This window comes from Acipenser ruthenus, chromosome 2, assembly GCF_902713425.1.
Source record: "Acipenser ruthenus chromosome 2, fAciRut3.2 maternal haplotype, whole genome shotgun sequence".
In the NCBI taxonomy this organism is placed as follows: domain Eukaryota; kingdom Metazoa; phylum Chordata; class Actinopteri; order Acipenseriformes; family Acipenseridae; genus Acipenser; species Acipenser ruthenus.
The window spans coordinates 99668628-99729575 of NC_081190.1; the positions used below are offsets into that span (position 1 = coordinate 99668628).

General features: G+C 38.1%; 3 protein-coding genes across 7 annotated transcripts; 2 read left to right on the forward strand and 1 right to left on the reverse strand.

The window, feature by feature from the left end:
• Positions 1-11809: 11809 nt before the first annotated feature.
• On the forward strand, positions 11810-23741 carry LOC117408943 (serine/threonine-protein kinase PLK4-like). 2 transcript variants are annotated; one of them, XM_034014415.3, is made up of 16 exons: positions 11810-12948; positions 14129-14224; positions 14864-14959; positions 15541-15655; positions 16084-17122; positions 17304-17404; positions 17508-17809; positions 18020-18124; positions 18315-18417; positions 18753-18902; positions 19176-19309; positions 19632-19726; positions 20030-20174; positions 20289-20432; positions 21059-21168; positions 21707-23740. In XM_034014415.3, the coding sequence occupies exons 1-16, from the start codon at positions 12919-12921 to the stop codon at positions 21807-21809; spliced, it is 2868 nt and encodes a 955-aa protein (XP_033870306.3). In that variant the 5' UTR covers positions 11810-12918; the 3' UTR covers positions 21810-23740. The 2 variants fall into 2 exon arrangements, with proteins under 2 accessions (XP_033870306.3, XP_058860644.1); XM_059004661.1 differs by lacking the exon at positions 11810-12948 and adding an exon at positions 13791-13985 and having other exon boundaries at positions 21707-23741.
• A 1772-nt stretch (positions 23742-25513) lies between these two features.
• mfsd8 (major facilitator superfamily domain containing 8) lies at positions 25514-38078 on the reverse strand. Of its 4 annotated transcripts, none has more exons than XM_034014673.3 (12): positions 37674-38078; positions 35848-35939; positions 34119-34162; positions 33402-33642; positions 32813-32926; positions 31713-31857; positions 31086-31144; positions 30401-30509; positions 29878-30012; positions 29405-29508; positions 27664-27905; positions 25514-26762 (listed from the first exon to the last, which is right to left on the reverse strand). In XM_034014673.3, exons 1-12 carry the CDS (start codon positions 37724-37726, stop codon positions 26544-26546), a joined length of 1557 nt encoding a protein of 518 aa, XP_033870564.1. In that variant the 5' UTR covers positions 37727-38078; the 3' UTR covers positions 25514-26543. The 4 variants fall into 4 exon arrangements, with proteins under 4 accessions (XP_033870564.1, XP_033870567.1, XP_033870566.3 ...); XM_034014676.3 differs by having other exon boundaries at positions 37651-38078; XM_034014675.3 differs by lacking the exon at positions 37674-38078 and adding an exon at positions 37348-37644.
• A 24-nt stretch (positions 38079-38102) lies between these two features.
• On the forward strand, positions 38103-60286 carry abhd18 (abhydrolase domain containing 18). Its single transcript, XM_034014677.3, has 13 exons — positions 38103-38315; positions 41482-41590; positions 41726-41810; positions 41976-42076; positions 43608-43686; positions 44366-44450; positions 46805-46832; positions 47985-48123; positions 48428-48517; positions 51354-51455; positions 52606-52972; positions 56107-56269; positions 56744-60286. Exons 2-13 carry the CDS (start codon positions 41499-41501, stop codon positions 56811-56813), a joined length of 1401 nt encoding a protein of 466 aa, XP_033870568.1. The 5' UTR covers positions 38103-38315; positions 41482-41498; the 3' UTR covers positions 56814-60286.
• Positions 60287-60948: the final 662 nt, after the last annotated feature.

Below are 60948 nucleotides of genomic sequence, written 5' to 3' on the forward strand. Positions count from 1 at the left end.
GGCTGTGTTGGGCATTAAAATACACATTACCATATAGGAGGCTGTTTTTTAAAGTCTAGTAGGTACTCCACTGAACTGTCCAAAGAGTTTATCTCCACCAAATATATTGCACAAATGTAATTACATGTGCAAGCAAGGTAAAAAAAAAATAGTATAAGCAATGAACATGGAAATTCAACATGGTTACCTGGTAAGGTTCTGAACTATGAACAGGGTCTTTTCTCAGATAACTCCAGCTATGCACTGCAGTGGCATCCAGGGTGACACAGGGTTAATGACATCACAGGGCATCTGCGGATCTGTTAATTGATTTGGTGTGTTCCAGTTTTGTTGCTTTAGGGACTGAGCTGCTAAATGTGGTCCCAGCTCAAAAATAAAAGACATGATATATAATGTAAAACTGTATAACCCTCTCTGTGACCACAATACTTCCCAGAGGTTTAATTTTCCCTACTAACCTGGTTAGGGTTTTTTGCTTTTCCTCTCCTGAGTGTTAACAGACCAGGCTGGCACCAAAGTCTTTTCTCGTTCTTTACTTTTCTTAAAAGACCAATAGATGAAGACATAAGCCCAAACAGTAACCACATCAAAAGGAAAAGATTACAGTGTCACACCCCCTGTTATACCCTTAGTCACAGCCCCTGCGATAGCTAGTTCAATCACGTCTCCTCCAATCCATGACTGACACATCGCGTACCGAATTAGGGCGATGACTTTGGGCATTGTGACTCTGCCCTCTTCCTGGATAGCTGGCTTCCGACTGACCCTGAAATGAACTGCCAGACCATCCTGTACAAGGCACACTGTTCCTGTTGTACAGCACCCTCATAGGATGGGAGGGAGATTGTTGACTAGGATTAATTCGCTCTCTGTCACAGTAACCCATTCCATACCTTCATCACCCTCTGTGTAAAGAAGTGTCTCCTTCAACAACATGACTAGGTAACCCATTCCACACCCTCATCACTCTCTGTGTAAAGAGGTGTCTCCTTCAACAGCATGACTAGGTAACCCATTCTATACCTTCATCACTCTCTGTGTGAAGTGTCTCTTTCCACTCCATTTCCAACTCTGTCCTGTGGTCCTGGTTCCTGTACTGTGCTTAAAGTGTTACTGAACAGTTTGAAACACAAAGCATTACTTTCTCTAGCATGCTGCATTTTTAGGCTTCCAGGCCATAGGCTGGGAAGCCTATTGTTATTGCTGGGTTTATTCTTCTTATCATTTTTCTTTCCGCCAGAGTGGCTCAAAAACTCACCAGATTCGGTAGGTTGGTAGATGCTTATGGGAAGATGGAAAATGCTAAAGAACTTATGTCGTAAGTCACATGGATTGGCCGCCATATATTGGATTGAAAAAAAAAACATTTTGCCTAAATGTAAAAATGTGTCTTTTGAAAACGACTTATTACAGAGCACTGAAAGTTGGTTTAGTTGTTGAGGGTCAGTCCATGATTAACTGGTGTTCGTAAGAAGCTGATAGGTTGTGTGGTATGGCAGCCGTGCTGCATGACGTCAAAATCGCACGGTACAGACGTCATAATCACAAACTACAAAGATCTTCTTCTTCCAAACCACTAGTCTGATTGAAACAAACCCATTGGCACACGTGATGCTAGTGTGGTTGTCTTTAAAAGCTGCTCAAGGGAAGCTGCTACAATAAAAAAAACATGGCGGCCACATTAGATGACATCATCAACATACAAAACTGGCCTATAATTATTTATAGAGTGCAGATATGGCCATGGTTACTATGGAACACATATAGTAACCCATGTATGCTCTATCAAAAAATGTCTTTGGCCATGACCTTTGACCTCTCCTAAAGGTCAAATGTAAAACTGCCTTATAACTCATAATAGAGTGCACATAGGTTCATGGTTAGCCCTAAAGTTGCTGGCAACTCTAGTTTCTACGTATTCCTTCTTTTTTAACATAATCGTGACTGTTGTAATATTTGTATTACCCTATCCTTGGTCATAAATCCATTTTGACCAGTTATTTCCATTTCAAAGCGGATTTTCCTGCCAAAATGTCTTCTGAATTCACATTGGTGGCTTCAATCCAACCTGTTCACTCTGAGACATTTCATTGGCTCCCGACTCCTCTCCCAAAGTTCCTACCCGCTGAGCTCTGGCACAGGTTCAGAGGGGCAAGAACAGGTTTATATAACTAGTCAAAACTGATTTATGACCAGGGATATGTAAATACAAATATCAAAACAATCGCAATTATGTTGAAAAAGATATTGCAGGAATATTTAGAACACAGCAGGAAGCTATGGAAAATAATGTGTAGTGTTTTTTTTTATTTCAACCCGGCTCACCACTGCCACTCCCACGCTGACTCAGGATGAAGATGAAGATGGACACACACGTCCTCCGAAACATGTGCCGTCAGCCGTCTGCTTCTTTTCACTCTGCAGGCCCGCCATGCAGCCACCTCAGAGCTACAGTGTCAGTGTCATAATTTCCAATTCCCCATCTGTAGTTCAACAAAAGCAGGGTCAACTACTGATGACATGATTCCAACTTCAACTGAAGGTTGAAAGTAATTCATCACATTTCTTTTCTCCTTTATAGCTGAACTGAGACTTCTAAAAAAAAATGATGGTTACTGTTAAAGTCAGCAAAAGCAGGTTCATGCTTAATTATCCAACAAACTCTATTTAGTAAGCTGGCAAATCCTAGTTCTAACCTTGACAGTGACAGATAAAAAGAGAATGGACCATTCTTGGTGCAAGAACTGAGGCTCAAAATAAGACAGCTAAATACCATCTACTGAACACTCAAGAGCTTTATGATTTATCCCTCCCCTTTAGAGTTCCATATCGCCACCTGCTGGATAAAATACTACATTACATGGCAACCACTCAACAGTGTGCAAACTAAAACCCCATAGTTGTGGGTGAGATCACAGTGTGAAAATATGTTTCCCTCTAGAAAATGTGAGAAGACAGACAGGCCCCTACCTGTGCCCTCCCTGAGCGGGGCCTTGTCTGCAGAGCCGAATGAGGGCATTGCCCAAAATGAAGTCCCAAACGAGCAGCTCCCTGTCGCAGCTTTGGGTGGCGAGGAGACTGGTGGGGCCACAGGGACACACTGGCAATCTCCTCCCACTGGGGGCTGGGCTACAACAAACACAACAGATTTCAACTTGAAATAAACCAGTTATTGTGCGTTACAGAGAAACAATATGCATTACTTATTCACTTTGTATGAAACGTGTGACTCTGGATCTCGTGGTGCTGTGTGAATTCCATGGTATAGGATTTTAAACTCAACCTAGCTGTGAAGGTGCACAGTAACCCAGAGCCTGGGCCGTATCCATTTCAAAGCAGTTAGAGGAGAGAACATCATTCAATATTTCATATGCCTTTATCAAAAGTTGGAACAAAACAGACATTACACAGTCAAGTAAGAGGTGTCATTTTTATTTTTATGAGAAGGGAAGAAACAGTATTATTTTAAACAAGTTGTAATTTGATTCTATCACACACCAAAACACATTTTATTTAACTAGATTTTAAGTGTTTCTTTTGTGAATAGAAAAGTATAAAACTAGCGATGTTTTTTTTTTTTTTAATGTTTGGGGTAGTTTCTTGTAAGTGTTATGTTGTTACACGTATATGAGTTGTTAAAAGTACAGCACTGCAATAGTATAGTATCAGGATCAGCAGAACCACTGAGCAAAGCAGCAGCTCCATTACCCAGGCCATGACAGATCATTTAAACTCCTACAGTCTCTACATTGAAATGCTTGGTACCTCCAGCGACAAGCTTTCTGATAAAAACTTACCTCTTGATGTAGCCACTGGCAGTGGTGTAACTTTGGTTTCAAAAGCAGGGGGAGGGACAGTTTCTGTAGCTGATGCATGCATAAAGATTATTCTATCTAAAATAATGAAAAAGTGAGAGGGACATGTCCCTCGTGTCCCCTGTGTAATTTACGCCTATGGCCACTGGGATCCTAGATGCTCAATACCATTTGCACCATTCTGGAGATCCTAGGAAACAGTGACAGTATCACAAATGCTGTGTATTTATACTTTTACTTTTTAGTATCTATCTCCCTATGGAGATTTTTGAACAAAAGGAAATGGGGAAGTTTTATTAGGTGCAGACCTCTCGTTAAGCATGAAGACTATGGGTTTCCATTTCATTTGAGTCATTTTAACAATATAAACATCCCAGATTAAATAAAACAATAAAACTCTCTTTGGGACAGAACTTTGTAAAACCCTTGACCTCATCTCTGCCTCGGATTTCAATCCACAAGACAGGAGGTCTAACTGATGTATCGAAACAGGAGGTTTATGTATCTTAAGAACGAGAGTTTAAAGTTATGACAACATCTGTCAATATAAGACAAGGCGTGCTACATCATGCCAAACACAAACAGAGAGAAACATTTGGCTTATACAGATTACAGGCATACAGAACCATGTAATAACGTGGTAATAACTGGGTAACTACCACTATCCCTTGCATGGTAACTGCTGGTGGAGTAAGGGTGTCCGATAGAAATGCCCTGTGCCATGCCAATTCTATCTAATTACAGCAGGTCACAAGATGCTGTTCACAAAGCCATTACCATGTATTAACACTGTAGCATAAGATTTAATTATAATTATAATTATAGCACATATCATTGATTTTATCTCCAAAGATGTAGTATCTATTGTAGTAAACTGATTATTTTAACGTTTCTACAGTGTGGCAATAGCAGGGCTAGAATTATGATTTTATACCTCAGTATAGTTGTCTGAAAGCGTCACCCAGTTTAATAAGCACTTGTACTATTAATGAATTTGAACCCCTTTTTTAACCTGTTTTAAAATCTTGCAGCAAAAGACAAAAATAATAACTGGCAGGGGTCATTATTACAGCCCAGCAATGCATATATTTTCTGGGTGTGTTGGCACAATGACTCTTTAGCAGTATAACAATCTAAGAGTATAGTTTTTCAATTAGAACTTTTTGCCTGAACCAATTTACTTTTGCTTTTTACATTTTTTACTCCCTTGGCTCAATAAAGTATGCTGAATAACTATATTAAAAAAGAAAAATAAAGTGTAAATGGGTCGTCACAGTAACAAGGGAGCCAGCATCAATATGGGTCAAGTTCAAAAACAGAACGTTTGAAATGAAGGAACCACTTCGATCACACCACATGAATGTGTCTGCTCTGTGAATTAACACAGCTATTCCAGTCCTCTTCTACACCTATGAACTGAAGAGCGGATGTCAGCGAGCTACCGGTTTCTGGAGGACAAAGGCCAGCCCTGAAGGTCTCCACCTGAGCTCACTCGGTGCCTGGCCGGTAGGGTCCACTGCAGTGTGATGAGGAGAAACAACCCCTGATTGTTTTGTTAGAACAGGCTAACAAAACAATTATCTTCATATCAGTTCAAAGTTATGCCCCCCCCCCCCCCAGAATCAAATGTAAAGCCAGGTTTCCTAGTTACAGAGTAAGTAAAAATATACTGTTACCCGTCCCCACGTGTTGCTACACCTGCACCCCTCAGTGACAGCCTCAACAGAAACATGGAACCCCCTCTACTGGCTGACTCTTTAACCAGTTTCTGTTCAGCAAGGAATTAAAAAAAATGAAAGCAGAAAACGAAACATTTTTATAATATCATTTTTTCATATTACAGACCAACCTTTTTAAGTCCAAAGAATCCTACTCAATTGGTATAAAAAGAAATTGACTGTTTAACCGTGCTGTAAGTACAGTAGTATAAATGAAATGATAGCTAATTTACTGAGATCAATCTCTAACTGTTGTAGTCATTGTGGTTGTATGACTTAGCTTTTTCTTTTATTAGCCTATTAGGGACCAGGTATTTTTATTTCTGACTTTATGTTCATTATGATTTTTATTGAATCTGATCAGAGTTCTGGATAGATTAATTTTGTTCTGGTAGTAATTAGCAGTTAATCAATGTGCCTGATCCAAAAATATATATAAAAAAATCTCTGTATGTTACAGTACAGTACCTATAGTTTAAAAAACTAAAATACAACCTGTTTTAATAAACAAGTCTGCTTGACTGAACTGCAAAATCCCATTTAATGAGAGGATCTGATTCCCTTGGTGTGCAATTAGCTCTCACAGGACAAGGTGCTGGCAGAAATGCTGTCAACTGACAAGGGAAGGAGCATGGTAAGCAATCTGTCTTTCTGGTCTATTTTGGGGAAACGCATGACATTGCACGTTATGTTTTTCAGCACAAAAGAGCCTGCTTCTTCAGCAAACCACACAGTCTTTGTGGATGACTGAATAGAGCAATCTGCTTAAGGGAATTCTCATTACTGTGTGGTGTGTTGTTTGACTGAAATGAGCTATAAGAGAGTTAAGTGCAGTATCTGTACTCTTAAAAACATTGCTATTGGAGCAATTCAAGGCAGTAGATGTAGTGGGGTTTTACTGGACTGGTATGTACTGTGTACAGTACTATATGCTATTAGACACAAACAATCATTCAGTTTTACTTACAAGTCCCTGCTCATGGTGCGGTTTAAGGCGCCTTTGCGCGTTCACATACGTGACTGAAAAGGAGGCCTAAAATGTGTTGAATTGCTTGTTGGGAAGGATATATATAATTAAGTAATACCCCAAACATAAAAGCCAAAGGTGGATGAATGCTTGTTACTACTCCGGTTTGGCTTGCTGACAAATTATTAGTATGATTATTATTTATTATTATTTGTCAGATAAAAGGCATGTACAGAAATAATGTGACACTATATATACAGACGTGCTCAAATTTGTTGGTACCCCTCCACAAAAAACGAAGAATGCACAATTTTCTCTGAAATAACTTGAAACTGACAAAAGTAATTGGCATCCACCATTGTTTATTCCATATTTAATAGAAATCAGACTTTGCTTTTGATTTTTTATTCAACATAATATTGTAAATAATAAAACAAATGAAAATGGCATGGACAAAAATGATGGGACCGCTAACCTAATAGTTTATTGCACAACCTTTAGAGGCAATCATTGCAATCAACCGTTTTCTGTAGCTCTCAATGAGACTTCTGCACCTGTTAACAGGTAGTTTGGCCCACTCTTCCTGAGCAAACTGCTCCAGCTGTCTCAGGTCTGATGGGTGCCTTCTCCAGACTGCAAGTTTCAGCTCTTTCCATAGATGTTCGATAGGATTCAGATCAGGACTCATAGAAGGCCACTTCAGAATAGTCCAATGTTTTGTTCTTATCCATTCTTGGGTGCTTTTAGCTGTGTGTTTTGGGTCATTATCCTGTTGGAGGACCCATGACCTGCGACTGAGACAGAGCTTTCTGACACTGGGCAGTACGTTCCGCTCCAGAATGTCTTGATAGTCTTGAGATTTCATTGTGCCCTGCACAGATTCAAGGCACCCTGTGCCAGGCGCAGCAAAGCAGCCACAAAACATAACCGAGCCTCCTCCATGTTTCACTGTAGGTATGGTGTTCTTTTCTTTGAAAGCTTCATTTTTTCGTCTGTGAACATAGAGCTGATGTGACTTGCCAAAAAGCTCCAGTTTTGACTCATCTGTCCAAAGGACATTCTCCCAGAAGGATTGTGGCTTGTCAATATGCATTTTAGCAAATTCCAGTCTGGCTTTTTTATGTTTTTCTTTCAAAAGTGGAGTCCTCCTGGGTCTTCTTCCATGGAGCCCACTTTCGCTCAAAAAGCGACGGATGGTGCGATCAGAAACTGACGTACCTTCACCTTGAAGTTCAGATTGTATCTCTTTGGTAGAAAAAGAACCAAGGATAACTGCCATTCGCACTATCCTTCTGTTCAATCTGGGGTCGATTTTCCTCTTGCGGCCGCACCCCAGGAGGTTGGCTATAGTTCCATGGACCTTAAACATCTTAATAATATTTGCAACTGTTGTCACAGGAACATCAAGCTGCTTGGAGATGGTCTTGTAGCCTTTACCTTTACCATGCCTGTCTATTATTTTCCTTCTGATCTCCTCAGACAACTCTCTCCTTTGCTTTCTCTGGTCCATGTTCAGTGTGGTGCACACAATGATACCAAACAGCACAGTGACTACTTTTCTCCATTTAAATAGGCTGAATGACTGATTACAAGATTGGAGACATGTGTGATACTAATTAAAGAAACCAATTAGTTTGAAATATCACTATAATCCAATTATTATCTTTTCTAAGGGGTACCAACAAATGTGTCCAGGCCATTTTAGAATATATTTGTAGAATAAGCAATAATTCATCTCTTTTCACAGCTTCTTTGCTTTATTCTATGACATACCAAAGGCATGCAAGTATACATGATAAAATAGCTTTTAATTTCATCACTTTTCAGGAGGAATGAAGCATTATTTCAATGAGCTGTAAGGGTACCATCAAATTTGAGCACGTCTGTATATATATATATATATATATATATATATATATATATATATATATCTATATATATATATATATATACTTTTATGGAACTATAGCCTGCAATCAGAATGGAAGAGCTACTGGAATATACAATAATCCTTGATTTGATGCAGATGTTTCTTATTAGTTATATATGTTTTCAATACAGCACAATAGCAATTGTATGGTATATATTAATAACAATCTAAATATATTATTACTGTTTTGACTTAATGTTATGGTGTATCAACAATCTTAATATTTGTGGATGAGAACAGTATTTTATGTGTGTTTAAAAGCAAGCAGCTAAAAGAAATGATCTGCATTTTAATGTAAAGACGCACACTTCTGTAGCTATGTATATCGTTGCGTACAAAATAAACAATGGTGGCTGAATATGCCAAGTCGCCACATTATTGGTCATTATTGAGGTCCACAATCCTGCGGTTTTTATATTTATCGCTTAGTTACTAAATAACAGGAAGAAAAGGTAATTGTGACAAATTAAGTTTGATTATTAATGCACTTTTTATAATTTCGCTCGAGAGTATGGGTTGGCTCTATTTACCTTTCGTGCGTGTGGGAGTATGGGAGTGTCTACCGAGCTATTTAACCACATTGGTCATGTGATATGAAAAGCAGGCCCTAAATCTGCTTTGTGTTCATGTAGATGCAATTGCAGGCCCTCAAAATGGTGGCCTAAATCTAGGCCCGGCCCTGGGCTGCCTTTTCTTTTTTGGCGTATTCACATATGAGAAAAGGCAGCCCTGGTCTGCCTTAAATCGCAAGTGTGAATGGGGTCTTTGTTTCTCAAACAACCTGGACTGCAAAGCACTGAAACAGCAGGCCTTTCACAGTATTAGTTGATATGTTGAATATATATTAGATTAAGGATCTGATGTCTGGATACGTACCTCAGAGTCTCTCCCACTCTTGAGATTACAATGATATTGACACATCCCTATGAAGTGAAAAGAAACAAAATGAATGAGTTTTCATTCAAGCTCTCCACCTTTTTTGTCCCTGCACATTCTCATCCTGTTAACATGACCAGATAGGAAAAAGTATGTCTAAAAGATGTTTGCTTATTTTCTTACATTATTGTATTTGACTTGCATCACTTTCATTGTTGTATGTATTTTCTTATAAATATCAGTAACTGTAGCTTAACACCTCCTACAGCAGTGATCTTATCGGGGATATGTAGACATATTAATTTGTAAATATTACTTGATTAGGAAATAACTATATTTTACTATTACTGGAAATAGAATGCAGTAGTATTCATTTAAATATTGCCAGAGACTTGTTTTTTAGAAAAGGGGGATGTTTATTAAGCGCACAAAATATACAAATGTTTTAAAAAGACTGATAATTCCTAAAAAATCACAAAACTTACCTGCAGTCTAGCTGTAAAGGCATGCTTTCAAAGCCTGTGATCTGGAAATACAGGTAGAGCTCAGATAAACAAAAAACAATGTCTTATATAACAGCACAATCAATATGTTCCTTTAAGAAATTAAACAAATACAAACCCACAGATTCCATAATTCCCAGTGTATCTGTTAACACTACATTATACAGGTAGGGGCGCTATTAAAGCTTAGTGAATACAGCCCTATAGCTCAGTAATTCAAATGCATATATACTGGGCCATAACAAAAATGATGGTATAAAACTAGCAAGAAGCAGCAGGTACATTATTGTCCTGGGCAATTCCTTGGTAGTTATATACTGTTATAATTATTATTCCTTGGCACAAATATAGAGAGGACCTTAAAAACATTTGTAGTTAACTGGAAGTACACTTTTTTTTAGCAAAAGGACAGTATATTTTTAAATAAAAGCATACTGTATTTTAAAAAAAAAATCATAAAATCATAGCTATGATCTTATATTTCCTGAGAGAAATATTCTTTGATCAGCCCATCCCCATTGGTAACCAGTGAATATCCTTCTCATAGTGGACAAAAGGTAAATTAGGGAAAGTTAGAAGAATCGGATAGAAATTGAGCCATTCGGGGTTTTAATATGGACTAGAATAGACAAGAATAAGATAGATTCAGGCACGGTAGTCTTCTCAGGTACAACACAGCCCTTGAGAGCTGTAATGCCCAATTAAGATCTGGAATCTGGTGCTGACAGCTGGGAACACAAAAGACAAGCACAGTACAATAAAGAAGCAAAAGAAAATACCAGTATCATAATGAAACACAAAACTAGCAATTACTCCACGGCAGTTATCAGAATGGACACTGCATCGGAGCAAGCAGTGACTGAACGTTGTACCGCTATACAGTTTGAAATCCCCGAACGCCTGTAAATGATATAACGAGCGCATCAGAGATTATAGTGAGCTGTCACAACTATCCATTTATATGAAATGATGCACAATGCAGTTGATTGGTAGCCAGTAACCAAGTTCTCACCTGTGTTGTAACGGCAGCTGAATAATGATTAAGCCATGCATGTCTTAAAAGGAATCTTCTCTTACTGAAACAAATGATTCACCATGTGCTCTTGCTGAGAATACATATGGTATTGAAATAGAGGGTGCATTGATTCCTATCATCACTAACTTTAAGCAGTCGGTAATAACGTAAATACCTGTTTTTTTGTCCCTGCAGTCTAATTGCTGCTGCTTTCTCCTTGCAGGTGTGGCATGACGAAATTCACTCCTGGGATTCAATCATGGTGTGGACTGAAACTGGCCTCCTGTACACGATGCACAGTGAACTGCAATGTGAACTTTACACTTGTTAATAAAGATACGTTTTCTTTTTTGAACAAATATACCCCCTACTGTATTGAAAAAAAAAGGTTAAACAGCTAGTGGATTTGGTCCGCATAATCGTGCAAATATTTGAGAAATTTCAATAAAGCCAAATGTTTATAAGATCATACCCTAACCCTATCCCTATATGAGGTTAGGAGTCTGTACTAAAAGTTTTGATCCTGATCTCCATGTGAAAGAAACAGACAGAATCTGCGCATAAGGCTCCATATTTTGAAAAGATCTGTGAAAGTGCTCACCATGTACCTATCACAAGTTTGTTGTGGCATCACTTTACTCACAAGCACTGATCTGGTTTTCTTGAGTTTGGCCAGAGGCACAAGCCATCATGTCCTGAAGTTTCTTTAACAATAAATCCTGAAAACAATGAGGTCTGTAATAATAACATCAAGCAGCACTGCATTACAGGACTAGTGATGATTAATTAAGTCTAATAAGTTACACTTAAAAAAAAACAAAAAACGAACCCGATTGTTATTATCCTTTGAGATGTGACAACAAATGAAAGACATTGCAACAGGTTAATACATGTTTAACCAACACCACCTATAACAAGAAAACCAACAATCATGAATTAAAGCGTGCAGCGCCTGTATGGATCTAAACAATCGTGGTTCCACTTGGCAGTTTAGTTTTAGCTGACGGGATACGAGTTTCTTCCCCCCTTAAAAACCAGCTTCCCGCAACATTAATAAAATCATTCTGTACAAGTCGGGCTCGCTAGTGCTGCTATACTTGCATCGTCAGCCTGTTTGTTTTCTCAATATTTTTCAAGATGTTGCTTTAGTTATGTTTATTTTACAGAAACGCCAGTGTAACTATTTTTTAACAAAAGGCTAGTTTTACTTCCAGCGGGTATGGTGCACAACACCTATGGGGCGGACTAGTGTGTGTGTGTGGCAATGTTTACTTATTATAAGAATAAGATCTCAGCGTATTCTGGTCCAGGTTTATTTTCTGTCCAGGCAACAAGTACGTAATCAATTTGTATAACCTAACTGAGGCAACAAATTATACATGATGTGTCACTCATAGGTTCTAACTTTTGACGACGTTTGTGTTGACTTTTCAACCACAGACTAAGCTAAAACAATTACAAAAACCTGGTTGGAAGAAAACCCTGAACAGCCGGACTTCCCACAATTTATTTGATTTGGACAGCACAACCAAAGGGATACATTGGAGGACACTTGTATGTTGACAGCTATACTTCTGTATAAGCCACTGTAGTAATAATAGTGGCATTACACAGAATAAAACTACGTGGTTTTGGTGGCTGCGAATCCGCTTGTGAAACTACACTCCATAGTTTACGTTTTGCTTCGACGCCTTCCTTCCGACTCCTGTTTTGGACTTGATAAAGTTTGTTTTTTTTATTGATTTTTAAAAAAATATATTTTGTATTGTATATATTTTTGTAATGTAGTTATATTTTTGTAATTAAATATATACAACTAGTTGAGTTTTTAAACTGTAAAAAATATTTATTTATTTTGTCTGAACCCTATCCGCTGGTTTCCCGCATGACGTCATCGTCACGTATCTGAGGTTGTAACGGGCGGATTTTTTCAAAATGGAGAAAGTGCAAAAATGTTGGAGTGGAAGCACAACGCAAAATATACATGCAGTTCCAGGGGAAAAAACACGACTCCTAATGCAATGTTACATCTGATCGAAACATTTACAACAAGAGTACATATGTTTTTGTGGATTATTTACGAAAAACGACAAGATGAGTGTGTCACTCGGCGAGAAAGTAGAGGTAGGTGTATCACCCGGGTCAATGTTGTGTACCGTGTGGTGTTTGTTTAGTTGATCTAATGAATACTACTATAAAACAGAAACAAGTGTCTGGACTTGATTTATATTGTATTAAGAAAAATAGATGAAGTGATGTCAAAGTGACACCGTATTCTTCAATGTGTGGACGACAATCAGGAGGGTGTATAACTATAAGGTAAATTTGTTTTGATTAAAAAAAAAACTTGAAATGAATACATTATAGACCAATAGCACTATTATTTAACATCTTAGCACTTTATTTACAACATTTAGATTATCCTTCTTGTATGTTATTAGCGAATTTGTTTACCTGTCTCCGATGGCTTCCTGTTTGGTTGTATATATGTGTTGATAAACACCTGTCGAGGTGAGAAGATGGGAGGGGCGTTGACAGATGTTCAAACAAATAATGCTGATCTGGGATTGTTAAATTCAGTCAGGTTTACATTTTACAGAGCGCAGCAACATGTTAAATGCATTTCTATTAAATAAGTACATATTTGTATGGAACTGAGTTATTCATTTTATACAGATTTAGATTTTTGTTGCGGGGCAGTTCATAGTGTCTATATACATTACCGCATCAGTGCAGAAATAATTTGAAAAATCAGTTGTTTTTTTTGGTTTAATGAACATAATTATACCATTTAGTCGTCATTGTTTATTATATAAGCAAAGACACTTACGTCAGTTCTGTATCGTTTTACTGACTGGGTTGCAAGCTTTTAACTTCTAATTGCCACTGTTGCTACGAGACCGTTGACGCTACAGCCCCGTTGATATAGCGGGAAGCAGACCCGGGATATTACAAGTTTGCGACGCTGTTGTTATAGTTTTAGGTAAGGTCGTACAGAGTTGCAGTTGCAGACCATGAAAGCAGTACTAAACGCTTGAGACTCACAGCAGCTGAAGACAATGCTAGATCGAGTGCTTAATTTTTTGTTTCATAACTTGACAAGTAAAAACAAAGTGATTGAAGATGGAAAGATGTCCAGTTCAGCCAGACTTACTATTGAGGTACATAAAAAAAATACATCAGTTTTAGCCTAATAGGTGTGTTCTTTTAATAAGAGTTACTTAAGCTGTTATAGTCTGTTTTTTTTTGAAAAATTCGATCTTTTATCTTGTAAAAATGTGCTAATTCCACGTTTCATCTGCAGGATTTCAAGGTTCTCACCCTTCTTGGGAAGGGATCCTTTGCATCCGTGTACAGAGCAAAATCTGACATCACTGGCTTGGATGTTGCCATCAAAATGGTACGTTTATTTGTAGTGTAAAAATCTATAAAACACAATAGTTGTTATTAATTAGTTAATAAGAGGTTTAGACACAGAGTAGCTTGGTCATTTTGCATGGTTTTCTTTCTTCAACAAAAATATTTAAAATAAATACGTTGGATAGCTCAAATGTCAATTGCTAGTTTTTTGTAAATTAAATATAATAAAATGAATATATATTTGAAGCTGAACTCACCCAAACTCTAAATCTCTTGAAGTCACAGTAACCTTAAACTTAAGCTGTTGTGTGTACTAGATTCAACCAGTATGATATGGTATAGTCATAAAAGATCTGAAATTTATTTTTCCAGCTTCTGTTGAACATGCTGTATTCTGTTTTTTTTTATTTTGTATTCCTTCATAAGCTGTAGTGGAGCAATCATAAAGAAGTTTCTATATACAATTAGAATAAAGTCAATCTATATCACAAGAAATCAGTGTCACAGTTCATATTTTATACTATTTTCATTTGTAATACAGTATTAGACCAGCCCTTACCTAAGCCACTTATGCATGCATTTTATTTTCTTAGAAAATGATTTTAACTGACTGTTCCAAAACATCAGTGCTATTTGATATTTTATAAAAGCCATGGCTAAATAGTGTTACATTTTTCAGATTGATAAGAACGTCATGCATAAAGTAGGCATGGTCCAGCGAGTCCGTAACGAAGTGGAGATTCATTGTCAGCTGAAGCACCCATCCATACTTGAGGTAAGAAAATACATAGGTTCATACAAGATGTTTGGTTCCTAGTAGTTTAAAATAGTTTGAGGGGAATGAGGTGGTTAGCTGCATGTTCACAAGCTTAGAGCCCCACCTAGTGGTGATGTGAATATCAACAGTGAATAGCTGGTGGTATTAGATCATTTCAAGGGATCTTGTTCCAGGTCAACTTAACACAACCACAAATAGCTTATTTGCTTAACTGTCACAGGTAAACCAAAATTCAACCTCAAAATTTAAAATGACAGACTCACTTGTTCCTTATATGTTCCCTCTGGTGTTTGTGGATTAAGTGCAACTATGTTTGTTTTCATGTGAAAAGAAAACACGTGACAATGACTTTAGTTTTTGGTCAAGTTACATCAACCAGTTTGTTGGATTTCAGATTACTGTAATGTAGCATAATGTAAATGTAGCATAATGTATGTCATTTGTCAACAGAGTAATATATCTATAAATTGTCTTCACTACATCTTCACTGCAATGTCTGTAAAAGCTCAGTTTCTTATGCTGCCTATATTTTTGTGACACATCTTTATTTTTAGCTTACCTCTGTTTTTTCTCCTTAGTTGTACAATTATTTTGAAGACAGTAACTATGTCTACCTGGTTCTGGAGATGTGCCCCAATGGAGAGATGAGCACATATTTGAAGAACAGGAAGGGACCTTTCTCAGAAGATGAAGGTATGTTTTTTTTTTTTTTTTTCAAAGCAGAATTCTGCTTTTTACCTATACCACGGATAGGCAGCCCAGGTCTTTGTTCCAACCTTGTCTAAATTATTTAGTTGAGCCGTTAATTAAACCCTTGACCAGGTCCTAAAGCAAACAATATATGGGCTTATTTTAGTGGAGTACAGAATCAAATAGTCATTTTTTAGGTTAGGTCATTTGACATTGTATTCTGTAAATTTAATTTGAATGAGATGTTTGAACATTCATTAAACATGCATATAAAAAAACCTTGAAAAACAATACAAGTATATTGTATGATTCTTGAAAATATTTGTGTATTTCGACTATTTGTCTGATTTCAATGTGCGTTGGATACTTGTTGCTGACAGATGCTTTTAAATGACTCTGGTGCTTTGTTTGTTCCACTTGTGTCTTAACAGCACGGTACTTCATGCACCAGATTGTCAGAGGGATGCTGTACCTGCACACCCACGGCATACTGCACCGGGACCTCACGCTTTCCAACCTGCTGCTCTCCAGCAGCATGAGCATTAAAATCGCAGACTTTGGGCTGGCCACCCAGTTACAACTGCCCAACGAGAAGCATTTCACAATGTGCGGGACTCCTAATTACATCTCCCCCGAGATTGTCACCCGCAGTGCCCACGGGCTGGAGTCTGACGTCTGGTCTCTGGGGTGTATGTTCTATGCCTTTCTAGTGGGCAGGCCGCCCTTCGATACTGACACGGTCAAACACACTCTTAATAAAGTGGTGTTGGCCGAATACGAGATGCCAACACACGTGTCCCAGGAGGCCCAGGACCTTATTTACCAGCTGCTTCGGAAAAACCCTCTAGATCGTCTCAGCCTGTCCGCTGTGTTGGACCACCCTTTCATGATCAAGTGTTTGTCGGCCAGGAGCAAAGACTCTGGGATGGTGGAAGCCTCTATGGATAGTGGGATTGCAACCATATCCATAGCTTCCACTGCCACCATCGGGTCCTCTTCCACCAGCTCAAGTGGACGCTTGCACCAGAAGACTAGGCATCTCATTGGACAGCCCCTTCCAAACAGAATCAACGTGGTGCCCCCCCACGCTTCCTTGGTGGACAGGAGCTTGGTTTACAACGAGCAGGTCGTGCATCGAGACAGTGGTGACAGGGGAGGCCGCGGGAGGCTGCTTCAGAAATCCGAAGAGGATCGGCCCCACTCACGCTATCTCAGAAGAGCCCACTCCTCCGATCGGTCTGGGGCCTCCAACAGCCACATGCAGGGGAAAGCAACCGTCACAATGGAAAGGTGTCACTCAGTTGACGTGCTTCCCAAGCCAGGCAGACTGGGAACCTGTAGAAAACAAGAGACCTTCTCCAGCGGCCACAGTTACGGAGACATACCACACAGCTTTAAAGAAAATCCATCAAGTAGCACTGGTTCTCTGGACAGATGCATGATATTGCCTGCTGTCAAACAGAAGGCCAAGTAAGTACCATCTGCTGTGTGCCAAACTAGAATTTCCACATGTAAAGTAACTTGGACAGCACTGAATCAAATAACCGGTCGATACTGTACTAAGAAATGTGAAATGTATTGATGTTAATATACAGGGCTTAAATGTTAGGTCCATCTGAAGCAGGTTATATAAATATGTTTCTTTTTCCAGTTCAGATTATTTATACCCCAGCAATCCAACTATTCCAGTACAACAGAGAATGGAAACTGAAGCAGTACACCACTGGTTTGCAAATGCTCAGCCCCAGCAAGGTAATGTGTGTTTTTAATTTGAAATGGGGGGGGGGGGAGAAAGAAAGTGTAAAGCAGTGTTGAATGTCAAAAATAAAATCTGTTTATGAATTGCTTTTTGCAGGTCACTTTAAAAAGCCAGCGGATGTCAGCACCATTAGCAGTACGAGTGGAAGCTTCCATAATGGGCGACAGCCTCTTGGTATGCAGAACGGATTGCACATGAAAAGGGGTGAAGCTGGACAGGGAGTCAGGGAACCTCAGGGAACCTCAAATTTCTACCCCCCTCATGCGGCAGAACAAGGCAGGCCAACGCCCAGAGAGAAGACAAACTCTGGGAATGAAAAACCCTCCCTAAAGAACGTGGTCTGCCCTCTGAATGCAAAGAGATTGAAGCCTATCAGGCAGAAGACTAAGAATGCAGTGGTGAGAGCTACATTGCTTTTGTTGGTTTAAAAGTGCAAAAATAAATAAGTTATATTCATAGCTGTCATATTTCATCATCACAGTGCTCTGTGCCAGTTTTTGTGTGGGTGGGGAGCCTAGACTTTTGTAAGGTGTATTTTTACAATGGGTACTGTTGGCTCCTCTCCTAGTTTTCAGTATTAAACATGTAGTCCCTGTCCATATTTTCAGGTGAGCATCCTTGATACAGGCGAGGTTTGCATGGAGCTGATTAAAGGACAAGGCTCCCAGGAGCGAGTTCGGGAAGTTCTGAGGATATCTTGTGATGGTTCAATGGTGAGTTCTTGGATTCTTAGGACTTTGTAGTGGTCAGTGCCTTGGGACTTGATTACTGAGCAGTTCACAGCATGTTTTGCTTACATTTTATACCAGGATAGCATACATTATTTTATTGCTTAGCTGTGTATTTTGTAACAGTTTTATTGTATTATTGTAAGTTTTTATTAAAGCGTTTTTTTCCATGCAGGTTACTATTTACCATCCCAATGAGGGAAGAGGATTTCCACTGGATGATCAGCCACCATCCCCACCCGAAGATATTTTTATTTACAGCTTAGAGGACTTGCCAGGTACTTAAAAAGAAAAAGTCTTGTTATATCATGGGTTTGAATGGGATAAGTTATTATAAATCATTCTCATATGTCCTATCTTAAGTCATTCTCAACCAATCAAAGCATCCAAGGTATACACAAGTAGACACTCTTGTATCCTAGGAGATAAGGTGTTGGCTGTACATACTCATTTGTAAAGTTCAAAGTTGTGAATGGTTGAAGATGGCTTTCTATGATACTAGCTGTGATTGGCTACTTGAACATTTTTATTCTTTTTTTTTTTGGGGGGGGGGGGGGGGATTTATATGCATTCTATTCTGTGTATTTATTTACATTTTTTAAATTTTCCACAGAAAAGTATGGAAAGAAATACCAGTATGCCACCAAGTTTGTGCAGTTGGTGAAATCTAAAACCCCCAAAGTGACGCTCTACACAAAGGATGCCAAGAGCATGTTGATGGAGAACTCCCCCAATGCAGATATGGAAGTCTGTTTTTATGATGGTAAGTTGTACTGGATTCTCATTGAAGCAAAACATTGTGTTCATTTTCTCCCCCATATGTATCAAACATTGTGTTTACATATTTATGCAGGAAATCGTTGTCCTTGTACGCCTGAGTGCACCTGAGACATGAGCGTTCCAAACTTATCTAACATTGCAGGTGAATGTTACATACAAGAAAAAAGGAAATGACTTCATATATTCATAGGAAGTTTGAAAGCATATTCAAGAGGAGGGCAGCAAGTAACGGATGTACTGCATGGTTTTTTTCCAGGTGCAAAAACACACAAGACCACAGATTTTCTGCGGGTTATTGAAAAAACAGGGAAGTCTTACACACTGAAAGGAGACGTAGGGCTCAGTGGCCTCAGTGAAGAAAGCAGAGCCTACGTGGAACTTTCAAACAAGGTAAATCACTGTACTGTCTGTTCCGAATAACTGAATCATTTATTTCTAACAACGTTTAAGAATACATAAATTCATTGGTGTAGTTAGAAAATAGATTAGAATACGGTAAAAAGACATTCAGCTAATAAAAAAAAATATGTAGCAAAATAATCACAAGTATTAATTTGTGAGAATAAGAAAATTTGAGCAAAAGCTCTTTTCTAAATGTTTTGATTTTGTTTATGAATAGCATAGTTTTTGTTTTTGTTTAATCCTCAATACTGGGTCTGGGATGACCTGACACTTATTTTTATTTATTTATTTATTTATTTTTGCTGTACAGGCTCACCGGATGTGCCTTGCATTGGAGGCTGCTATCACACTAGAAGAGAATAGAAGTAAAAAGAATATTTCCTTTTTTCCAATTATTGTTGGAAGGTAAGCAAGGAGAGATTGGGCAATTTTGAGTCTACCCTTGTAGCTGTCTGAAGTAATGATTTTAAGAGGCCTGACATTCAATTGACAGTGTTCAATTAAACATAATCACAGCTGTATTATAAATACTTGCTTTTTCACTTCTAGAATTTTCAATATGGTAATGTACAAGCATGTTCAAGTTGACCATTTGTAAATGTGAGGCCAAGCATCAAGGGGCCTCATAACTAGACAATATCTGTGCACCACTGGGAAATGTATATTGCAAACCCTTCTTCGTAGCTCATTTTATCTTTCTTCCATCAGGAGACCAGGTAACCTAGATTCTCCAAACAGTCCCTCCTTACCTGCACAGGAAACAAAAAGCACAGGCAGAGAGCATCTGTCAGCAGATGGACTGGTGTTGGGGAGCAGCACGCCCCCTAGCCAGGCTCCCAATATGACTCCTTCTGTAAGTGATCATGACATATCCATAACATTTCCAAGATCATTTGTCTGTTGGTAGAAATGCTTGCATTTTCCCAATTCTTCTCTGATCAAGAGTTGTTTCTTCCTTCACTTGCAGAGGATTTCTTATGATGGATCAGTTTTTACATCTGTCAGCACTGTTGAAGGTAAATCACCTCCATCTGCAAAACAGGGTGTCACTCCAAATGCAGGGCAGGTTCTGAAGTCTGTGTTTGTGCCAAATATCGGCTGGGCTTCTCAGGTAAGAAACAAGTTCTTAATATGCAATGTACTAGAAATTACTAGAGAGATTGCCTAAAAGTATTTTGATGACAAATTATAATCTTGTCACTGTAGCCAAACTATTATGGAATTGCAGTACCATACATACACAACCTTAAATGGTGAAGCTCAATCCTCTTGCTATAGACCCACATTTCCCTTATTTTAGTGTACTGTAGATTAACTTTTCATTTCTAATAGATTTTCTACTCTGAAGATGTATCACTGTAATGTAGCCCTCTGGTCCATGTTGGCCCACACCTTGTGGAATCTCATTGCAGTTAGAACACCACTTAGTACAATGCTGTGATGCCATTCTGGTTTACTTTTTATCCAATAGTGGGGACAGAGTTAAATATTTTGTCAATCAAGCAACATTGGGTGACTCTAAAGCAGAAGCTGCCTTTTAGTGTTTAACCTTCAGAGATGTTTTAAATGGATACAATGTAGTAATCACGAAAAATGTAACTTAATGAGGTGGCAGTGAAAAGGCTACTGAAGCCAACAGGGGTATGAAAATGGATTGCAAGACTGTACATCACGTGTTAATGCATTCTACAAAGATGAAAAAAAATGTAGATTTTTTTTTTTTTTCTTATCTCAAAGCTGACCAGTGGAGAGGTGTGGGTGCAGTTTAATAACGATGGGTCCCAGTTGGTGGTGCAGGCAGGCGTCTCCGCGATAATCTATACATCACCTCAGGGTCAGACAACAAGGTAAGTTTAATAAAACTGCTTGCAGTGGCAGTGCATGTTTGTGTTTGCCTTATTACAGTGGTAAGTTTTAGTTTTTATGTTCAGTTGGGTTCAGGATACAAGGAGCACTCAAGATGCATAATGAAGTTATCTAAAAATCTTACTAGAATTACAGAAACAGTATATATGGTGATTTTAAAAACAAAAAAACACCTTAGTACTGAAAAAACATAGAGAACATGAGTGTCTTCCTGCCGTTGGTTTACTTTTTGTGGGTCCACCTGAAGTCAGGAATGTAGATTGAACAAAAAAACTAATTTAGGACAGAATGCGCAAACATCACAATCTGAGCAATGTCCAGATTGTTATCAGAGATTTACCATGTGCTAGGCCAGTGACGAAAAGCAATTTGAACGTGTTCTGTAATATTTTGCAATGAGAAACACTGTCTGTATAATGTTGAAAGTCTTTGTACACAGTGCTTTATTTGTATTGCCTAAAAAATTGCCCAATGTACAAACATTTAAAACTGCCAATTTTTTTTTTTTTTTTTTTAAAGGTATGGAGAAAATGAAAAGCTTCCTGAATCTGTGAAAGAAAAGCTGAAGTGCTTATCGTCCATTCTTCTATTGCTGGCACATCCAGCAGCAACTCGGCACTGATGCGAAGCTCTGGATTTTGTACAGCAGTATCTGATCCTCTGTGTATCAGACATGCGGGATTCTGTACAAACATGATTCTGTAAAACTCTACAAATACTTTTGAATGTACATTTTGTACCTGTGCTTTTGTAAATACATTTCTATTTGTAAATTGTATGTGGTGTTCAAATAATGTATATGAAAGATACCTATTTTTTTGCATTTAACTTGTTTTATATTTTACCATCCCTTGAGAGGTGAAACATTGTAATTATAAAGAGTATAAGCAGTGCTAAACATTTTTTATACATCTAGTTTTACTTTGGCACTCTTACAAACATCTAGCTCTGATGAAATATGAAAGCGGTTTATTAAAAAGAGCTAGAGTAATAAACGATGTCTGATGTATTGGTACTTTTATTGGTCATGCTTTATGAATGTTTTTTTTTTTTTATTTATTTATTTTACTTCCCCAAAATTATAACAATTTCCTTTACCAGATAAGATGCACTAAATGTTGAAGAAACACAATGTATTAATTACATTTTTTAATTACAGGTTCAGGGCTCTATGTATCATTGATTTTTCGTAGGTTTTTGTGACTTCGTAGACTTACCCGCAATGTATTTCACTCCCGTAAACTTAGTTTCTTCCCTGCTACGGTAGTTTCATTATGACTGTTCGTTTCAAAGTGCTTTCGTATGTAAGTGTACGAATCTCATTATAATATCTAAGTTTCGCGCTTACCCTTGATGTATAATCATTTTTCTGCTGATTTACGACTTCGGTTTGTGCTTGTTATTTTACGCATGCCTCTCACTGGTGTAGATTCAACTATCTGTTCGTATGTGAAACTTCCTGTACGTTTGCGAGCATTTAGTTACTTTAAAACAAAATAGAAATACTCAAAAAATGTATTTATTAATAGTCTATATTAAATAGCAATGGCAATAAATACATTTTGTTTTGGTTTATTTTATATTCGAATGTGCTTTATTTAAAACTTACATAAAGCATACAACTATTCCAATGTATTACTTGGTGGTAAAATGCTAGACTGATACGCTGCTCCTTATAATTGCTTTTAGTAGGTAAAATATCAAACAGAAACAACGAGATGCTTCACATAATCAAAACGAATACACAACACCACTCGGAAGTAAACATTTTACGCAAAAACAGCCTTCATTTTTTGTCCCGTCAGAAACAGTAAAATTGTGAAATCATCTCGTTTTTAAGTACAAAACTGCATCGGTGTGCTCAGCAAGATAATAGCAGAGTAATTTATCAGGTTGTGTTATCAAAAATAAAATAAACAATCTTATGGATTATTTTGTTTCATCAATCTGATTTATGTGTTTATCACGTTTAAAAGGTAATAGCTGATCTATTTTTTTAAATCTGGCTTTTTGTACATTTACATGTTATGAGATGACAATATAGATTAAATGCGTTGTTGTTATCATCTGCAGGAGGCCTACACACACCCGATGTTTAATTTACGTTACTGTATTATTATATGCTGCTATTTTAACGGCTTCAGTGAATTGAGGAAAATAAAAGTGTTTCACTCTGCAAACATAGTAACCCTAAATCACGTTGACAGTGCAAGAAACTAAAGCTCGATACCAAGGCCAGGCCGCACTGGCTCTGAAAATGAAGGTTGGTGGACCCCTCGCGACTGCCCAAACACACACTTAGAAAAATACACCTCCACACACACGCTTGAATACTGTTGCTGTCATATGCTTAACTCTATAACTGGCACTGGACGAGCTATTCCGCCCAAGTGTTGTGTTTAGTCTGTATGTGTCAATCTGCGCACTCTCTTTACCGCTGTTACTCTCCTATAAAAAATAACGGAGTCCTTTCAAAACGACACTACCCAAATGCCCAGCGAAGACGCTTGTATGAAACGTTTTTATATCTTTTTTGGCCATTGGATAACGAGAAATCAGGTGGTTTTGTGGGCGTTGCGCTGTTTCGCTGTTTCTTCTTCTTCTTCTTCTTCTTCTTCTTCTTTTCTTCTTCTTCTTTAATAACAGTATTTATCCCCCCAGGGGACCTATTTTTAAAATTGTCCCGACAGGGGATTTGGAGTCTAAAGTCTGAAATGTGAGGAAAACCAATTTCTTTTCAATGCCCTTGTATTTTTCATCAATAAACCCTTCCTGTTTACATTAATGGTATTCATAAGCAATCTGCTGGATTCCTAGTACCTCAATAGTGGGCATTAATTGTATCCCAAATATTTGCATCTCCTGTTATGTTTCCTACTGTTTTATGTACTGAGTCTCTATTATTATTATTATTATTATTATTTATTTCTTAGCAGACGCCCTTATCCAGGGCGACTTACAATTGTTACAAGATATCACATTATACATTATTTCACATTATACAGATACCACATTATTTTTACATACAATTACCCATTTATACAGCTGGGTTTTTACTGGAGCAATCTAGGTAAAGTACCTTGCTCAAGGGTACAACAGCAGTGTCCCCCACTGGGGATTGAACCCACAACCCTCCGGTCAAGAGTCCAGAGCCCTAACCACTACTCCACACTGCTGCTAGTTTTATGAAAATGTATCGACTTTTATTTTAGCGCTGTAATGGTCTTAAAAGTCTACTTTCTGCACATCAGCATCCCACTATACAGTAATTCAGCACTTGTGCTACATCTGCTTCCATATACGATCACGAGACCAGTAAATTGACAACTATTTTAACAATGGGCCCCTAAAGCATGACTCACCCCACCCCACTGCATGAAAGGCTAGCTCTGTCCCTGGGTGTATGTATTGATTGAAAAATATCTGTTAGGATGCTTTAAGTTTAGAATATATATTTATATTATCACACGCCACCAGAGTTTAGAATTCTGTAGCAACTTCTATCTGTGTCGCCTCAGTTAGGGGAGAACAGTTCTCGGGAGGGGGAAGTGTACAAAAAAGAAAATCGCTGATTCACAGGATAAAACAGGTTGATCAACATTGCTGCAAGACATATTAGTCAACTGGGAAGACATACTATTAATAATAACAAAATTAAACTTGTCGGTTAGCTAGCAAGTATTATCATGAACATTTTAAGTAAATTACATTTAAATATAAGATGTAGCATCGACCTGTTCCATTTACATCAAGAAAGTGTGTTTTAAATACCAGACCAGGTACGTTCATTTTACTGCTTATATATCATAAGTGGTGAAAAGACCACTTTGGTCTTTCTGAGCACACTTCCACACCCCTGCTGCTGTTGTTCTTGGAGTGAGCTTTTTTTAGCCAGCCTTGTCCTAGTCTGACAGCTTACTTACTAAATATCTTGGTATCTAAATAACAGATGATAATTTTAATGACTGAATATATTTGAAGTTCAGAATGCGGACGATTATCTATTCGGGAATAACAAGATATTTTGTAAGCGAGCACTATGTGGGGTAAAAAGTGACTAAGTTCACCCCCTAGTCTCTGTAAATCACTTTGGATACAAGTGTCTGCTAAATGACTAATAATAACAATACAATTTAACACATGTTCCATCCCACCAAAATTTCAAGTGAAGTTATTATATATTACTATTATTATTTATTTCTTAGTAGACGCCCTTATCCAGGGCGACTTACAATTGTTACAAGATATCACATTATTTTTTACACATTATTTTGACATAAAATTTCTTATTTACTAATTAGTAAATAAGAAGATTCATATCCCCAGTACCAAATCATTTCTTTATTTGTATGCAGAATAAAACACCTCAGTGTCAGGACTACATTAGTGACCACAGGGCCTGAAGAGGAAATCAATCAATCAATCAATCAATCAATCAATCAATCAATCAATCAATCAATCAATCACTCTCTCTCTCTCTCTCTCTCTCTCTCTCTCTCTCTCTCTCTCTCTCTCTCTCTCTCTCTCTCTCTCTCTCTCTCTCTCTCTCTCTCTCTCTCTCTCTCTCTCTCTCTCTCTCTCTCTCTCTCTCTCTCTCTCTCTCTCTCTCTCTCTCTCTCTCTCTCTCTCATATATCTTTAATTAAAATGATAAAACGCATGTCACATTAACTTCATATACTTTGTCATATGCTGGACATCCATTACATTTACCAGAGCCTTTGACATTGTAACAAAATGTGATCCCTCTGCTAACTGCTCAACTTTCAGAGCAGCAGGTGAAGCACAGCCCACACAGCCATTAGGCTGCCAGTTTGCTCTCCAGTTAACACCGGCTTCAGATTGAAATACCGTATTCGCTCGAGTAAGTCGAGCCCACCATTGTAAGGGCGAGATCCAGGTATAAATTTATTTATTTATTTAAATTTGTTATTGAAACAAAAATGATAAGTTTAGTGTAACAGAAAACAAAAAAGTAACCCCTGAAATCGAAACTGTTGTTAGAGTGCACCTCAGGTGTTAATTTTAGTAAATATATGTATTAAATATTGTTCTGGTACAAGCCCCACCTCCACTTCCTTCCTAGCCCACATGGAAGTATGTATTTCAGTGGATTCATTCATTTTTTTTTACATATAGACAATGTGTATAAGTCGACCCCCGCAACTTGAGGACTGTGTTTTGGGGTTAAATTTCTCGACTTATACTCGAGCAAATACTGTAGTTCTTCTAGTAGCTCTGCTCCTTCGCTGGTTTGCAGAGATGAGATTAAAAAAAAAAAAAGACACTCCTTGTGTCTTTGTGTGTAGAATGAATGAAAATCGTTTGGTTCAGTAAGTTCATAAGCTTGAAAAACGTTAAGCAGCCACTTGCTCCTGTAATCTCCCATACCTCAAAGAAAAGGCAATAAGTCTCTTATACATCACTCCCAGGAGAACTACAGCTGCTACTACCAGTCCACAGACGGCACCGAATGCCCACCGAGGCCCCAGGCTGGTATACACCTGGCTGACGAACACCGGTCCCAGAGTCCGAGCCCCGCTTCCCGAGGCTGTTAGCCAGCCCATGTAGACACCCTGAGAAGACACAGACAACCCAGGTGTAAAAAAGCAAAACTGAAGGAAAAGAAACAAGTTACTGCATTTAACCAGCAGAACTACATTTAATACTAACCAAGATTACAATAACTTTTATATGGGAAGGTTGCTCTCTACCTGCCTGGAAATGGAGCAACCCAATAAAAAAAACTGCCATATAAACCAGATTTAGTTAGAAACGACCAGCTAGAAAAAAAGAATATGGGCACGGTCTTGTCAAAAGTTATTTAACAGTGTTGCCGATCAAGCACTTATATTGTTTGGCATATTAAATATAGAACATCAGTAAAATCATTGCAAAGTAGGCTTAATGCTTTGTCAGTAACATATAACACCGCGGCCCAACTACAATTAAAAAACCAGAGCCGTCAATACAAAGAAAACGTAGCCCTATATCCCTGAGCAAGCCACTTAACCTCCTTGTGCTCTGTACTTCGGATCAGACGTAAAACCGAGGTCCTATTGTAAGTGACTCTGCAGCAGCAGCTATGATGAATAGTTCACACCCTAGTCTCTGTAAGTCACTTTGGATAAAAACGTCTGCTAAATGACTAATAATAACAATACAATTTAATTTATTAATAATAATAATAATAATAATAATAATAATAATAATAATAATAATAATAATAATAATAATAATAATAATAATAATAATAACTAATTAATATAAGGATCTGGGCATATAGACTGCTCTATATCCCCAGATACTTATGAGCTATAAAACTTATTGAAAAATGCTGTTACCAAGTTTTATCAGCACTGGATAAGCATCACTCCATCAAATGACCAACTAATAAAGAAGAGGTTGGAACCCTTTTCCATACAGTAGTGCATTGAAATACTTTCATTTGCAATCCCATGAAGAGGTTCCTATCACCTGAGGTTTTGGTCCCAGAATCTTGGAGTACAGCGTGTAGGACATGACATTACAAGCTGGGTATCCCATCCCTATCAAGATGTCAGACGTGATGTACTGGGCAAGGTGGATAACTGGGATGTATTGGCACCAGGTCTGTTGGGCAGGGCAGCCCGTTGGTTCAGACAGGTCGTTTCGTGGAGGGGAAGAGGTTACATTTGTGGTGGCAGAGAATGTCCCATTTGTGGTAGTGTTCTGAATACCTGCAACAAACAGAATGAAAATAAGGAGCCCTTTAAAGGTTTGGTGGCTTTCATACACAGCCAATTCTACCACCAGACTACTTCCGGTAAGTAATATATATATTTACTCGGGAAATGGAGGCTGAAATACGTGTCCTCCAAAATGTGTTCCTGCCAATCCGTCATTTTTCGCACTGCAGATCCACAGCGAAGCCACCAGACCCATAGTGCCGGAGGACAACACAGATCTGAATGGCTCCACTGCAGACCCGCAGGCACCCTGTCAGCCACAGGGGTCGCTGGTGCGCGGTGGACCGTGGATTACCCTGCCTACCTAATCCCTCCCTACCCGGCTCTCGGCCAATTGTGCACCGCACCCTAGGAACCCCCGATCATGGTCGGCAATGACATAGCCTGGATTCGAACCTGCGATCTCTGGCTATAGGGAGCATCCTGCACTCCACGTGGAGCGCCTTTACTGGATGCACCACTCGGGAGCCGGTAACTAATATTTGGATCACTGAAATGAAAAACCTGGGCGAAACCCCTGAACGGTAATATTCTTCCAAAAATCAAATGGTTTGCTTCCTAAAACCAATCACACAAATGAATACACTTTAAATGAATACACATAGTCTAATGCTATAAACCATTTCCACTAAAAAAATCCATGCAAGACCCTCATAAAACAGGACATAATTGGATACATATTTAGTAAAATAGGACTTTAGAATTTTTATTTTAGTCTACCTTTTAAACCTTTAAAATGTTCACCACTTTGGTGATTCAATGTTGCAGCTGCTAATCTCTGATTTAATTAAGACACCATTGATAAAGTATAAAAAAAATTAGTAATAATAATTTGGAATATGCACTTTGTTATTGCATGATTTTTTATTTTCCAATAAAGCTACATGTTAATTAAACTGGGCACCAATCCTACAATCTCTAACAATCCCTGTTCTGTTTAGCATTTAAGTGGAAGTAGAAGGAGAGGGGTGGAGTATTCTAGACCAAAGGTGCGCAACCAAACTTTTATCACGGGCTGCATATCCAGAAAACTAGTTTAACCTAATGTGTACAGCGGGCCGCAATTTCACAGGATTCCTGTTGATTTCATACTGCACAATACACATCACAAACAAAAATATACAAAACAATTAAAAACAAAGGATTAATATCGTACTGTTATACCATATACACATGCATTGCACAATAATACAAAGCAAATTAAATACTACTTGCTGAAGCGGTATTTATTTTAGCAGACAATCTTGTTTAAATTCAGCATTAAACATTTGATTGATTTCCTCTATATACAGCAGTATGGGTTAGGGTCTTCTGAAGAAAATGTGGGGTACACAGATTCTGAAATTCACAATGGATAGATAGCACAATGTGTACCTCAGATGTTGTAAGCAGAGTACATGACAAGGCAGTGGCAATCCTAGCAGCAACATGTTTAGCTATTCTGAATAATACACAGAGCTGGTACAACTTTAGCAAAGCTCATTATTTACCTGTCCACTGGATCTTTGGAAACTGGTTGCCCCATGGAAGCAAAATTAAGAATCCGCAAAAAATAATCACCAGTCCTCCAAGAAGCACCAGTCGATCTCCAGTTCTGTACAAAATACAAAATAAATATTTTGCTCATTTGGGATAGTTGACAGATATACTACTACACAGTCTAAATATCCTGCTTCACCTCTTTATTAGGACCTGTACCTAATATCAGGATTGGCCAACCGTTTGCCCTGAACACAGCCTTGGCATAGACTGCACAAGATGCTGGAAGGTGCCTCAAAGGACGTAACTTGGTGCAGAGGTAAGCTTCTTTTTTCAGTGATAAAGACGCCGATGTATTTCATATTGTAACACTGGCATATCTGGTTTGTAAATTTTGTGACCACCGGTTTTTGAGGTGGTTTTGTATATTTTTTTCCAAAAAGTATGGATGAAACACTTTATGAATAACTTGCCTGCAGCTTACATTTTAGATATGCTTTTTACTGCCATAAATACCAGGACGGATTCGAACCCAATTGCTGCCAAAATAATGCCATTGTAATAAACTGCCTGAGCCCTTGTCCAAGAATACATGTCCATTGACAGGGGAGTGGAGATCCTGTAACAAAAAAGTAAAAACAGTTAGAAACAAAATGCTAAACCCATAGCAATATTGGATTGTCATTGGGATAAATGTCTTCAGCTTCCATGTGCCAGGTACCTGTCCACCAAGCTGGTCAGTGGTTTGTATATATATATTTAAAACACTTCATTCCCTAACTTCAGACACACAACATAAAATATTAGGTAAAGCTGATGCGAATACCTTCAAGTACTGCACCAGTTATTTTTGTATTTTTGTGCAATGCTGCTGCTACTTCATCCAGAGCTAAAAAACACTTCAATCATTCATTTTAGGTAATGCTCAAAAAAGAAAAAAGAAAAAAATGAATGGCATTTTAATAGTACCCTTATTCCACTGAATTCAGAAGTGCAAAAATGCTTACGTTTCAAAGACTGCAAATATGAAAAGGATGACAAAGAACAGGAGGTTTGATGTCACTACGGCCACCTGATCGATACCCTCCTCTGCATCTCCAGTCACTTCAACTCGTTCTAAATAAAATTACAAGAGGTAAGACAAGGATTACAGGCTTCCCTAACTGAATGCATAATCAAAGCTAATTAGTTTAGTGATTAAAGGTGCCCTACAGTCAAGAAGGGCAGCAGTGTGGAGTAGTGGTTAGTGCTCTGGACTCTTGACCGGAGGGTCGTGGGTTCAATCCCAGGTGGGGGACACTGCTGCTGTACCCTTGAGCAAGGTACTTTACCTAGATTGCTCCAGTAAAAACCCAACTGTATAAATGGGTAATTGTATGTAAAAATATAATGTGTAAAAAATAATGTAATTGTATGTAAAAATAATGTGATATCTTGTAACAATTGTAAGTCTGCTAAGAAATAAATAATAATAAAAAGAAGAGGAATTATAGAAGATGAACTCTGGCAAGATGATTTAGTGAGGACAATAACAATTTACTTTACAAGATATCCAAGTAACACATGGGATGGTTCAAAGTCATCAGACGATGGGAAGGTTAACATCTTGTGTCATAGAGGGCGCTATAACAACCCCTCCATAACAGAAGGTGTAAACCACACCATCCTCTTCCACGTGGTCCACTACCTTACCTTCTGAAATACTGTTGATGTTGTTGAAACTTCTTTCAAGATCATCCACACAATGTTCCCTATCAATCAGAAATGAATAAGGTTTAGAAGTCTGACAAATGTACTTACGTTTCTTTTTTTATATAAATGCTAAGGGCTCAATTCACAAAGTCACAGCCTAAGCAAGAAAGCAAGTACACAGAGGGCCTCTGAATTAAAACACTGAATTATATATTTAAATACCAGTTTATTCCATTTTTTTTTAATGTAGCTGGAACAAATGTTCAGAGAATTATAATAATTTCAATGGCAATTGACTAGAAAGAAACTACTCAGAATAATAATGGTTTTGTTCCTTCCTGAAACTAAGATGTTTCCTGCTGCCTTTAAATTATCAATTATTATACAGTATTTCTCAGAAGATATGCTTTTATGTTTGTATTTGTTTCAAATACAGTAAGGCGCTGATAATAGTTGTATTAACTGCAGAGACCTAAACCACTTGCCAGTGTAGCACTAATACCCAACACAGCAGACACTACCAGCTAATAACTGTCCATTTATAGTAGAGTCAAGGTCTAATAAGTAACAGGTGTGGCCCACTACAGATTATTGTTGCTACAACAAACTGAAAATATGTCATATTACCTTAAGACAGCAATGACAAGCACAATATTGACAACACCGAACAGCGCTCCCAGCAGAGCTGGAGCTGTGTACATGTTGAGCTGCAGGTCAATGAGCTCCCAGGTGACACCTCTCTCACCAATAAAAGACATGCATGCCTGTAAAACTGAAACAGCAGAGCAGCAGGTAAACCAGCCAATGCAATTAACAGAGAAGTGGGTCTTCAATTGAACAGTGGCCGATCTAAAATCTAACAAAATAGCTCCATAACATTTCTCCACCATACACTATTCATTATATAGGTCTCAAAGGTGCAGTTTTGAAAGAAACACATGTTATAGCTAACATGTATTTTTACTTCAAATCATGGCATCTGGTACTACACTAGGTTAAAGAAAACTCTGTTTGGAAGCAATGCTTTTTGACTTATGCTTCCTGGGACATTTCGCCTGGAGAGTGAAATTGTCTCCACCCATTCACTGGCATTGTTCTTGTCAGTAACCAATCAGCTGCTTCCCCTATTGCCTGACATGTTTTCAGCCAGGAACATGCTTTGACCCAGAAGACATTGCTGAGGTGAAATGACCCAGGGTGTACAAGTACAAACAGATAAACCAAGAAAAAGGCATAGAACTCAGAGTTTCCTTTAACCTAAAGAAGCACCAGAAATCATGTTTTAAAATTAAAATACATGTGTAACATGCATGGCTAAGATATATGGAATTATTTTGTTAGCTACAATTACTTTAAATATTACAATATTACCAATCCTGATATTTTCTTACTTTAAAATATATAAAAACATGTATGAGACACACTCACTGTTACATATGTTGTTATTAACGACTCTCCTATTTTCACTGATTGTATCGACAGCAGTTGGGATCCCCCATGACACTAACTTCATTAGTGACACTGTCCCAAACCTACCATGACTGAGCACTACATTCACAAGCAATACAAACAGACAAATAACTCAATGAATACAAGTAATTGCTAACACAGTGCAGTGCTATGCTTGGGGTATTTCTGCTTCAAAATGGAATGGGAAGAAACATATAGAAATAAACCACAAAGCAATACCAAATGTAAAGAAAATACACACAACAATAGTAGCTTACCTGGACCCAGTATAAATCCTAGAGCCTGACTGGCACTCATGTTCGCCATAGCACTGTTTCGCTCATTAAGTGTTGTTGCACCAGCAACGTAGGATCTCACAACAGCTACGTTTCCTTTAAACAAATATAGAAAATTGAGGTTAAAGGGATGTACAATTATAATTTAATTGGTAAAGTAGTAGTAGTGAAACATGCCTAGATTTCCCGGCTAATCCTCCCTTGCCCTGGACAATCCAATAAAGAATTAATGTGCAAAACCTCACAGCCATTCTCACTAGTATCTTCTTAAGAATTACTTTGTATCATTTTCTGTTTCATTCATCACATCCAAGTAACTTTCTAAAACTCAGAGGTGTAAAGCTAGTTGTGGCTCTCAGATGACTATCTAATCTCTAAGTACATTTGGTAAACCAGAGTGTAACCATTACCATGTCCACCTCTGCCCCTTGTGGGTGTAAGAAGTATGACGTACAATACATGTGATATTTCTTACATCCACTAGGGGCACTGTATTCTTTTCCCCCTATGTGTGAAGATGAAACCCATGGTGGAACTCTTCAGTGAATACTGCTCGATTGTGATGGTTTACCTGCACCCAAGCCCACACAGGTGCGAGCAGCTAGCATGTAGTATTTGTTGTGGGAGTGTGGGATATGCACGTATGCGTAGAGGATGTTAGCTGCCACATTGATGAATATGGAGACTATAAGAGGCTCCCTTCTTGGTCTGTAATTAGACCATAAGCCAAAGATTGGTGAAGCCACCATCTGTCCAACACTGTATGCTGCAACAACCCAGCCCAAGAAACTGGCGTCAGCAGTCAAATCAATCTGGAAGGGAAAGTGCAGTTCAGAATGTGTCTATTATGATTATTATTATTATTATAATTATTATAATTATTATTATTATTATTATTATTTATTTCTTAGCAGACGCCCTTATCCAGGGCGACTTACAATTGTTACAAGATATCACATTATTTTTACATACAATTACCCATTTATACAGTTGGGTTTTTACTGGAGCAATCTAGGTAAAGTACCTTGCTTAAGGGTACAGCAGCAGTGTCAAGAGTCCAGAGCCCTAACCACTACTCCACACTGTCTACAAAATATTGGCTTGCAGCACTATATTATACTGCACATTGTATTTTATATAAGGGTAGCATATTTACAGTACATCCATTTCAAGGGAAACAATAAGTGCTAAATGACTGTCTCAGCTGCCTACTAAACTCAATTAAAAACCATAACAAAACATAACAATTCCAAGTCTTACACTCTTTCTAGCACAGTGATGTACTGACCTTTTTAAGATACGGCCATATTGATGTTATGACAATAGAAAAACCTGGAGAAGAAACACAATATGTAATCCAGTTAATTAATAAAATCACACACAACCAGGCCTACATGTTATTTCAATAAGAAGTCAGTGCTTAACCAAGAGCCACCAGGTTTTGCCAAATGAGTAATTCTTCAAAATCCCCAAATTAGGCAACTGTATCGACCAATTACCACACATCCAGGCTGTTAATATTTTCACTGTTTACATCTGATGCGTGGCTTCGCAATAAACAAGCTGCCTCTGCCTCCCAACACCTAGTTCGTATTTCTCCATGCATTCTGAGATTAGGAAACATTGGAAAATACAGTGAGCACATCATTCATTTGGGATTACCTTGGAGGAAATTTAACATTGCACAATTTAAGGGTAGCGTCGACTCATCATAGATTAGGGACATTCGATCTCAGAGACTGGTATCGTGATTACAGAGTCGAGCTTTAAGAGATTATGCTCCCATGTCACCAAAAAGGCAACACCAATCGTGTGCATGCTGCGTTTGTGCGTGGTAAATGATTATTATTATTTATTTCTTAGCAGACGCCCTTATCCAGGGCGACTTACAATTGTTACAAGATATTACATTTTTTTTTTTACATACAATTACCCATTTATACAGTTGGATTTTTACTGGAGCAATCTAGGTAAAGTACCTTGCTCAAGGGTACAGCAACAGTGTCCCCAACTGGGGATTGAACCCACAACCCTCCAGTCAAGAGTCCAGAGCCCTAACCACTACTCCACGCTGCTGTCCTAAGGATTGTAATGCATTTGCAGGGCTCTTCGTTTCTAGTTTGTATTTTTGATCACGCGATGTCAACACACTTAATCAAACTCCAGAATAAATGTTGATTGTAAAACAAGAACACTTTTGTTTTTTCTTAGTAACTTGAATGCGGCTCTGATTTTGTTCCACTGATAATGTAAAAAAAGTCAAGTCCTTGTCTTTGATTCAAACCGAACGCAAACAGCGAGTGAAGTTAAACTGATTTAATTAAATTGTAATTAAGAGAAAACTATTATTTGCAAAACAGATTAAAAATTTTTGCAGCGCGTCATTAACGAGTCATTACAACTGGGAAAAATCCATTTAACTTAATGAACTTTTAAGGGACATCACGTGATCAAAATATCAAAAACGAAAACGGAGAGCCCTATGCATATAGTGGCACACTAATGTTTCATGAACACAGTTGTAACACTGCCTTCTTTAAATCAAGACTACGAATGGTAGTATCATTAGAGCTTTTCATTGTTAAAATCCTGACAACTTCTTACACTTTACACTTACAGTGCACTGATAGTGTAAGGATTATTGCCCACATTGCCAATCAGGTAACACAGCAATAATGATCCATGATTGGTTTGGTATGGAACAGAAAAGCCAGAGCACTTATAATGTTTTTTTTGGTCACTCTTCCTGCTGTGATTTAGAGGACAGATCTCAAACCCCAGTGCACTAGAGCGGCCATTTTGAAAAGAGCTTTAAAACAGAGTTGAAAGTTATACGTGTAAAAAGTTGTCAGCATGTTCACAACGAAAAGAAAAATTACAGGTATGTTATTTAAACAGTTGTAGCAACACGTGGGGATGTATAATGCTAGATTTTTCAGAAGCCTGCTACTTACTGTTTAAGACAGCTGTCATGAAGGGGGCTCAGTAAGTGTATTGAGTGATTAAGAATAGCTTACCCACACTGCTGAGAAACATTGTGAGATACATGACTCGGATAGACCTCCATCGGCTCTTGTACTGTTCTTGGGTTTCCTTAAATGCTTTACCACTAGAAGCAGAAAACATATGGCATGAATTTTCACCTTTTGCCCCACTCCCCATCTGGAGGCAGTGTGGTCCAGTGATTAAAGTCCAGGGCTTGTAACCAGAAGATCACCGGTTCAAATCCCACCCCTGCCACTGGCTGACTCACTGTGTGACCCTGAGCAAGTCACTTAACCTCCTCCATCCTGCAGATGAGATGTTAAATCAATGTCCTATTGTAAGTGACTCTGCATATAATGCATAGTTCACAGCCTACCTCTGTAAAGCGCTTTGTACTAGTGGTCCACTATGAAAGGCACTACATGAAGATATTATTATTATACAGTATGTTTACATGCTGCATACTAACATTGTATTGTTATTCAGAATACTCAGTATTACACCCATGTACAGCATATTCAGAATACGGTAAGCAGCATTCCAAATAAGGATATTCAGAGGAAGACATGTGGAATATTGAGCTGTCTTGTGCAATATAAATTCATTCTGTGACTGGCATTTGTTTTTGGTTAAGTTAAAGTTTATAGTTTGAAAAAAAAAAGTTGGTCTTTTGTTTCTGGAGCTGACAGGTTAATGATACATTACAAAATAGAATACAGCTTGCACACACAGATTTCTGAAGAAATATTTTAACTTCTATGAATAATATTATATTTATCATATTGGATAATCATTTGCGTTGCTTTCTTTTTGATCTACTACAAATACTCTTGCAGTACGTGGTTAAGAAACAGTTGCCAGTTTATTGGAAGGAATACAGTTCCTTGCTTTGGAAAAGCTCTTGTAGTTCTGTCATTACACATGCCCAAGGTGTGTAGTTTTCTGGATATGTCTGTCTGCATGTACACATGGAATATAAACAGATTATCCACAATACAGGTGTAATAAGGGACATACAAATGCTGGCAAACTATACTAGCAACTGTTGAGGTTGATCAGCTTGGGAACACCTAATATTTGATTTTTTTTTTGTGCCCCATACCTTTAAAATACAGGGTTAGATATCCCTGTTTAAGTTTACATGAGAAACCCTGTGTCTACTCAAAGTGGATCAGAAAGCAGTCACTTATTGCAGTCCAGTTTGTTTATGCACCCCACAGGAAGTTATAGGGGCATAAACACCCACCCCCTTTAAATGTGTACCTCCCACTACTTCCACTTGTAAGCAAAATACACAGAAGTACTTTCAGCAAGACTTACACCTTCAAACCCTGTTACCATTAAAAGAGAAGGAACAAAGCTACCAGTAAAACAACATGTGACCACATCAGGGTTACTGATAGTTACCTTACCATTTCATGCATGACATTATTTATTTATTTTAACTAAAGAAAAGTAGTTTTGGACACGTAAATATATTTTTTCATTGAAATAAATAATACATGTATAAATAAATAAATAAAATCCATTACCTGACATGGCGGAAAATAGCTTTCTCATATGAGGATATCATCATGGATTTGCGTCTTCCATATGTCCCCGGATATATATATATATATATATTTTATCCGTCACCATGTATGAAAGGGTTAGTTACAGTTTCTTATATGTTTACATCTTAAAATGGTTTCTTGAGCTAATAACATTCAGTGGTATCACAGGTAGAGTTACTGCGTAATTCTAATGCGTCAAAAGCAATCACTTGTCAAAAACTTTAGCAGACATGACAGGAGACAAATCTGATTTTTTTTTTGTTTGTTTGTTTTTTTACTTACAGTAAGCAATGAGTTTTACTCACTTTTCATTTCTCAGTAGTGCAGTGTTTTCATCAGGCTCCAAGTGTTGAGACATTTTAATCACAGTGTTATTCAATCACATTAAATCAAAGGAAACGCCAACTGTTTTAGAGATCTGCGACAGACGTTAGACTGGCTTTATTAAATCTGACAAATCATCAATGTTTGCACTGCAACCTGTATTTCTAAGCTACAGAGTTGACTTGCCCCATCACGGCTGCTAACTTCAAAAGTTGAAAACAAACATAAAAAAGGCAGTACTTCAACTCCGAAACATGGAGGAAGTCCAAAGATAGATGGTGCTGATAAATCATTTATACAAACCAAACTTCAGCCATATTTTTTGTTTTTTGTTCTATTTTTTCATCATCCTCCCGCGATATTTCCCTGCCCGTCTCTCATTGGCTATCACTCTCCGAGGTCAACGCAGAGTCGTGCGACAGCAAACGAGCAACATGGTGGTGTCTCTGAATGGATTACTGTTGACTAGTAATTACAAGGCGGTTACTGTAAATAACGCGGTGCTGTAATTCATATACAGTTGGATCTATGTGCAAAGGGTTGTCGTGAAGCTGTTTTTCGTACTCTGTCACGTGATATGAAAAGACCGTGATTTTGTAGTTCAGCAGCCCCCTGCCTGGTGGGTGAGTAACCAGATCTGTCATTGATTGACATTCAATATTTGAAAATGATCAGGCACGTTTATATGGCTTGTTGTAGGTGTTTTTTCTTTTTTCTTTTTTTTTTTTTTTTTGCACAGTGTATTGTAGTACAAGTGTTTTGTGTTTCCATTTGTATAGCCAGTTAGTTCAAACTACGTTGTTCGGGGTTTTTACTACAGATTGAGTAGAAACCAATGTTTTGGTGTATTTTCACTTAAAAACTCATTTGTGGTTATTGTGCTTTTTTTTGTTATAGCAATTACGTTTTTTTTTTTTTTGTTTACATTTTTTAGAGGAGAAGCCCAATAAAATAACAAATCTAGTAATGTGTATATATATATATATATATATATATATATATATATATATATATATAATGTAGGAGGAACTCAAAAAATGAAAAGTCAAGGTATTGTTATTTGTAGTTTTGACACATTAACATAACTGTTTATTTAATTAGTTTCAGAATGTGGTGTTAGGGGGCAAAGTTTAACAAATCCGAGCCACTGAAACTACAGTACATATACCGCCGGTATTATCGTCGAGGTAAATGATTATTGTTCGTTTTGAACTATTCCCAGTCCTGTGTAAGAAGCTCATACAAATCAGTTGACACAGCGAGCATACATATCCATTGTTATGCAGAACTTCAAACCATTTTCGTATAGGGAATATTAGCCTTTTTTCGGATGAAATGGTTCTCTGTAAAAGATTTTTCACATTTGTGTTAACATCACAACCCTTTTTACCCCATGGGATGTATATAACCTTTACTGTACCTCATACTAGAAGTACGTTTTTACATAGCCTATAAAATTGATATTTTACATATATATATATATATATATATATATATATATATATATATATATACACTACCAGTCAAAAGTTTTAGAACACCTCCATTTTTCCAGTTTTTATTGAAATTTACGCAGTTTAATGTCTCAATGTACTCTGAAATTAAAGCATAGAACAAATAAACAATTGGAGATAAAAAAGAAATCATGGAATCGTTTTGTTTAACAAAATTTAATCTAAATTTTTGACTCATCAAAGTAGCCACCTTTTGCAGATATAACAGCCGAACATTCTTTCTACAATGGAAATCAAATATTGTTCGGAAAGTTCTTCCCAACACTGTTGCAGAAGTTCCCACAAATGTGTTGCACTTGTAGGTTGCTTTGCTTTCACCCTTCTGTCCAGTTCATCCCAAACCAGCTCGATGGGGTTTAAGTCTGGAGACTGTGCTGGCCATTCCATGATTTGAAGCCTACCGTCTTGTTCTTTTCTTCTAAGGTAGTTCTGACATAGCCTGGAGGTATGTTTTGGGTCATTATCTTGCTGTAGGATGAACCCCTGACCAACTAGGCGTATACCAGAGGGTATTGCATGGCGCTGCAAAATGCTGTGGTAGCAGTTTTGGTTCAGGGTGCCACTCACTCTGTGCAAGTCGCTGACTCTGGATCCAGCAAAAGAGCCCCAGACCATCACACTTCCTCCTCCATGTTTGACAGTTGGTGTCACACACCGAGGAACCATCCTTTCGCCTACTCGACGGCGTACAAAAACCCTGCGTGATGAACCGAAGATTTCAAATTTTGATTCATCAGTCCATAAGACCTTCTTCCAGTCTTCAGTAGTCAATCTTAGCAATGGCTTTCTTACTGCCACTCGACCTGTCAAACCTGCAGCTCGAAGTCTTCTCTTCACAGTTGAAACTGAGACTTGCTTACTTCGACCAGTGTTAAGCTGTGCTTAAAGCTGTTGTCCTGTGAGCCGCCTATCACGCAAGCTGTTGACTCTCAGAAACTTGTCTTCTGATTCTGTTGTGGCTTTGGGTCTGCCAGACCTCTTCCTGTCAGAGTTTCCTCCAGTTTCCAAGTGCCTTTTGATGGTGTAGGAAACTGTACTCACTGACACCTTGGCTTTCTTTGCAATTTCTCTAAAGGAAAGACCTACACTTTTAAGGGTTATAATGGTCTGTCTGTCTTCCTTTGTTAATTGCCTTTTTCTCACCATTATGAGAGCAGTATACTACTTCCTGCAGTACAATACTGTCCAAATAATGCTTAAGAGGGTGTAGTAACACAGTCTGTTCCAACACTGCTTTTATACAGACAGAGGGTTTGTAAGTAATCAACAAAAGTTGGGCCACCTGTAGGAATTGTTAGCATCAACTTTCAAGGCTTAATTTACTTCCATTGCTGCAGAACAGCTGTAAGTTGTTAACCCATTACTTGTTCCCTGAAAAAGGCCTTTTTGTATAACTCTGAAATGTACATTATTTTTCAGTTTTTAGTAACCTAAACTTTTTTTTTTAACCTCTGGCAGTTTACCGCTTACCTTTGTACCATTTCAGGTTATTCACTGAACTTGAACTGCTTAAATTTCAATAAAAACTGGAAAAATGGGGGTGTTCTAAAACTTTTGACCGGTAGTGTGTATATATATATATATATATATATATATATATAAAGTGTGTATACTACCTCATGGGTATCAACTCTTCTGTCATGCTGAATTTACAGCATCAGGGTATGCTACTGACATAATGTACTTGATGTGCTTGCAGTACACTGCTGTATACTAGATGGCGCTGGCACTTACTAATATAAAAGTGTTGGATCTAGCTTACATTATGTATTTGGAAAGCAACTTGAACAGAAGAGCAGCTCCTGAACTCTAAAACAACTTTATCACAGACTTAACACAACAAACAAAAAAACCCCACAGTGTTTGAGTAATTACAATAAGTACCACGTAGAATGATTGTAAGGGACAAAAAAATAAAGTAATTCTACTTACTCTTTAAGTGAAATTGAAAACATTTTTAAAAATTAATGAGGATTTGTTGTGAGGATGTCCGCGATCCACACTTCCTGCTACAACAGTGCAGATGTTCTGATCAAAATGAATGGGAACCAGTAGCACTGCTGCAGCAGGATGCATTGATCACACACAAAACTGCCATTATTGTTGTACTCTGAATATGACATGGTGTAGGCTACTACATATGGTTTCATCCCTCATTCCACCAGACTATTCTCTTTTCTACAGAACAGTGAATAGACCTATTGTTTTAAAACAGACAATTCAGGAATATTCAAGACACGTTCTGCTGCTTCAGCTGTTTCCCCTTGTTTTCTAGATGGTTGATAGTTGCTAATGGGTGTGAGCAGGCTGGATGTTATTTACAGAAAGTGTCTCCTCACCAAACTGTTTATCCAAGGATGGGGGAAGCCAGATGATTTGAAAAGGTACGGAACAATGCATTAAAACACAGCTAATATTAGTAAAAGTGTGTGAAAGGTCAGACTTTGTTGTACACAAATTTGTTGCACTTAAAATCAGTATTTCCATTGAAGCCTCAAATTACAATGTTTTCATTTCAGGATATTTGAGTTTAGGAAATTAATTGGGAACCGAGAGACATGCAAGAATTTAGTTACAAGGGACTATCCACTATTCATTGATAAGGTATTTATTTATTTATCTATTTATTTGTTTGTTTGTGTAATAATAATATTAAACCAACCTAGTATAATTTATGCAGCTTGTTCTAGGAAACTGGAGCTTGTCATTAAAATATTAATAATCTAGGAATCATTATCCTAATTTTAACCTGTTATTTTTTTATTGCAGATACAAGAGCAAACGGACTGTAAGATCCTAGATGGGCATTTCATTTCTCCTTTGGTACACTTTCTTCCTGGCATCTTGCCTGCAGAATCTGTCAAAGCCAGGTATGCTGGACACTTGATTTTCATGAAGCTGAGAAACTCTCCCTCCGTTGTCATGAGAATACGGCGTAGCACTGTCGTTCCACATGTTACAGGACGTGTGCAGCAGAAATATCGTATAGCTAAAAAAAGGGAGGGTAAAATCCCCTCCTCACGCTAAAAAGGCATGCAAACTTTCACACACAACTTTCCAGTAACAAAAAGGCTGTATCAAGCAATTATTCTAAACAACAAGAACTGCTGATACTGGCAAGCTTTTTTGGCCAAAAATGTAGTTTATTATTAACAATAATAATAATAATAATAATAATAATAATAATAATAATAATAATAATAATAAAATACTGCATATACAGTAGTCTCCGGTTAAGAGAACACCCCTCGGGGAGCAAGCAAAGCGTTCTCATAGCCAAAGTGTTCTCTAAGATGGAATTAGCCACCAGACACAATATGAATCAATAAATACATATGTATTACTTGTCATGATGCACATGCATCAGCATATAAAATGAACTGGATAAGTAAAAGAAAAACAATAGGCAAGTGCATGTTAATAAACTATAATAGGGGCTCCCGAGTGGCGCATCTAGTAAAGGCACTCCGCGCGGAGTGCAGGATGTGCCCTATAGCCTGGAGATCGCAGGTTCGAATCCAGGCTATGTCACAGCTGACCGTGACCGGGAGTTCCTAGGGGGCAGCACACAATTGGCTGAGCACTGCCTGGGTAGGGAGGGCTTAGGTCGGCAGGGGAATCCGCGGCTCACCGCGCATCAGTGACCCCTGTGGCCAATATGGCGCCTGTGGTTCTGCAGTGGAGGCACCAGGTCTGTGTTGTCCTCCAGCACTATTGGTCTGGTGGCATTGCTGTGGATCTGCAATGCGAAAAATGACGGCTTGGCAGGAGCACGTTTCGGAGGATGCATGTTCCAGCCTCCGTTTTCCGAGTCGGCAGGGGGGTTGCGAGCGGTGAGCCGAGGATACAAATAATAATTGGGCTTGCTAAATTGGGGAGAAAAACCGGGGTAAAAAATTAGCGACGACTAAATTTATTAAAAAATAAATAAATAGATAATAAACTATAATAATGAAGTAACAGATAAACTAATGTTAATAAACTGTCAAACTAAATTAACACAGCACCCCTACACACGTTAAAAAATGTAGCAGCAATATACAAGACATGTAGGTTATTTAACAGAATGGTGAAGCAACTTGCCAGAACAGGAAACACCAAATTGTTTGGCGACATGTCTGATTCAGGTTTTTTTCAAGAGCTTGGACAATTTCCAACTTTTTTTTTACTTTTGTGTAGCAAGAGAAACAGCGGCGCAGTGTGTGAGTGATATATATTGTATATGCTTTCAAAGTGATATGCAGAACGTGACTTACGTAGTGTGACGGACAGAGGAAAAGCATCCTTTTAGTATACTGCCACTGACAATAAAGCACTACCCTGTTTTGTATGCTGTACGAAAACAGGATATATGGAAAAATCAGATGTCACTGTTTCCTTTTCTATCTTTCTTTTTTAAAGGTTTCAATTTATAGTGCCTAAAGAATGGAGGCGAAATTACCGACCAGTATGCATTCATCTTGCAGGCACTGGAGACCACGTAAGTTTAAAGAATCTTACATTTATGAGAACCCCCAAGCAGGAAGTATATATCTTGCATATTATAATGTAATTTAATTTCTTACCTGCAGTCCAGATTATTTAGTTCTTTCTCCCTTATATTAGCAGTTTTATCAGTTGAAAATGTCTTGGCAATATTTAGCATTCTTCAAAAAAAATACAGTCTGTGTGTGTCTGCATAGAATTGACATTGAGTGTCTGTGTTATATCTTTTATCTAAAGTGTTTTCCTCTTCACTCTACTTACTTCCTTCCTTCCTGTTGTTCTCTACAGAGCAATGTAGTCATCAAGTGCTGAATGAAACAACTAGTAGACTGCTACTTTACCTTGATAAACTGCCTTGTTGCTGGTGGAAATCCCTTTGGAAGCACAGCAGGAGATTGTATACGAATAAAGCCTGTTGTCCACTCCAGTGCCTGTCTAAATAAATTAGTGAATGCATTTCTTATGCATTTCATTACCATTTAATATCAGGCTACAAATGCTATTTTTTAACCACTTCTATACCTTTTCTATGATGTTTAGCAATACCAGTGATCAGTCCCAGTGGTTCCTAGTCAATACTGCTCTAGTAAAGATGTTCTTGATAATTTCTACAGAGCTCATTTGCGTGACTCGTTACTGTACTGTATGTAACTGTATATTTTTCTGTCTTCCAGTTTTTTTGGAGAAGACGCACATTAATGGCTCGTCCAATGATAAAAGAGACCGGTATGGCATCATTGTTGCTAGAAAACCCTTATTATATCCTTCACACAAAATGGTTCCCAAATAGTAAAAGTACCTTTAGACTTTAGATAAATGTATGTTTGTGGATGGGGGTGGGGATAGGGAAGTTTTATTTCACAATAGCAGGTAGTGGGTTCTGCTCCATTTCCAAACCCTGTAAAAGTGTGGTTAGGACAGCAGCAAGAGATTCACCACCACAGTGGAGGATACAGTTCTCCCCCCTTTATAAGGTGGCCCTCTACACTGCAGAACACGTTATAAGTCATGACCCCCTGTTTGCCCCATAATACCATTACACTAGCGCTTTCTTTCTCGTTACAGTCGCAAACAAAAGTATCGCCCCCTTACACCGTATATAAGGTAATTCAAGAAAACATGTTAAATACAAGCATTTAGTGAACATTAGCCACTAATTCATATGACAAAGACCAAAATACACAATACAGTGCTACCCCATTATAACACAACCTGTTATACTGCGGAATCGGTTATAACACGGTAAGGTCATGGCTTCCATTTCCCCCATAATGCAATTTGACTCGCAAACATTGGGTGAACATTCCAGATGTACAGTACGAAGCATGGCAGACAGTAAAAAAACTAAAATCTTTCTCTGTTAAAATGAAACTTGATTCAGTGGACAGAGTAAGAAAAGGTGAAACTCAAGCAGCAGTTTCAAAAGATATAAATGTTGCAGAATCTACATTGCATGGATGGCTAAAAGACAAAGACAAGCTAAGAGGTTTTCTTGATAAGATTGACTCCAATGAGGGCTGCTCTAGGAAAAAAAAGTGCTGCGCTAAAGAGTGAGACAAGCTGCTGTGTGAATGTGCTGCTGTGAGAGTGCAAGACTGTTGTTTTTGGTGTGGTCCTGGCTAACGGGCCGGGAATAATCGTCCCAATAAACCGTGGATTCGAGTACCTGCCAATTGTGTGTGTCTCCTTCCTTCATTTTCCACCGTACGCTACAGTAATAATTTGGCTTGTGGACATTGTAAACGCAAATAACGCGGTCTCCTAATTATGGACTTGACAACCATATTATAACGGGGAAGCACTGTATCTGGTAGTTTAACAAACAATCTATATATATATATATATATATATCTATATATATAACACTTTTAAGCAATTTCAGACTTGTTCATGACAAAAGTATTGGCACCTTTACATTAAAAGTCTCAAAAAGTTGTGTAGAACTCGTTTTCAAATATATTCATTGATTGAAAACCATTACACAGTAACTAAGCTGCATTATAGTTAAAAGCTAGAAAAAATAGGTCATTATTTCCAACACTTGTTGAAGAATGTTTTGGCAACACAGCAGATGATGATCAAGACAACAGAGTTTGATTCACGTTTCAGAATCGTTTACGAAAGGGCTGTACAAAGTCACCTGAACACAGATGAGTTATAGACCTCGGTGTAAACCACCATTAAAGAAAATCCATAACACAAACTGTCTAAAATATGAACAAGAATCTGAAGCATTCTTTAACAAAATTAAAAAAGGGAGAGCCTTTAATGAAGAAAACCTACCTACAGTTAAGCATGGAGGTGGTAAGATCATGATAGGGGGTGTTTTACCAGTTCAGGGACTGGAGACATGGATGTGATTGAAGATCGAATAAATGTAGCCATTCATCAAAACATTTTAATAAAGTACAATTATACCATCTGCTCATAGGCTAATTAGCACAGTTTATCTTCCAACACGACAACAACACTAAGCATACGGCTAAGTCAACTCTGGAATTCTTGAAGAAAATGAAGATAAATGTTCTGGAATGGCTTTCGCAATCACCTGATCTCAATCCAATAGAAATGCTTTGGACTGATGTGGAAAAAAGCTGTAGCCAAGCATTGTATAATTAATCTGTCTGAGCTGAAGAAATATGCAAGATAGAAAGTGCCCAGATGCAACATACTGGGTTAAGAAATAAGCCGTAATAAAAGCAAAAGGAGGACACACAAAATACTACAGCAGGGGCGCCAATACTTTTGTCATGAACGAATACTTTTTTAAACATTTTTTATAAAGATTTTCTTGTTAAATTAGTAGAAATTGTGCATTTTGCTTTTTGTTTTATTAAAAGGTGGTTAAAGTTTACTAAATGCTTGAATTAGGGTATAATAAATGTAGGGTGGCAGTACTTTTGTCTGTGATTGTATAAGGCAGAACACAACCAGCATGGCCTTGTAACTATGGCTCCTGACAGCTGCGTTATAAAGGGGGAGTTCTGAGTTATTGAGATATACAATTGGATCATTTTATATTGTTGCTGATCAGCAGTGTTGTAAAAAAAGATTTTAATCGGGCTAGGAATGCTGTGTAATATTTACTGTGTTTCCTTAACCTAACATTATACATGGATACAGAAAACCAAAGGACCAAGTGTAAGTATTTTGTTAACACTTGTTTTTACATGGGCTCTTTTGAGAAGGAAAGGCTCATTTTCAGAGAGGACTGTAAATACAGTTTTAACAGTATAAAAATAGCGAATACCTTCCTGCAATGTAGTTATTTCTTGTGCTGCATATAACCTTATGATTGTATTTTTCCTTTGACATTTGGCTTTGCAAAACAGGCCCCATATACTTCTAAAGAAACACCTGTACACCCTGGAATCTGTAACTGTTTTTACCAGCACTGCATGCAAATCCTTGCTTGTCATGGACTAGGAACTCATTTGGGTGTGTTTGTCACAGTTGGGCTTTTTGGATTTGAATATATCTACCACTACATTTGAATACCATTAATAACAGCTATTGCACTTCTTAAGGATGTATTTAAATATAATGAAAAGTTTATAGTAACGTTACTGATCTTCTGTTTTAAACTAACAACCTGAAAGACCAAGTGCTCGACCAATGAGAAAGCTCTGTTGTGTTGTGCAGCCAATCAGTTCTAGTAAAAGAAGGAACTCAGAGGTATTGGTTGTTTTTCGTATAACAAACTTTGATAGACATAACTTTATATTATTGTATTCTGAAGGGTCTCTTAGAATTGGCTCTAGCACTGAGGGATAAGAAAACATCTGGCAGCCAAATTGTTAATAATTGGAAATTTCAAGTAATTTAATTAATTGCTTTAGGTCTGGTTTACCATCTGCAAATACATTTAGAAATCCCAGCTGTTTATAACTTTTTATAACTACTAAAACTCTCATTATGGGGATGATCAGCATTTTAAAAGGATTGAATTGGTAATTCATATTTTTGATAGCAGGTATTCTGTGTGGGCTTTATATATTTATGATGACTCAGTATTTCTCCATGCATATGTGTTTCCAATACTGCAGCATCAGTGCCATGATATCTACAAAACTTGGTAGACACCAAAACTTTAAGATTATATATTAATAGACTCTGAACAACAAAGAGACAGCTGTGCCAGTGATGGTTGAAACAAAGAGACAGCTGTATCAGTGATGGCTGAAAGTCAGTAAAGCTTTTTATGTTACCAGGAATAACAGTTTTCATGGTAAAAGGTGTGTTTTATAAACTGGATGGCATGTTTTTCTTTTTTCTTTTTTTTTTTTTTGAAAGGCGGTCAAGTTTAAAAAATGTCTCAGACCTGTTTGTGATGGGAGCAGCTCTGGTCTTGGAGTCTGCTGCTCTTCTGCACTGGCTGGAGAGGGAAGGGTACTGGCCCTTGGGAATGACAGGCATATCCATGGGTGGACATGTAAGTTGGCATAATAAAGGACCTGCTAATAAATGCCTTCCTTTATAGCTGTTATTTAAGCCATAACAGGGCATTGTGGAGATAACAGTATTTCTATGTGGATAAAATCCAAGACGGAGTGAAAGTTGTTATACAAGTGTGCTTTTCTTCTAGGTATACCTATTATATGGCATGCGCTTTGGACTTTGGCTCAGTTATGTGTTGTTTTCGCTCTGAACAGTCTTTGCTGAACAGTTTTGTAATGGAAAGGGTCTTAGCCAAAAGTGCTTTTCTGACAAATATTCTGTGTTTTACGATCTTGCAGATGGCTTCATTAGCTGTTACAAACTGGCCTAAGCCAATACCTCTGATTCCATGTTTATCCTGGTCAACAGCTTCAAGTGTATTCACAACGGTAAGATACTGCATTTTGGAGAAAAATGTGAAGCAGTTACAGCTGCTTTCACAGACCCCACTTAGCACTAATCTTGAATAATCTCACGTGACGTGGACAATCTTGTTTGGAGGAGAGAGTCGGACGCTCTGCCTGGAACTTGCTACCTGCTGTGTTTGGTTGCAGGAAAAGGCAGCTGGAGATTGGACAGCTGCCCATCACCAACTAGCAAGTTGGAATATCCCGGCAGAGCGGCCCTGACATACCCTCAGCCTGCCGATATCCAGAGAAAACAAACAGGGCAGACACTTCTTTTGCGGTAAACCAAACCTAACAGCTTATGTCACATCAAACCAGTGTTTATTCTGTATCACTGTGTAATTGTTTTTCTGTTGGGATAGGGACTAACTTCAGGATTTTTAGCTCCCAACAAACATATAGGAGTTGTGTCAGCGGGACCTTTGTAGTAGGAGAAGCACAGTGCCGTGTTCACGACACCTTTTGTTTTTAGTAGGGGTTTTAATGGATTAATGATGAATCGATTAATCAGACCTGTGGGCTTTGGTCGATTAAAAAAGTAATTGATCGATTTAATCTTGTCTATCTGAGTGCGGTATCAAAAAACGGTGAGCAAAAAATGTATCTTAAAAAATGACAGAAGGGTATTTACTGGAAGGTACTGTATACCTAGGGCTACTGCTTTTCGGTTTTTATTGATTTCATTTTTCAGTGCTTATTTTTAGCTATTTTCAAATTATATGTAGTGTTTTTTTTCAGGGCTTTATACGGTATGACATTATTGTTTTCGGTTACTTTAGTTTTTTTTCTGTCACAAGACAATATACAATTCTGTTTTGAATTCCACGAGCGTGTAAATACTCCCAATAGTACTGTAATATAGCTTTAAATCAAGAACACCTCGTTTTAAACTTTGCAAGCGTGTTACAGTCCAATGGAAGTGTAGGAATTTGCTGCCACTCAGTAGTTGGGGTGGGATTAAAGTATTCAGAACGAATCAATGATAGATACAAGTCAGGAAGGAGGGACATTGCTCAACTGCACTGGGAAAGTTTTTTAATTTGTTTTTAGTTTTTTGGGGGTTTTTTTACGGGCAAAGGAGTCAGGTCCATTTCCAGTGTTTTCCGGTATTTATTGGCTATGCACCGATTTAATTTATTTTGTATTGGGGGTCTTTTATGGTTTAAAACTGAAAATTAGAAGTCCCATATATAGCCAATATATCACAATATCTCAGAATGAAAGAACTTCCAACATTTGCTCATCAGTGCTTTCCTTTTACGGCAGTGCTACACGTTTATCGTATCATTTTAGTTGCAAGTAAGCCTTTTCTTTTTATTGAACGTATTTCTTTCAAGCGGTATCAGAAAATGTATATTGAAAAAGGTTTTTGTCTGAAAAACTGTCTGGATTTGTGATTTAACTACAGTGTATATAGTTAGTATTTGCTGTTAGGAGCGTTAAAACATAAGGTGAAGAAAGCTAAAGAAATTTCCAATGCTGGACACTTTTTTTTTATTAAATTGTTTTACTATTATTTGCAGTGTTACGTTTGCTCTTTTTACGATGGATCAGTGGCTGGTTCGTGCAAAAGAAGAAACACAACAACAGTGTCATAAAGAAAAGCTAGTGGCATGTTGGATTTTTTATTTTTACCGGTATATGTACATGTGTGTTGTTGAGGAGGAGGGGGTGAGGGCGGGGGGCGTCAAGTACCTACAGACAAGGGGAAGGGGAACGCTGTCCAAAAACCTTGAGAACCACTGCACTATTATTTGTTTATTTAGCAGACGCCTTTATCCAAGGCGACTTACAGAGATTAGGGTGTGTGAACTATGCATCAGCTGCAGAGTCACTTACAACTATGTCTCACCCGAAAGACGGAGCACAAGGAGGTTAAGTGACTTGCTCAGGGTCACACAATGAGTCAGTGGCTGAGGTGGGATTTGAACCTGGGACCTCCTGGTTACAAGACCTTTTCTTTAACCACTGGACCACACAGACTCCTCATGTATGAACTGATTAAAGCTTCCAGCTTCTCAACTGTTGTCAAAGAAACCTCGTACACAGTGAGTGGCCACAGCAGCCTCGGCAGTAGACCAAACTGAAAGCACCAGAGTTTTAGTTTGCCTGGTAAAGCGCTGCTGTCTATGCTCTTCAACCCTTCCACTGCTTGTTATCTAACTTCTCCCACACAAACTGTGTCCTTTAGATCCCCGTCGTACCATATCCCAAGACTCTTCACTGTCTTCTCAGACACTGTTGGTATTGCCTCACCATTAATGAAGAACGTTTTATCTAGAAAACAGGTGTGATTAATAGATCGGATGATTAATCAATCAGTAGAAAATGTCCAGATTAAAACCTCTATATGTTTGCATTTTTATATTTATTTTTTTATACACTGTTGTATGTTGTTAGCTCAGCTAATAACATTGTTGGTAGCAGCCCGTGGCTTTTCTTGTGTGCTGAGCATCTGTGTGACGTCTCAATGTCAGTACTTGTGCCTTCCCGTCTTTCAACGGTTGCATCGCCTATCACATCGCCTATCACATGTTACCTTAGGTAGTCCAAGGTTAGTACTAATCAGGGTCTGTAAAACCAGTCGATAAAATGACACCAACATCATAAAGATCAGATGGAAATATGGTTTTGGTAAGTTTGATAAAATATGGAAAAAATTCATAACTACTATGTGCATGTTGTTTTCTGTTGCATGCATATTCAATATTTTAATTAAACACATTATAACCAGTACTCCTTGTTTCAGCGGGTACAGTTTGTAACTAATTGCCATTTGGGATTTCAAAATGCATGTTTTTGTTATTTTTTATTTCAGGGTGTTTTAAGTAAATCGATAAACTGGAGAGAGCTAGAAAAACAGTATGCCACACATACAGTATACGAAGAAGAAATCATTAGAATGCTTGAATATTGTGGAGTAAGTGTTTGTTTTTGTTTTTAATTGGAATATTTGGAATCCAGTAATACAAATTAGCTCCTTATTTTTAACCAATGCTTAGAAATAAAATAATAAGTTAACAGTACAGTAGTGACTTATTGAAGGCTGTATCTTCAGAGCCCCATGCCAGAATTTGATTAAACTTTATTTTGATATTTGTTACTTTAAGTTATTTTACATTCTGTAATGTATGTCACAATGACCTACTTTTTCAGAGTACCTCCATCTGATTGGCTGAGCCATTAAAAGTTGTGTCTTTGGAACCCTCCCTGAATTTGGACAATATATAAACCTCTCTTAACAACAAAATGTATCTATGAAGTTTCTGACCACCACTGACAGGTCCATATAATATGTCACATGTACATTTTTGCATATGGAGAACTGCTTATCCAGTTGTGATAAAACTTGGGACATTCTTTAGCACACATTTTGGAAAGTAAAGTACCACAATCTGGGTGCATATAGTATCTCAAGTATCTAGGGAACTGCTTATCCAGTTGTAAGGAAACTGAGTGGCTGGCATTCCTTTGCACAGGTTACTGATAGTAACAGAATCTGGGGATATGTTGAGGTGCCTGTCAATGTGACGTTTTCAGGATACATTTTTATTGACAGTTGTGGCGTTGCTGACACGTGTTCATACATGTGGTAGAGTGGGTAATGCTCTTAGCTGTCACTGGAGGAGCTTTATGTGGTTCATAAAAACATACATGTTTAGTTATACAACTCTTTTACAGAATGTAATCAGTTTATGAAACCTGCCCCTTATTATGATTAATAAGATTAATGAAAAGCCTTCATCCTGTTGCATAGCTTTTTTTTCACAAGAGAAAAAGAGAAATACAAAATGAATCTGTTTTATAATGTGTTTTATAGTCTGATATTTTTAATTCTTTGAAATGCGACCTCCAAAATAGAATTACAAAGTGGAGGAAAACATGCAAGCAAGTATTCCATTACTTCTGGTTTTCCAGACCCCAATTAGCACTAATCTTGGACTACAAATGTTACCTTGGGTAAGGTAGTCCAGAACTAGTGTTATTGAGGGGATGTGAAATCACACTGTTGTGTAAGTTTTTGCATAAATCTAAAGACTTTATTGTGTCTTGGTTGTTTCCTTATTTAGACTGATTCATTTAAAATGGGTCAAGACTTTGTAAAGAACTCTCCCACCAGCTTTGGCAATCTCCAGAATTTGGACATCTCCTCTGACATACTTGACTTTGGTGGGACAGGAACAGGACAGATGTTGGGGACAGACAGTGCACATCAGCTCCACACCCACAAGACCACCATGCGTGCCTCGGGAGCTCAGAAAGTGCGGGGTGTGGATGAGACGCTGTCTGCTGTAAGCAGCAGCAGCGCCCATCTAGACATGCTGAACACGAGTGCTTTTTCAAGGGAGCGCAACAGAAGATCACCGCATCAGCAAGAGTCATTGAACTTCATGAAGGGTGTCATGGATGAATGTACACACATAGCCAACTTTTCAGGTAATTGCGCTGCTGAGTACAACAAGGTTAGAGGAGTCCAGGAATATGAAATTATGAATCTAGGATATTTTGAGGAATGGTTATTCTCCAAAAATTACACTAATGCTTTGTAAATCACCTGTGGTCAACGTACATCTTTGCAACGCATTGATTTTTAATTTGGAAATCAGCCTGCACTCATAAAACTTGTTTCCCCAATATTGACTATACTGTGATTCCATTACATTAGAGTCGATGTTAAAACTTCATGCTGATTTGAACTCGGCTCTCACCAAGATAAGCACCAACTAAGACGTAGCTTTAAGTAAACTAATGTGATCCATCTGTGTCTCCATCCATTTGCGTTTCCTTCCATATGATGATGTAGATATCTTTTTGCCTGGTGTTGATGGCTGAAGTGTAATGCTGGCTCCAGGGATCAGCTTATTTTGCCTCCCTAGCGCATCAGCACACACAACGGCTACGATGCTGGCTCCGGGGATCAACCGCAGTGCGGTCTCCCCAGCGCATCAGCATGACAACCGTCTGGATTGAGCGAAGTAGGGTACATCTCTGGGGTCTTCAAGTGGGCGCCTTCCATCCTCAGTGTTTCGTCGACTAGCCCACGACACCTCAAGAGGGCTCGACGGCGATTCTGGCATCCCAGCATCACCTCCCTCCGTCCCCCAATCAACTCAGCCCAGCTTACTTATTCGTACATCAGCGTTTCTTTCTTTCTATTGTGCTTGAGATCCCCAACCAGAATCTTTCCGTCTCAACCACAGCCAGTTGCTGCTCCTCTCTGCTGCTTCAGATAAGTTTGTTACTGTGCGACGCAACTCTTGGCCACTGAATCCGACGTCTCTGAGAAACCGGGTTGTAGAGTGTGCCATAAGTCCTTGACAGCCCACCTCCACTGGGTAAACCCGGACTCTCCATCCTCGCTGTTCCGCTTCAGCGGCTAGTTGAGCATACCGCAATTTCTTCCTCTCATACGCCTCATCTACAGCGTCCTCCCATGGCACTGTTAACTCTACCAGGTGAACAAGGCGTGCTGATCCAGACCACAAGAAAATATCTGGTCGAAGGTTAGTGGTGGCAATCTCAGGTGGAAAAATATGTCATTGACCAACATCTGCCAGTACTTTCCAGTCTCTAGCAGCATCCAGTTGTCCTGGGCGAGGCTAGGTTTTAACACCTTTTCTTGGCGGTTGCTCTCCTGGGCGTAGGAATGCTGTCTTTTGTGTGTAATGTTTTGATGGAACTGGTGGCAACTTATTGGTGATGTTACACTTGTCTTCCAATGCTAAGGCCAAACATTGCAGCATCTGGTCATGGCGTCAAGTAAACAGTCCTTGGCTAAGAGCCACCTTAAATCCTGTCTGAATGTACCTTAATGTTGCAAGTGATTAACACAAAACGCTGCTGTCTATGCTCTTCAAACATTCCACTGCTTGTTGTCTAACTTCTCCCACACAAACTGTGTCCTTTAGATCCCCGTCGTATCACCTCCCAAGACTTTTCACTGGCTTCTCAGACACTGTTGGTATTGCCGCACCATTAATGTAGAACATTTTATCTACTACTTTACCTTTAATTATAGAGATGCTCCTTGATTTAGTGGGCTTGAATTGCATTTGTGCCCATTCAATGTTATTGGTTAATTTACCCAATAACCGATTAGTGCAGGCTACTGTTGTAGTCGTGGTTGTCATGTCATCCATGTATGCTCGAATTGGTGGTAGTTGCATTCCAGAAGCCAGGCGCACTCCTCCCACTACCCATTTTGATGCCCTAATGATTACTTCCATTGCCATGGTAAAAGCCAGAGGAGAAATGGTGCATCCTGCCATTATTCCAACTTCTAGGCATTGCCATGTAGTTCTGGATTCTGAAGTTGAAAAACTAAATTGCAAATCTCCAAAATAGGCTTTCACTAAATTTGTTATTGTCATCGGTACACTGAAAAAATCAAATGCTGCCCAATGAAGTTCATGTGGCACTGAACCATATGCATTAGCCAAATCCAGGAACGTCACATGGAGCTCCTTCCTTTCCTTTTTAGCTGACTGAATTTGTTGCCAGATCACATTGATGTGTTCTAAGCATCCTGGGAAACCTGGAATGCCCGCTTTTTGTATTGAAGTGTCAATGAAGCAGGTCTTTAATAGGTAAGTTGACAATCTCTGAGCAATAATGCTGAAGAAAATCTTGCCTTCAACATTTAATAGGGAAATAGGGTGAAACTGACTGATGCTTGTAGAGTCTTTTTCTTTAGGTATAAAGACTCCACCTGCTCTGCGCCATGCTCTTGGTACAACCTGTTTTTCCCATGCCACTTTCATCAATTTCCACAGGATTCGTAGAACTCCTGAAGCACTCTTGTACACTGTACGGAGCTCCATTAGGCCCTGGAGATGCTGAAGCCCTTGTTTTTTTTCACAGCTTGCTCTACTTCTTTCCACTTAGGTGCACAGTCCTCCATTTGGTATTCTGGTGGATTGATAGGTGGGATGTCTGAAGGAATTGACATAGGCTCCTGCCATTTTGAATCTGTATGTGTTTCCTCCAAATATCTCTCCAGCTCAAACTTAGATGCTTTTAGTGTGCCTTCTCACTGGTGAACAACTTCTTTACAAATTTGAGTGGGTCTTTATAAAAGTTAGTTCTCGCACGATCCTTCTTTTTGTAGCGTTTCCTTAGGCGCTCGATTCTGCGTAATGTTGCAAGCTTGTATGTACATTATGCCAGAAAGGCACACATTGTTTTATTCTTGTCAAATCACTTTTGGCAGAAGTAGATTCCCTATAAACCATTAGGTAATTGTAAAATGGAAAAGAATAACAATGTATTATTACAATCACACATGGTTAGAAGGGTACAACCAATTAGATCTCATTTATTACAGTAAGGAAAATCACAGCTCAATGTCCATTCTGTAAACTCAATAACACACTTGAAGTTGTCGGCAGTTCTGCTGAAAAAGTGAACAGTGCTGGAGTACTCCTTAGAAGAGCGTTTCTAATTTACACCACCTAAAAAGCTAACATTTAGTGCATGTTTTGCATTTAGGTTGGCCTGTCTTAGCCCCAGATAACAGTCACAGTAATGCTATTTTGATTTGCAACAGTAACATTGGTTCCTTTTCCTTGCAGTTCCAGTTGACCCTAGCCTGGTCATTGTGGTACAGGCCAAGGAAGATGCCTACATCCCAAGAACTGGAGTGCGCAGCCTTCAGGAAATCTGGCCAGGTTGTGAAGTCAGGTTCCTGAACGGGGGACATATCAGTGCCTACCTCTTCAAACAAGGGTTGTTCAGGTAAAAAATAAGAAATGAAATGATAGGATGATTAATTTAGTTAGGTGCCGAGACCTGTTTAGTAAATAATCTGTCAAATAAAATAAAAAAGATGGTATTTTTTTCTGAATACATAATGGGAAGGAAATGTTTTTTTCAAGTTATCTTTTTTTTTTTTTTATACCAATGCTTAGAAGTACAAAAATAAGTTAACGGTACAGTAGTAATACTTTATTGAAGGCGATATCATAGGAACCCCATGTCCAAATCTGATTAAACTTTATTTGGATGTATGTTATATGAAATTATTCTGCATACTGTAATGTGTGTCACAATTAACTACCCACCACCTTATTGGCTTAGCCATTAAAAGTTGAATCTTTTGGAGGAAAAAAAACCCTAGAATTTACATCAAGACATTGTAAACAGTTGGACATTGCTTCAATGACTAGAATGTACACTTATTAACTGAGGTTTTTTTTGTTTTTATTCCAGGCAAGCTATCTATGATGCCTTTGACCGCTTTATTCAGAAGTATTCAGCCAAGACACATGGTTTACCTTGACTGCGGCTTTTCCCAGCCACACAGCCACACAGCCACACAGACACACACACACACACACACACACACACACACACACACACACACAAAAGAACAAATTCATAAAAGAATACAGATTTTTTGGACATCTGTCAAAAGATAATGGGTGGTACAAAATTGTAGATGGCTACAAACACAACAATGTATTAATGTAATGAAAGAATGTTTTAAAAAAATTATGCATTTAAAATCCCAAATCAAGTTTTCACATCCAGTCCTATCCAGCATGTGTGGGAGGACCTGCTGGTCGATTTGCTCTTCAAACATACGGATTAGATCTCTTTGAACAATGAGGTGTAATTCTGAGAACTGGCCTTCAGTGCCTGCACTGTTTGCAAGAAACACATTGCTGTGTCTCTTGTGTCTGTATCGCATTCATATATGTTTCTCATAATGGATTGTAAATCCGCTGGAAATTTATTTTGCCTCTTTAACTCGGTAGTGTTCACCAGGAGAAAGATCATTTCTCTTATGATTACCATAGTGTATCCAGATCATGCCTCCTCTTTGCAGCAATGCTGGCTTTCTGTTCTCACAAGTCATTCAATTCAGTCAGAGCACCAGCACTATTGCAGGAGAGCGCATGATCTTGATACACAATGATACTTATAAGAGAAATTATCTTTCTCCTGCTGAACGCTCTGGAGTAAAAGTAAAGAACTGAGTAGGAACTGTTCGAGACAAAACTGTGTAGGAGTGATATGAACCTTATCTGGTAGAAAATGGATTTCAGTAAGAATGCCTTTGAAGAAACCATTTTGGAGGAAGCATACATTATATTCCCTTTGTTTCACTCCAATATGTGTTTTATTTAGTTTTATTTTTTTAATGCATTTTTAAAATATATTTTTCTGCATTTAAACAGTATTCGGTTACGAAAACCATTGTAGCCATTCAATTAACCCTTAGATGCCTGATACTCTACTGGCTTAAAAAAATAAAAAGGCCACTTTATTATCATTTGTTTATTTAGCAGACGTCTTTATCCAAGGTGATTTACAGAGACTAGGGTGTGTGAACTATGCATCAGCTGCAGAGTCACTTACAACTACATCTCACCCGAAAGACGGAGCACAAGGAGGTTAAGTGACTTGCTCAGGGTCACACAATGAGTTAGTGGCTGAGGTGGGATTTGAACCGGGGACCTCCGGGTTATAAGCCCATTTCTTTAACCACTGGACCACACAGCCACTTTATACCGGTTAATTGTAATTGCTGCCGTTCTAAAATGAATACGGCTTCTTCATACCGCCTATTGGGTATCCCCTTGTTCTTAATCCTGTACCTGAAATATAACCATTAAAGAGTAATTAGCGGGGTTCTGAAAAATATAGTGTTATACATCCCCATGTGTTGCTTCAACCGTTTAAATAACATACCTGTCATTTTTCATTGTTAATATCCTGAAAACATTTTACACTTCTAACTTTGAAGTCTGTTTCAAAGCTCTTTTCAAAATGGCCGCTTAGTGCATTGGGGTTTGAGATTTGTCCTCTAAATCAATGCAGGGAGAGAGATTTAAAAAAAAATAAGAGAGGCCTGGCTTTTCTTTTCTGTTCCACATCATGGATCATTATTGCTGTGTTACCTGTTTGACTTTATTTGAATGAGAACCTTTATTTTTTTTTTTTTACTTTATTGCTTACTACTCTTGGAGATAAAAAACGATACTTGATTTGTAATTTAGTTGAGTTGGGCTGCTTTTGTTGTGGGTGTCCATTTAAGGCTGTGGATTGGAGTGCTCCTGAGATACAGCTGTACATATTGTAAGATGTATGCAGCTAAGGTGAGGAATAGTACTTCCTGAAGTGCCAGTAATGCTATTTAAAGGGTTACTGGACATCTGTATTATGTTATAATACATTCATTGCAAACTCTTGCAAAGTCTCTTCTCTGTGCAGTCTGCTTTACCTATAGGGATGGGCTGCTTATATGTATGCAATTTCAATACCTCTTACCTCAGAAACCATTTGACACACAGGTGTTGATATTTGTAGGGTATGTAAACACCTGAAGTAGAAATTGCAAGGGCGCACAACCTACCTGGTATGACTTCCATATTGCAGTCATGTAACTTCTTGGTCTTCTGACTTTTTGGTTTTTGGATCATGGAGACCAAGTCCTATAGCACTGTACTGACAGTAGATTGACTGATTTGGTATAAGCTTTAAATATCAAGTTTAAAGTCCTAGGGGGCACAGAAGGTGAATGCACAGGGGATGCTTTGTTCATTTTCATAAACACACAAATGTCTAGTTTTGTTTTAAAAAAAAAAACAAACAAAAAAAAAAAAAAAACTAACAAACAAACAAATGTTTTATTACAAACGAAACCTGTGTTTGATGCTATTTCTATGTTGCAGTTCTCATTAGTCAGGGCTGATACTGAATTTTCTTAGGGGTATTGAGAGGAATTGTGGATTAAATACTTTTACACTTTACACTTTTGTTACAGTAATAAATACTGTAACAATTTTCAGTATGGATTACTTTATTCTTGATTACTTTTTTAGGTTGCATTTCTGAATATTCTCTCTTCCAGTCACTTTCAAATCATGTTATCCTCCAATAACACAACACGGTACAGTTTTGATAAACAAGCGCTTGTCACTGAATCAAATGAAAGATTTGGTTACAGTGAGACTCAGATCTACCCTACCTAATGCATTACATGTCAACACCCAACAAACAGTGCGCATTAATACAGAGGTTAAATATTTTCATAGAAAGGATCAAAGGATACTGCACAGGAAGTAACATTATATTGCATTTAAATTTTTATTTAAATTTGAGCTAATTACCAATGCCAATTTATTTGTTAACTTTTGTAGGTGATAACTGCAATACAACAGCATGGAGTCCCATCTAGTTTTGAGTTTCTTAAAGATCACTAAAAATAGGGTGGATACTGAGGGGTTTACAGTATTGTTTCTGTTTCACTAAGCACATTTTCCATTGTACCCATTTCTATAAGAAACAACCCTCCAACGTGCACAGTGAGTAAACATGAAAATGTCAGGTTATGATGCCAACCGTTTTATTATAATAAAACAAAAAACAAACAAGTGTTTTGTCAGTGGATTACTTGTCACCCAACTAAATAATTAAAAAGTGAATGATATCCAGAAGTTAATTGTGAAGTTTTCATGGTTCATATACTAAATCAGTAAATGGTAGATGTTTAGCAAAACATTTAAACTGTCCTTGATTTCTACTTTTCAAAACCTGTAATGCAATACATGACCAAGCCACATAATAAACGTAATTCCATTGCTCCCTGTTTATTTTGTATATTTTGTGGTTTTCAGGAAGCACAGAAGTAATGATCAGTGTGTTTTTTTTCTTTAATTTTCACTCATCACCTTATTGTTCAATCTAAAATGGAACCACATACTTACTGATGTGTACATCTACTTTTCCAATAAATTGTTAAATAAATGTTGCTTTTTCCTTTTCTTTTGGGGTAATGCATGATTTTGAGTTCAACAAAGTCTAGAAAGGTATCACTAATTATTCCTTCCGGGACAGGAAGATACAAAACAGCAAAGGAACACATAACTAGTTTGAACAGCAATATAAGACTACACTTGCATACCTCCAAAGAATCCATTACATATTATGTAAGACGAGTATTGATGAAAAGTTGTTATCAATGTTGAAATATGAAATGTCTTCCACTGCCCAGAAAATGCTGATATGTCTAGTCACAAAGCGACTGCTGCATTGCATCCTATAGGTGACTGTACAGGTTGTGCTGATTCAGCTGTACAGTCTTTGTAAAGCACATTGAAAAGCAGGGTGGATAAGGCACTATATTAATAAAATTTCCGTTACATTCTGAATTAGTGGTAACACGTGGTTTATAAGACTAACAAATCTTTCAAAAAATGTGGAGTTACATGCAAACCCCAGCTGCCCTAAACTTCACCACACAGCACATTGCAGGTCATTGCCACTGCTGGAACTCGTCCTTGATGTTTGCATTTTTGTCCAATACTTAACAAGAAGGATTTATAACACACTGAAAAAAAAAACACCTGGTCAAAGTTTTTGTCTAGTTGCATTACCAACTTTATTTTGGTACTAACTCTACAAATAAC

Excerpts from the sequence above, each read along its gene's own strand:
- abhd18 (XM_034014677.3), top strand. The coding sequence starts at position 41,499 with ATGGGTGTGAGCAGGCTGGATGTTATTTACAGAAAGTGTCTCCTCACC. Across the intron at positions 43,687-44,365 it reads TTGCAGGCACTGGAGACCAC|TTTTTTTGGAGAAGACGCAC; the intron begins GTAAGTTTAAAG and ends TCTGTCTTCCAG. Across the intron at positions 52,973-56,106 it reads ACACATAGCCAACTTTTCAG|TTCCAGTTGACCCTAGCCTG; the intron begins GTAATTGCGCTG and ends TTTTCCTTGCAG.
- mfsd8 (XM_034014673.3), bottom strand. The coding sequence starts at position 37,726 with ATGTCTCAACACTTGGAGCCTGATGAAAACACTGCACTACTGAGAAAT. Across the intron at positions 35,940-37,673 it reads GCACTACTGAGAAATGAAAA|TGGTAAAGCATTTAAGGAAA; the intron begins GTGAGTAAAACT and ends TTCTGCTTCTAG. Across the intron at positions 30,013-30,400 it reads ATATTTGCAGTCTTTGAAAC|GATCTCCACTCCCCTGTCAA; the intron begins GTAAGCATTTTT and ends TTTTTGTTACAG.
- LOC117408943 (XM_059004661.1), top strand. The coding sequence starts at position 13,884 with ATGCTAGATCGAGTGCTTAATTTTTTGTTTCATAACTTGACAAGTAAA. Across the intron at positions 19,727-20,029 it reads TTTCCAATTATTGTTGGAAG|GAGACCAGGTAACCTAGATT; the intron begins GTAAGCAAGGAG and ends TTCTTCCATCAG. Across the intron at positions 21,169-21,706 it reads CCTCAGGGTCAGACAACAAG|GTATGGAGAAAATGAAAAGC; the intron begins GTAAGTTTAATA and ends TTTTTTTTAAAG.